At 44.0% G+C, this 72,089-nt stretch overlaps 1 protein-coding gene and 1 long non-coding RNA gene across 3 annotated transcripts; one reads left to right on the top strand and one right to left on the bottom strand.

Moving 5' to 3' along the window:
• Nucleotides 1-26,133: 26,133 nt before the first annotated feature.
• On the bottom strand, nt 26,134-65,509 carry LOC139552796 (globoside alpha-1,3-N-acetylgalactosaminyltransferase 1-like). The gene is made up of 11 exons (XM_071364840.1): nt 65,369-65,509; nt 55,494-55,548; nt 55,362-55,397; nt 49,134-49,205; nt 48,767-48,802; nt 43,729-43,863; nt 36,609-36,660; nt 32,375-32,530; nt 31,624-31,748; nt 27,463-27,625; nt 26,134-27,195 (listed from the first exon to the last, which is right to left on the bottom strand). The coding sequence occupies exons 1-11, from the start codon at nt 65,376-65,378 to the stop codon at nt 26,995-26,997; spliced, it is 1,041 nt and encodes a 346-aa protein (XP_071220941.1). The 5' UTR covers nt 65,379-65,509; the 3' UTR covers nt 26,134-26,994.
• LOC139552797 (uncharacterized) lies at nt 51,080-53,118 on the top strand. Of its 2 annotated transcripts, none has more exons than XR_011670534.1 (3): nt 51,080-51,562; nt 52,004-52,062; nt 52,177-53,118. It is a non-coding gene; the product is annotated as an uncharacterized lncRNA (long non-coding RNA). The 2 variants fall into 2 exon arrangements; XR_011670536.1 differs by having other exon boundaries at nt 51,084-51,641.
• Nucleotides 65,510-72,089: the final 6,580 nt, after the last annotated feature.

Below are 72,089 nucleotides of genomic sequence, written 5' to 3'. Positions count from 1 at the left end.
CAACTCACCTGCCACGGCTATGTAGGGGGCATCAAGGCTGGTCCTCCTTCTAGGGACAGAGAGGGGGCCAACTCACCTGCCACGGCTATGTAGGAGGCATCAAGGCTTGTCCTCCTTCTAGGGACAGAGAGGGGGCCAACTCACCTACCACGGCTATGTAGGAGGCATCAAGGCTTGTCCTCCTTCTAGGGACAGAGAGGGGGCCAACTCACCTGCCACGGCTATGTAGCAGGCATCAAGGCTGGTCCTCCTTCTAGGGACAGAGAGGGGGCCAACTCACCTGCCACGGCTATGTAGGAGGCATCAAGGCTGGTCCTCCTTCTAGGGACAGAGAGGGGTCCAACTCACCTGCCACGGCTATGTAGGAGGCATCAAGGCTGGTCCTCCTTCTAGGGACAGAGAGGGGGCCAACTCACCTGCCACGGCTATGTAGGAGGCATCAAGGCTTGTCCTCCTTCTAGGGACAGAGAGGGGGCCAACTCACCTGCCACGGCTATGTAGGAGGCATCAAGGCTTGTCCTCCTTCTAGGGACAGAGAGGGGGCCAACTCACCTGCCACGGCTATGTAGGAGGCATCAAGGCTTGTCCTCCTTCTAGGGACAGAGAGGGGGCCAACTCATCTGCCACGGCTATGTAGGAGGCATCAAGGCTGGTCCTCCTTTTAGGGACAGAGAGGGGGGCAACTCACCTGCCACGGCTATGTAGGAGGCATCAAGGCTTGTCCTCCTTCTAGGGACAGAGAGGGGGCCAACTCACCTGCCACGGCTATGTAGGAGGCATCAAGGCTTGTCCTCCTTCTAGGGACAGAGAGGGGGCCAACTCACCTGCCACGGCTATGTAGGAGGCATCAAGGCTTGTCCTCCTTCTAGGGACAGAGAGGGAGCCAACTCACCTGCCACGGCTATGTAGGAGGCATCAAGGCTTGTCCTCCTTCTAGGGACAGAGAGGGGGCCAACTCACCTGCCACGGCTATGTAGGAGGCATCAAGGCTGGTCCTCCTTCTAGGGACAGAGAGGGGGCCAACTCACCTGCCACGGCTATGTAGGAGGCATCAAGGCTTGTCCTCCTTCTAGGGACAGAGAGGGGGCCAACTCACCTGCCACGGCTATGTAGGAGTCATCAAGGCTTGTCCTCCTTCTAGGGACAGAGAGGGGGCCAACTCACCTGCCACGGCTATGTAGGAGGCATCAAGGCTGGTCCTCCTTCTAGGGACAGAGAGGGGGCCAACTCACCTGCCACGGCTATGTAGGAGGCATCAAGGCTGGTCCTCCTTCTAGGGACAGAGAGGGGGCCAACTCACCTGCCACGGCTATGTAGGAGGCATCAAGGCTTGTCCTCCTTCTAGGGACAGAGAGGGGGCCAACTCACCTGCCACGGCTATGTAGGAGGCATCAAGGCTTGTCCTCCTTCTAGGGACAGAGAGGGGGCCAACTCACCTGCCACGGCTATGTAGGAGGCATCAAGGCTTGTCCTCCTTCTAGGGACAGAGAGGGGGCCAACTCACCTGCCACGGCTATGTAGGAGGCATCAAGGCTGGTCCTCCTTCTAGGGACAGAGAGGGGGCCAACTCACCTGCCACGGCTATGTAGGAGGCATCAAGGCTTGTCCTCCTTCTAGGGACAGAGAGGGGGCCAACTCACCTGCCACGGCTATGTAGGAGGCATCAAGGCTTGTCCTCCTTCTAGGGATAGAGAGGGGGCCAACTCACCTGCCACGGCTATGTAGGAGGCATCAAGGCTTGTCCTCCTTCTAGGGACAGAGAGGGGGCCAACTCACCTGCCACGGCTATGTAGGAGGCATCAAGGCTTGTCCTCCTTCTAGGGACAGAGAGGGGGCCAACTCACCTGCCACGGCTATGTAGGAGGCATCAAGGCTTGTCCTCCTTCTAGGGACAGAGAGGGGGCCAACTCACCTGCCACGGCTATGTAGGAGGCATCAAGGCTGGTCCTCCTTTTAGGGACAGAGAGGGGGCCAACTCACCTGCCACGGCTATGTAGGAGGCATCAAGGCTTGTCCTCCTTCTAGGGACAGAGAGGGGGCCAACTCACCTGCCACGGCTATGTAGGAGGCATCAAGGCTTGTCCTCCTTCTAGGGACAGAGAGGGGGCCAACTCACCTGCCACGGCTATGTAGGAGGCATCAAGGCTTGTCCTCCTTCTAGGGACAGAGAGGGGGCCAACTCACCTGCCACGGCTATGTAGGAGGCATCAAGGCTGGTCCTCCTTCTAGGGACAGAGAGGGGGCCAACTCACCTGCTACGGCTATGTAGGAGGCATCAAGGCTTGTCCTCCTTCTAGGGACAGAGAGGGGGCCAACTCACCTGCCACGGCTATGTAGGAGGCATCAAGGCTTGTCCTCCTTCTAGGGACAGAGAGGGGGCCAACTCACCTGCCACGGCTATGTAGGAGGCATCAAGGCTGGTCCTCCTTCTAGGGACAGAGAGGGGGCCAACTCACCTGCCACGGCTATGTAGGAGGCATCAAGGCTGGTCCTCCTTCTAGGGACAGAGAGGGGGCCAACTCACCTGCCACGGCTATGTAGGAGGCATCAAGGCTGGTCCTCCTTCTAGGGACAGAGAGGGGGCCAACTCACCTGCCACGGCTATGTAGGAGGCATCAAGGCTTGTCCTCCTTCTAGGGACAGAGAGGGGGCCAACTCACCTGCCACGGCTATGTAGGAGGCATCAAGGCTTGTCCTCCTTCTAGGGACAGAGAGGGGGCCAACTCACCTGCCACGGCTATGTAGGAGGCATCAAGGCTGGTCCTCCTTCTAGGGACAGAGAGGGGGCCAACTCACCTGCCACGGCTATGTAGGAGGCATCAAGGCTGGTCCTCCTTCTAGGGACAGAGAGGGGGCCAACTCACCTGCCACGGCTATGTAGGAGGCATCAAGGCTTGTCCTCCTTCTAGGGACAGAGAGGGGGCCAACTCACCTGCCACGGCTATGTAGGAGGCATCAAGGCTGGTCCTCCTTCTAGGGACAGAGAGGGGGCCAACTCACCTGCCACGGCTATGTAGGAGGCATCAAGGCTGGTCCTCCTTCTAGGGACAGAGAGGGGGCCAACTCACCTGCCACGGCTATGTAGGAGGCATCAAGGCTGGTCCTCCTTCTAGGGACAGAGAGGGGGCCAACTCACCTGCCACGGCTATGTAGGAGGCATCAAGGCTTGTCCTCCTTCTAGGGACAGAGAGGGGGCCAACTCACCTGCCACGGCTATGTAGGAGGCATCAAGGCTTGTCCTCCTTCTAGGGACAGAGAGGGGGCCAACTCACCTGCCACGGCTATGTAGGAGGCATCAAGGCTGGTCCTCCTTCTAGGGACAGAGAGGGGGCCAACTCACCTGCCACGGCTATGTAGGAGGCATCAAGGCTGGTCCTCCTTCTAGGGACAGAGAGGGGGCCAACTCACCTGCCACGGCTATGTAGGAGGCATCAAGGCTTGTCCTCCTTCTAGGGACAGAGAGGGGGCCAACTCACCTGCCACGGCTATGTAGGAGGCATCAAGGCTTGTCCTCCTTCTAGGGACAGAGAGGGGGCCAACTCACCTGCCACGGCTATGTAGGAGGCATCAAGGCTGGTCCTCCTTCTAGGGACAGAGAGGGGGCCAACTCACCTGCCACAGCTATGTAGGAGGCATCAAGGCTGGTCCTCCTTCTAGGGACAGAGAGGGGGCCAACTCACCTGCCACGGCTATGTAGGAGGCATCAAGGCTTGTCCTCCTTCTAGGGACAGAGAGGGGGCCAACTCACCTGCCACGGCTATGTAGGAGGCATCAAGGCTGGTCCTCCTTCTAGGGACAGAGAGGGGGCCAACTCACCTGCCACGGCTATGTAGGAGGCATCAAGGCTTGTCCTCCTTCTAGGGACAGAGAGGGGGCCAACTCACCTGCCACGGCTATGTAGGAGGCATCAAGGCTTGTCCTCCTTCTAGGGACAGAGAGGGGGCCAACTCACCTGCCACGGCTATGTAGGAGGCATCAAGGCTTGTCCTCCTTCTAGGGACAGAGAGGGGGCCAACTCACCTGCCACGGCTATGTAGGAGGCATCAAGGCTTGTCCTCCTTCTAGGGACAGAGAGGGGGCCAACTCACCTGCCACGGCTATGTAGGAGGCATCAAGGCTGGTCCTCCTTCTAGGGACAGAGAGGGGGCCAACTCACCTGCCACGGCTATGTAGGAGGCATCAAGGCTGGTCCTCCTTCTAGGGACAGAGAGGGGGCCAACTCACCTGCCACGGCTATGTAGGAGGCATCAAGGCTTGTCCTCCTTCTAGGGACAGAGAGGGGGCCAACTCACCTGCCACGGCTATGTAGGAGGCATCAAGGCTTGTCCTCCTTCTAGGGACAGAGAGGGGGCCAACTCACCTGCCACGGCTATGTAGGAGGCATCAAGGCTGGTCCTCCTTCTAGGGACAGAGAGGGGGCCAACTCACCTGCCACAGCTATGTAGGAGGCATCAAGGCTGGTCCTCCTTCTAGGGACAGAGAGGGGGCCAACTCACCTGCCACAGCTATCTGCATCGCCACCACTCCCTCTGCATCGCCACCTCTCCCTCTCTCTCTGCATCGCCATTTCTCTCTCTCTGTCTCTGCATCGCCACCTCTCCCTCTCTCTCTGCATCGCCACCTCTCCCTCTCTCTCTGCATCGCCACCTCTCCCTCTCTCTCTGCATCGCCAGCTCTCCCTCTGCATCGCCAGCTCTCCCTCTCTCTCTGCATCGCCACCTCTCCCTGTCTCTCTGCATCGCCACCTCTCCCTCTCTCTCTGCATCGCCACCTCTCCCTCTCTCCCTCTGCATCGCCACCTCTCCCTGTCTCTCTGCATCGCCACCTCTCCCTGTCTCTCTGCATCGCCACCTCTCCCTCTCTCTCTGCATCACCACCTCTCCCTCTCTCTCTGCATCACCACCTCTCCCTCTCTCTCTGCATCGCCACCTCTCCCTCTCTCTCTGCATCGCCACCTCTCCCTCTCTCTCTGCATCGCCACCTCTCCCTCTCTCTCTGCATCACCACCTCTCCCTCTCTCTCTGCATCGCCACCTCTCCCTCTCTCTCTGCATCGCCACCTCTCCCTCTCTCTCTGCATCACCACCTCTCCCTCTCTCTCTGCATCGCCACCTCTCCCTCTCTGCATCGCCACCTCTCCCTCTCTCTCTGCATCGCCACCTCTCCCTCTCTCTCTGCATCGCCACCTCTCCCTCTCTCTCTGCATCGCCACCTCTCCCTCTCTCTCTGCATCGCCACCTCTCCCTCTCTCTCTGCATCACCACCTCTCCCTCTCTCTCTGCATCACCACCTCTCCCTCTCTCTCTGCATCGCCACCTCTCCCTCTCTCTCTGCATCGCCACCTCTCCCTCTCTCTCTGCATCGCCACCTCTCCCTCTCTCTCTGCATCGCCACCTCTCCCTCTCTCTCTGCATCGCCACCTCTCCCTCTCTCTCTGCATCACCACCTCTCCCTCTCTCTCTGCATCGCCACCTCTCCCTCTCTGTCTCTGCATCGCCACCTCTCCCTCTCTGTCTCTGCATCGCCACCTCTCCCTCTCTCTCTGCATCGCCACCTCTCCCTCTCTCTCTGCATCGCCAACTCTCTCCCTCTCTCTCAGCATCGCCACCTCTCCCTCTCTGCATCGCCACCTCTCCCTCTCTCTCAGCATCGCCACCTCTCCCTCTCTGCATCGCCACCTCTCCCTCTGTCTCTGCATCGCCACCTCTCTAACTACCAACTCTATGTTTATCACATTTCCTCCCCCTTTTTGTCACCCCCTCCTCCTCTCCATTTCTCCTCCTCTCTTTCTCCCTTACTCTTCTCTTCTTCATCCTCTCCTCTCTCTATGTATTAGATGTATGTTTTTCTCTCCCTTGCTCTTCCCCAACCTCTCTCCATTCCTCCCTCTCTCCCTCTCTGTGGGGGATAGAGCAGAGACCTCAGCGCTGTAGACCATCCCTGTCCCCTGGGTAGGTTGGTAAACACTGTCTAATTGGCCTTTGTATCATCACAGAACTCTGTACTGAACCGTAAACACACCAGCACAACTCTGCTATATCTCTTTAGCTATATACAGCCTTCCCCCAGCTCGAGGGCCACATCACGTTTTGAAAAATACATTTAGGGACCAATTTGTTAGTCAAAATCAGTTTGCAGGCCAGAAAAAGGGTAGTTATTTCAAAATGTCTATCTCTATCATGTCTACATACCAATATGTGTTTTATCTGGTTTTAGACCTTCAAGAGTAGCCTGCAGTCATTTATTTATCCAACATAATCATTTCCCACTAAAACAGATCTATTACAGTTTACACACGTTTGCTGAATCTTTGGCCACAAAACCACAAACCTCTAGCAAAAGAAAACACTGCATTCCAAACTGTTTTCTCTTTCTCTTTTGCATCAAAATGACACACACGCGGCATATGAATAGATCTGTCTGCCAACCAACAGCACACTGATGTGCTCAACACAAAAACACTACAGTGAATATCCTATCTGTAGGTTTATGCTTTTTGCATTTTCAGTGTTACACTGTAGCCGGTTGTAAAAGATTGTTACATTAATGTATACCTACTAAAATATAAATAAACACACACAAATGCAATACAGTAACAAAAACATTGTAATTTATTTACAAAATCCAGTATTTTTGAACACTTGTGTTTTGTATGTAACACTTTCCAAACCCAACAGGAGAAAACCAGGAAAAACATTCAGTAATAAAGGGTTTTCTGTACAAAAATAAAACATGAAAGTGGCTCATTCTTTCAAAACTCTAAACACAAAAAGACAAAAACACATGCAAAATGTAAGAAACAAGACATTAGTGTCACATTCCTGACCTTATTTCTTTTGTTTAGTCTTTGTTTAGTTGGTCAGGACGTGAGCTGGGTGGGTATATTCTATGTTTTGGTTTAGGTGTGTCTGATTGGCCTGATATGGTTCTCAATCAGAGGCAGGTGTTTTACGTTGTCTCTGATTGGGAACCATATTTAGGTAGGCTGTGTTCACTGTTTGTTTGTGGGTGATTGTTCCTGTTCATTGCGTTCTTTGTTTTCACTAGGTTCACATGTTCAGGTCGTTGGTTTCATTCTGTTTATTGTTTTGTTCGTGTTTATGAAGTGTTCCAATAAATATGGAAACGTACCACGCTGCGATTTGGTCCTCCTCTCTTCCACCTAACGACGGGCGTTACAGAATCACCCACCATACTCGGACCAAGCAGCGTGGTAACGGGCAGCAGCGACAGCAGCAGCAGCGGTCCATTACGCAGGACTCATGGACTTGGGAGAAGGATCTGGGCTATACAACCTGGGAGGAAATAGAGCACTGGTCGATCGATCCAGAGAGAGTGCCGGAGCCCGCCTGGGATTCAATGGAACAGTGCAAGGAGGGATACAGGAGAATGGAGGAACGGAGACGTTATCAAGGTACGCGGCTAGCACGGAAGCCTGAGAAGCAGCCCCAAAAATGTATTGGGGGGGGGGCTAAAGGGGAGTGTGGCGAAGTCAGGTAGGAGACCTGCGCCCACTTCCTGTGCTTACCGTGGAGAGCGAGAGTACAGGCAGACACCGTGTTATGCGGAAAAGCGCACGGTGTCTCCTGTACGTGTGCTTAGCCCGGTGCGGTACATTCCAGCTCCACGTATCGGCCGGGCTAGAGTGGGCATCGAGCAAGGTGCCATGAAGCCGGCTCAACGTATCTGGTCTCCAGTACGTCTCCTCGGGACGGTGTACATGCCACCAGCCTTACGCATGGTGTCCCCGGTTCGCCAGCACAGCCCAGTGCGGGCTATTCCACCTCGCCGCACTGGCCTGGCTACAAGGAGCATTAAACCAGGTAAGGTTGGGCAGGCTCGGTGCTTAAGAGCTCCTGTACGCCTTCACGGTCCGGTATATCCGGCGCCACCTCCTCGCCCCAGCCCAGTACCACCAGTGCCAACATCACGCACCAGGCTTCCTGTGCGTCTCCAGAGCCCTGTTCCACCTCCACGCACTCGCCCTGTGGTGCGTGTCTCCAGCCCGGTACCATCAGTTCTGGCACCACGCACCAAGCCTCCTGTGCGTCTCCAGAGGCCAGAGTCTGATGTCTGCCCAGCGCCACCTGCGCTGCCTGTCTGCCCAGCGCCACCTGCGCTGCCTGTCTGCCCAGCGCCGCCTGCGCTGCCTGTCTGCCCAGCGTCGCCTGCGCTGCCTGTCTGCCCAGCGTCGCCTGCGCTGCCCGTCTGCCCAGCGCCGCCTGCGCTGCCCGTCTGCCCAGCGCCGTCTGAGCCGCCCGTCTGTCCTGAGCCTTTAGAGCCGCCCGTCTGTCCTGAGCCTTCAGAGCCGTCCGTCTGTCCTGAGCCTTCAGAGCCGTCCGTCAGTCAGGAGCCGCCAGAGCCGCCCGCCAGTCAGGAGCCGCCAGAGCCGCCCACCAGACAGGAGCCGCCAGAGCCGCCCGCCAGACAGGAGCCGCCAAAGCCGCCCGCCAGACAGGAGCCGCCAGAGCCGCCCGCCAGACAGGAGCCGCCAGAGCCGCCAGCCAGGAGCCGCCAGCCAGCCAGAGCCGCCAGCCAGCCAGGAGCCGCCAGAGCCGCCAGCCAGCCAGGAGCCGCCAGAGCCGCCCGCCAGACAGGAGCCGCCAGAGCCGCCCGCCAGACAGGAGCCGCGAGAGCCGTCCGCCAGACAGGAGCCGCCAGATCCGCCCGCCAGACAGGAGCCGCCAGAGCCGCCCGCCAGACAGGAGCCGCCAGAGCCGCCAGCCAGCCAGCCGCCAGCCAGCCAGAGCCGCCAGCCAGCCAGGAGCCGCCAGAGCCGCCAGCCAGCCAGGAGCCGCCAGAGCCGCCAGCCAGCCAGGAGCCGCCAGGAGCCGCCAGAGCCGCCAGCCAGCCAGGAGCCGCCAGAGCCGCCCGCCAGACAGGAGCCGCCAAAGCCGCCCGCCAGACAGGAGCCGCCAGAGCCGCCCGCCAGACAGGAGCCGCCAGAGCCGCCAGCCAGGAGCCGCCAGCCAGCCAGAGCCGCCAGCCAGCCAGGAGCCGCCAGAGCCGCCAGCCAGCCAGGAGCCGCCAGAGCCGCCCGCCAGACAGGAGCCGCCAGAGCCGCCCGCCAGACAGGAGCCGCGAGAGCCGTCCGCCAGACAGGAGCCGCCAGATCCGCCCGCCAGACAGGAGCCGCCAGAGCCGCCCGCCAGACAGGAGCCGCCAGAGCCGCCAGCCAGCCAGGAGCCGCCAGCCAGCCAGAGCCGCCAGCCAGCCAGGAGCCGCCAGAGCCGCCAGCCAGCCAGGAGCCGCCAGAGCCGCCAGCCAGCCAGGAGCCGCCAGGAGCCGCCAGAGCCGCCAGCCAGCCAGGAGCCGCCAGAGCCGCCAGCCAGTCCGGAGCTCCCCCTCAGTCCGGAGCTCCCCCTCAGTCCGGAGCTGCCCCTCAGTCCGGAGCTGCCCCTCAGTCCGGAGCTGCCCCTCAGTCCGGAGCTGCCCCTCTGTCCAGAGGCGCCCATCAGTACAGTGGGGTTATTTTGGTGGGTCGTCAATAGGAGGAGGCCACGGAAGCGGGGATTAACTATGGTGGGGTGGGGGCCACGTCCAGCGCCAGAGCCGCCACCGTGGACAGATGCCCACCCAGACCCTCCCCTATAGGTTCAGGTTTTGCGGCCGGAGTCCGCACCTTGGGGGGGGGGTACTGTCACGTTCCTGACCTTATTTCCTTTGTTTAGTTGGTCAGGACGTGAGCTGGGTGGGTATATTCTATGTTTTGTGTCTCATTGGTTTAGGTGTGTCTGATTGGCCTGATATGGTTCTCAATCAGAGGCAGGTGTTTTACGTTGTCTCTGATTGGGAACCATATTTAGGTAGGCTGTGTTCACTGTTTGTTTGTGGGTGATTGTTCCTGTTCATTGCGTTCTTTGTTTTCACTAGGTTCACATGTTCAGGTCTGTAGCGTCGTTGGTTTCATTCTGTTTATTGTTTTGTTCGTGTTTATGAAGTGTTCCAATAAATATGGAAACGTACCATGCTGCGATTTGGTCCTCCTCTCTTCCACCTAACGACGGGTGTTACAATTAAGCTGCATCCTGCCTCCTGTTTTGGTCTGGCTACAACACCTCATCTACATCACAAGCAATGTTCTCCCTGGCTAAACAGCGGGGAAAGAATCTTCTGGAGTGACGGATCCAGCCGCCCAAAGACCCCACATCAACTTCACCACATGCATCCTCCATTGACTGGAGAAGAGGCATGTGTGTGAGGTTATGGCGTTCATACACCTTCCATCGCCATGCCAGAAAAAACTATTCAATTGGGTTTAGGAATGGGGAATATGGTGGGAAGTATAGAACAATAAATTGTGGGTGGTCGATGAACCAGTTGCGGGCCAGTGCAGCCAGGTGGGGACTCACGTTGTCCCAGATGACAACATACCTGGGCTGCTCTGGTCCACCCCTCTGCTTGGCTGGAATGAGGATGCCATGTAGTGTGTCCAGGAATGTGATGAGAAGGGCGGTGTTGTAGGGACCAAGGTTGGCATGGGGATGGAGGACACCTTGCTGGCTTACGGCTGCACACATGGTGATATTCCCTCCACGCTGTCCAGGGACATTCACAATGAGACAGTGGCCAATAATGTTCAGTCCCCGTCCTCTTCTTTTGGCTAGGTTGAAGCCAGCCTCAATGTAAATATAAATGTGCTGAATTGCAGCGGCATCCAGCTCCAAGACTCTCTGAAACAGACAAGACAATATGTGAGATAGACCCAGAGCCATATGGTGAGGCACAAAACACTGGATTACAGTACTGTAATGTGTCTATACAGTGCTGATATGATAGTAAATTCACAGTATAGTATTTACTTGCACATCTTCATAGCGATGTTCTTTAACCCTCCCTGACCTCAAATGGCACCCTGTAGACCTGTTTCATACGGATTCGGTTGTGCTGTAACACACGGTCCAATGTAGACAAGCCCACCTGGTGAACGTTATTGAATATTATGTTGTCTGCCATTATGTGGTTCTGGATTTCTCATAGTCTAATGGTATTGTTTGCCACCACCATGTTCACAATAGCGGTCTCCTGTTCTGGTGTGAACAGACAGTTTCTTCCACCATGGCCTGGTCATCTCTGTTCTGAACAAGATCCACAAATATGATATGATGGTTACAGTCGTAAAATAATCTATTTTCTTTCAATATGAATTGACATTACTGTAACATTGGCCAACAATCACTGAGTATCATAGACCTAGTGATATGTCGGACTGCAGTATACATACATAAAGAGCATAATGTAGATGGTAGGTAACTTTCCGGTTCTCACTTCTGAATGTACGGATGATAGATGCAACTGTGTAGCGGCTCAGGTTGGGCTGAACTCTCTGCCCAGCCTCCCTCATACTCAATCCATGGTTGAGCACATGGTCAACCAATGTTGCCCTGATCTCATCTGAGACAACTGTCCTTCCTCGTCCTCTTCCTCCTCTTCCTCTTACTCTCACTCCTTCACTTCTGGCTCTTGCTTCACCATTGACTTCCATTTTCCTCCAAAACAGGAGGGCTCATCTCTGGTCTTTTATAGTGCTAAAGCTCTGATTTCTAAGTGAACAATTCAGCAACTAGTGTTTACACCTGTGAGGAGAGGGTGTTGCCAATTGGTGTATAGAGCTTGGCATTGTGATTGGCGTTGCTTTCCAAAGGGACTAAAGAGATTTTAAATTTGAATGTTGTGCCTAATGTAGAGAACGGTTTGTAGTGTTTTGCAAAAAGTGTGATATAGAATTGAAAACTGAGTGTAAAGCAGGAATTGTGCTTGCAATTTTGCAGACTTTGGATTAGGGATTTGGTTTCAGGTTTCGGTGATTGCGTTTCAACTTCCAATTTTAGTGTGTAAACAAATTTGTGGAAAAACTGTAAATCCACCATGTTTATTTCCCGGTTGTAGATTGTGCATAGATATAGAGTCTAGGTTGAATGCTGTTAACCCTTCCAATACATACACACTCTCAGTGAACCCACAGTGCGTTTTTAGATGCATCTGCAATTGATAGAATTTGGGCCTTAAGGCCATATACAGATTGTATGTGGTTATATCAAACAATGCATGAGTTATGCCCAACATATACACTTTTAGACTAAGTGACTTACAGGTGGTGCATTCAACTTAAATATAACAACCACAAATTATGATCATTGCAAGTAAAGAAATTGTTTTTTTTAAATACAACAGTTTTTTTAATTGTCAGTATACAGCTTGAATGGCTATTGTTACGGACACAATTAGACAGACCTACTGTTACACTGTACTCGCTGGGTTTAGGGGTAATATGCTTGCCTAATTGTTGCGTAACCTGGTGTGTGTTTTAACGTGAAAGTATATGTGTGTGGACTGTGTTGTATGCACATTGCCTTCAGAATGTATTCACACCCCTTGGCTTTTCCCACATTTTGTTGTGTTAGAGCCTGAACTTAAAATGGATTAAATTGAGATGTTGTGTCACTGAACTACACATTACACCCCATAATATCAAAGCGGAATTATGTTTTAAAACATTTTTACAAATTAATAAAACATTTACATCTGAAATGTCTTGAGTCAATAACCCTTTTGTTAGGGAAAAGTCACATAATAAGTTGCATGGATTTTTTTATAATAAGTTGCATGGATTTTTTATAATAAGTTGCATGGATTCTTTATAATAAGTTGCATGGATTTTTTATAATAAATTGCATGGATTTTTGAACGACTACCTCATCTCTGCACACATACAATTATCTGTAATGGCCCTCAGTGGAGCAGTGACACCAGCCTTCGCTTTGGCTCCCCCTCCTGTCCAGCTCAGGGGTTCGGCGTCGCCGGCCTTCTAGCTGCTGCCGACCCTACTGCTGGCAAACGCCCTTCACTCATCAACCCCAGGACTTGTCTCGTCATCATTACACACACCTGGTTCCAATCCCCACTCTATCACTGTGTATATATACTCCCTCTGTCATTTGTCTTCGTCAGTCATTATAAATGTTGCTTGTTTTCCTGAGAGGAATCTCTCCTCCTATATCCATAGTACTTTATATTTTGCACTTTGGGTTCACCCTGTGCCTTTTTGTTTATGAAGATATATTTTGAGCACAACAGCGGTTGGGTTTCGTCCCGCTTTGTTCTATGGTGCTTAAATAAATTCAGTAGTTCTAAACCTGCGACTGCCTCCTGCCTACTCCTCTCTACACCAGTGACAGGTCCCTCAGCCGAGCAGTGAATTTCAAACACAGATTTAACCACAAGGACCAGGGAGGGTTTCCAATGTCTCACAACCTATTGGTTGATGGGTAAATAAAAAAGCAGACATTGAATATCCCTCTGAGCATGGTGAAGTTATAAATGACACTTTGGATGGTGTATCAATACACCCAGTCACCACAAAGATACAGGCATCCTTCCTAACTTAGTTTCCGGAGAGGAAGTAAACCACTCAAGGATTTACTCATGAGGCCAATGTGGACTTCAAAACAGTTAGAGTTTAATGGGTGTGATAGGACAAAACTGAGGATGGCTCAACAACATGGTAGTTACTCTACAATACTAACCTAATTGACAGAGTGAAAAGAAGGAAAAGTGTAAAGAATACAATTATTCCAAATACTGTTTGCAATAAGGCACTAAAGTAATACTGCATAACTTTTTTTCCTGAATACAAAGTGTTATGTTTGGGGCAAATCCAATACAACACATTACTGAGTACCACTCTCCATATTTTCAAGCATAGAAAGAGCTGCATCATGTTATGAGTATGCTTGTATTCATTAAGGACTGGGGAGTTTTTCAGGACAAAAAAAGAAAGGGAATGGAGCTAAGCACAGGCAAAATCGTAGAGCAAATCCTGATACAGTCTGCTTTCCACCAGACACTGGGAGATGAATTCACCTTTCAGCAGGGCAATAACATAAAACCCAAATCTACACTGCTTACCAAGAAGACAGTGAATGTTCCTGAGTTACAGTTGACTTAAATATGCATGAAAATCTATGGCAAGACCTGAAAATGGCTGTAATCAACAACCAATAAGCAATAATCAACAACAAATTTGACAGAGGTTGAAGAATTTTGAAAATAATAAAAATGGGCAAATGTTGCACAATCCAAGTGTGGAAAGCTCTTAAAGACTCACAGCTTTAATCGCTGCCAAAGGCAATTCTAACAGGTATTGAATCAGGAGGTTGAATATTTATCTAATCCATGGCCATGTTAGCGGGGTCAGTTTTAAGAGTTAAGACCAACGAAGCAGCAAACCATCCAGCCGTAATGCACAGTGCCCATATGCTCATGGAACAAGAGAGGAAATATGCTTTATGTGCAAGTAACCCTTGTATTTAAAAAACAAATCAAGCATAGCCTCCCCTCCCCTCAATGTAGGTTGTTTATGTTTTGCATTTCTGAAGTGTTAGTAATTTCTGAAGTAATAGTAGCCAAGCCTATCAATAAAGGCTTTGGCTCATGAGACTACTCTGAAATTATTCTTTAAATCACCAAAGCGCTATTAAAAAGATAAAGTTTGTGAGCAGCAAAAGAGTGAACGGACATCTCTTTTTTTCTATGTAGGCTATTGTACATTATTTTAGCCAGCTCCTGTTATTACCCCTTCACATGCGTCCACCCAGCTAGCACATAACGTTCTGAGAACCGTTTGTTTCTTAGAGCTTGGTGAGAGCGTGGTTGTCCCTTGGTTATTTTGCATACAACCTTCCCACAACTTTCTAGGCATGGTGCAGGATAGTTGCTTGGCTTTGGAACATTCTCAGCATGAGAATGTTTTTGTTTTTGTATTTCATTACTTTAACTGAACGTTTCAGAAAAGTTCAAAGATGGTTATATTTCATTTCCATTTTGGTAATGTTCTAGGAACGTAATCTAACTGGTTTGACTTTGGGAATGCTTTCAAATAGTTCCAAGAACGTTAAGAAACAACCTTCTTCTGTGGGAAGTACAGTACATCAGCATAACCACAAGAAACTTTAGTAACGTTCAAAGAACGTTCTAAGAACGTTATTTAAAAACATATACATCTGTTCTTCTCGGGATCAACTAAACTATCTCTACCAGCTATCGTGTTAAGTGTGTTCAGTTGTGTTGGCTGCACCCACTAATTGGCCACACCTGATCTATATGAGTGCTTGTTCCCTTTGAAACAGGATCTGTTTGAATATCCTATAATGAACAGCTTTGTATGAGTTCATAAAACACAGTATGCTAGTGCCATCTTGGTGGCGCAGTGGACTAATTCCATGGCTAGAGGACAGAAGATCATAGGTTTGACTCTCACCGATGCCATGCCACAATAAAAGGTAATGTGTTTAAATGATTAATGCTTCAGCAAATTAATTTCCATGTGTCCTATCTGTGCTTTGAGTTCAAAATAGTTAACCCAACCTACGCTAGCAGTTTTACTAAAAGTCTCATTGAAACATGTTCTCAGAACGTTAACCTTTCACGAGCCTCTACCCCGGGTCCGGGATCACCCCCCACCCCCCCCACACACTGATTAGCATAGCTAGCATAGCTTCACAAGTAGATAGTAGCATCTAAATATCATTAAATCACAAGTCCAAGACACCAGATGAAAGATACAGATCTTGTGAATAAAGCCACCATTTCAGATTTTTAAAATGTTTTACAGGGAAGACAAAATATGTAAATCTATTAGCTAAACACGTTAGCAAAATACACCACTTTTCTAACTCCATCAGTTTCTTACTCCTTCAGGTGCTATCACCAATTCGGCTAAACTAAGATATTGATAGCCACTAACCAAGAAAAAAACTCATCAGATGACAGTCTGATAACATATTTATGGTATAGGATAGGTGTTGTTAGAAAAAAGTGCATATTTCAGGTAGAAATCACAGTTTACAATTGCACCGACCATCACAAATCGACTAGAATTACTAGATAGAGCAACGTGTATGACCACTTTACTCATCATAAAACATTTCATAAAAATAGACAAAGCATAGCAATGGAAAGACCCAGTTCTTGTGATTTCAGACCATATTTCAGATTTTCTAAGCGTTTTTCAGCGAAAACACAATAAATCGATAAGTTAGCATACCACATGTGCAAACGTTACCAGAGCATCGATTCCAGCCAAAGAGCGCTATAACGTAATCACCGCCAAAATATATTAATTTTTTCACTAACCTTCTCAGAATTCTTCCGATGACACTCCTGTAACATCATTTTACAACATACATATACAGTTTGTTCGAAAAGGTGCATATTTAGCCATACAAAACCGTGGTTATACAATGGAAATAGTCACAACTCAAGCCTCAAAATGAGGAACGTCAGCTTTCAGAGTGATCTAGTTTAATCGAAAGCTAATCATATACTTGACTAAAAAATACAGGGTTGACAGGAATCGAAAGACAAATTAGTTCTTAATGCAACCGCTGATTTACATTTTTATAATTATCCTTACTTTTCAATACAGGGTTCGCCAAGTGAAGCTATACCAAACAAAATGGCGAAATATGCGTTTAAAATATTTCGACAGAACAACGATTTATCATATTAAATATTGCTTACTTTGAGCTGTTCTTCCATCAGATTCTTGGGCAATGTATCCTTTCTATGTTATAAACGTCTTTTGGTCGATAGATGTCCTCTGTCCTTCGAAATGTCCACCACCAACGACCGACACCCCGAAACGTTTCCAAAGCTAAAAAGTGCACGACAAAGAAATTCCTCAAAATCGCACTAAACGGATATAAATTGCTATAAAACGGTTCAAATTAACTACAGTATGATGTTTTTAACAACTATAACGACTGAAAACATGACCGGAGAAATATAACTAGTTAAACAACGATTTGGAATGAGGCAGGTCCGATGTCCATCTTGCTTGTGGCGCGCGGAGAAGAGAGAGAGGTCCTCCCACGTTTTGTGGTTTTATATGGGCTGGGATTGTGCAATAGACTCCATTCAAAACGTGATGACGTACAGACACCCAGAGGAAGACGTAGGCAGTGTCGGTTTCTTCATAGCATTCACTGTCGCCTTAAAAACAGACTCCAGATCAGGGGTAAAAATTTCTGAAATCTGACCCCTGTCATGAAAAGTGCTGTAGATATTGTTCTGTACCACTCAGAGACAAAATTCCAACTTCTATAGAAACTAGAAAGTGTTTTCTATCCAATAATAACAATAATATGCATATTGTACGATCAAGAATTTAGCACGAGGCAGTTTAATTTGGAGACCCAAATATGCTAATGCGGAACAGCACCCCCTATAGTCCCAAGAAGTTAATAAAACCTCCCAGGAAAATGTTCAAGGAACCATAGTAAAACGTTCTCATTTTACGTTTCCAGAACAGGTGCAAATATTTTCACATAAAAAAAAACGTTTTGTTCCCAGAACCAAAAACGTACGTTCCCACAACTTCCAGGGAACCAAATGTGCTAGCTGGGCATATGCCCATCATGAAACAAGAGATGAGATGATGCCGGTGACCCTCGTACTTAGAAACATTAAAGTTATTTTACTATAACAGTTTCTTGCTTTCCATTTCAACAGCAATGCGTCATCGGGTGTCTTTTTTAAAAATCCTGGCCTTGCAGTCAAGTAGCCTATTCCTAAAAATGGTTTAAATGTTCCATTTGTGATAAGGCCTTGAATTGAAAATATACTGTACATCCTAAAACATACACATATATGCCTACCTGCATAATTAATTGTGCTTGTTCCAGTTCCAAGTATCCATCCCTTTTTTCCAAAGAACGGCTCTCATCTGGTTATCAAATATGCAATGTTCCAAACTCATTTAAAATATTCAGTCCTATAATACAGCATCAACGATAGTCCTAGGCTATATCTTGCTCAATGACAACATGCCTCACACATACAATATCATTTACGGGAGCCTAGTATTTTATATATATATATATTCGTTAAAGCCAATTACAACATTGCTGACTACCCATACTCCAAACATACAGTACGAGTCAGAAGTTTGGACACACCTACTAATTCAAGGGTTCTTCTTCATTTTTACTATTTTCTACATTGTAGAATAATTGTGAAGACATCAAAACTATGAAATTACACATATGGAATTATGTACTAAGCAAACAAATTGTTAAACAAAATATATTTTATATTTGAGATTCTTCAAAATAGCCACCCTTTGCCTTGACAGCTTTGCACACTCTTGGCATTCTCTCAACCAGCTTCATGAGGTGTTGGAATGCATTTCAATTAACAGGTGTGCCTTGTTAAAAGTTAATTTGTAGAATTTCTTTCCTTCTTAATGCGTTGAGACAATCAATTTTGTTGTGACATGGTAGGGGTGGTATACAGAAGATAGCCCTATTTGGTAAAAGACCAAGTCCATATTATGGCAAGAACAGCTCAAATAAGCAAAGAGAAACAACAGTCCTTCATTAGTTTAAGACATGAAGATCAGTCAATCCGGAAAATGTCAAGAACTTTGAAAGTTTCTTCAAGTGCAGTCTTGAAGAATACTGTCCTTTGGTCTGATGAGTCCAAATTGGAGATTTTTGGTTCCAACCGTCGTGTCTTTGTGAGATGCAGAGTAGGTGAACGGATGATCTCCGCATCTGTGGTTCACACCGTGAAGCATGGAGGAGGAGGGGTGAGGGTGTGGGGGTGCTTGCCGGTGACAGTATCAGTGATTTATTTAGAATTTAAGGCACACTTAACCAGCATGGCTACCACAGCATTCCGCAAAGATACGCCATCCCATCTGGTTTGCGCTTACTGGGACTGTCATTTGTTTTTCAACAGGACAATGACCCAACACACCTCCAGGCTGTGTAAGGGCTATTTGACCGAGAAGGAGACTGATGGAGTGCTGCATCAGATGACCTGGCCTCCACAATAAACCGATCTCAACCCAATTGAGATGGTTTGGGATGAGTTGGACCACAGAGTGAAGGAAATACAGTCAACAAGTGCTCAGCATATGTGGGAACTCCTTCAAGAATGTTGGAAAAGCATTCCTCAAGAATCTGGTTGAAAGAATGCCAAGAGTGTGCAAAGCTGTCATCAAGGCAAAGGGTGGCTACTTTGAAGAATCTAAAATATATTTTGATTTGTAGAACACTTCTTTGGTTACTACATGATTCCATATTTCATAGTTTTGATGTCTTCACTATTATTCTACAATGCAGAAAATAGTAAAAATAAAGAAAAACTCTTGAATGAGTAGGTGTTCTAAAACTTTTGACCAGTAGTGTATGAGCAAACACTTTCTTTTTTTTTTTACTGCTATTACTTTTACTGTTGCCTATGCTATTTCATAAACTGAAGTATCAAACCACAACAGACTAAGATGACAACATTCCATGTTGCCAGAAGAACTTGAGTTGATGACAACGCAAAGACCGTCAATAATCTACAAGGAACTTAATAAACCACAATTGCTCCAGGGACACTGGTAATAGTGGACCTCAACTCTCCGCGGGTGACTCAGGGGGAGTTGGGATATTCAAGAAACACTTTTTTTTTTTTAAATATTGTCTAAACAATACAAAACATACACATAGAAATGACAGCATTATACAAACATCAACTACATCACACTTGCCCAGACCCACAAGCGCACACACACACCCATCTCCAGCTCCTGCATCACTTTCCGCCACATGGCCTGAATCTGCACCATTTTGTTTCTCTCCGTAGCCCACACACTTACAATATTAAAATAATAAATCATTAGATTTTTCCATTGTGTTAATGATGGCGGATCGATTGATTTCCATTATTTAGTATACATTTTTTCAAGATGAGAAGAGAATCGTCCAGCCCATTGGTTATCTCATTACTCCCTCACATGCCATGTCTTGAAATATGCAGACAGACGGATTAAAAGTATATTTACAATGTAATACTTCTGACAGACAACATTCTAGCTCCGCCCACAACTTCAGGATTTTATAGTGTTCCTAGAAAGCATGGATTATGGAGTCATTATTAGTTTTATGCTTAAGACATGACTCTGCCGTTGCCAAATATAATTTGTGAATTTAGTCTCTTGTATAAGGAATTCTATACATTAGCTAATACTGGAAGAAACACATTTCCAATACACACTTTTACAAATATAACAACGCCACCAAATTATATTAAAAGCCTGTAGTGTTCAGTCTTGCCACAGTAGAGCAGGACAATGTCTCCCCCTGCTGTCTGTCTGCTTGAACTGCACTCCTGAACTCTGTCTTCTAACACTGATATTTTTTATTTAACCTTTATTTAACTAGGCAAGTCAGTTAAAAACAAATTCTTATTTACAATGACGGCCTAGGAACAGTGGGTTAACTGGTCTAGGAACAGTGGGTTAACTGGTCTAGGAACAGTGGGTTAACTGGTCTAGGAACAGTGGGTTAACTGGTCTAGGAACAGTGGGTTAACTGGTCTAGGAACAGTGGGTTAACTGGTCTAGGAACAGTGGGTTAACTGGTCTAGGAACAGTGGGTTAACTGGTCTAGGAACAGTGGGTTAACTGGTCTAGGAACAGTGGGTTAACTGGTCTAGGAACAGTGGGTTAACTGGTCTAGGAACGGTGGGTTAACTGGTCTAGGAACGGTGGGTTAACTGGTCTAGGAACGGTGGGTTAACTGGTCTAGGAACAGTGGGTTAACTGGTCTAGGAACAGTGGGTTAACTGGTCTAGGAACAGTGGGTTAACTGGTCTAGGAACATTGGGTTAACTGGTCTAGGAACAGTGGGTTAACTGGTCTAGGAACATTGGGTTAACTGGTCTAGGAACAGTGGGTTAACTGGTCTAGGAACAGTGGGTTAACTGGTCTAGGAACGGTGGGTTAACTGGTCTAGGAACAGTGGGTTAACTGGTCTAGGAACGGTGGGTTAACTGGTCTAGGAACGGTGGATTCACTGCCTTGTTCAGGGGCAGAACGACAGATTTTTACCTTGTCAGCTCTGGGATTCGATCTTGCAACCTTTCGGTTACTAGTCCAATGCTCTAACCACTAGGCTACCTGCCGCCCCAATAGGTCCACAGACGATGCAATCGCCATCTCACTGCACACTGCCCTATTCAACCTATATAGTCTACAAACGGGTTAACATTTCCAGTAGCTAGCTAGATGGAGCTCACGAAGGACATTTTCAATTAGTGTATTTTGAAAGTGAGTCGTTTGCATGCACCGAGACGTTAGCGTTACAAGCTTACAACTGACTGGCTGTGGCTAATATTAGCATAGCTATCCCCAAAAAATCATGGAACTACAGTCTGCCACACTGACTCCAGACCTGCTCTCTTAGTTGTACTTAGAGGTTATGGGGAGGGCCAGTAGGGTAAGAAACTGATCTTGACACAGGTCTTGGTTGTGGTGGTCAGCTAGTGAAGAGGTCCGTACGTCACCACGTCACGTAGCCTAGTCTAGTCTAGTCGTCACCCTACTGAATTTGAATCGTGGGAACGCCAAATAAAAAATGGATAAGAAAAGGCAATCGAGTTTGACATTTTTCAAGTCCAAAAATCCAGAGAAAGATGTTGAATTGAACCCAGAACGAGCCAGAGAACTGTCAGTGCCAGAGGAGAGGTGTGAGGAGCAAACTGTTCCTGATGGCGATGCCTTAGCTAGCAGCGCTGCTAATCCCGCCAGGTCAACATCACCACCTCCATTAGCTAGTAGGCCTACTAGTGAGTCAGACTCAGCGAGAGAGGGAGACGGGGAGCTGACGGGGAGCTGGGGTGTAGGGGGGCAGTCCATCCACCGACAAAGTGCTCGGAGCAGGTGCAATTTGCAGTTCAAGAACAAGCAAACGTATAACCTCTGGCTTGTCATGCAGAATTTAAAGTTGGGCTGTACAACATGAAAAAAGGTAGGGAGTTTGGGTCTAGAAATGACTGGAGGGATTAAACTAGCAAAAGAGTGGGTGGAATATACAGTAAATTAACATCCTATGCATCAGATGTAAAAAATAAAAATAAAAAAAAAACAAAGAGCCCTCCGTAAAAAATGTTATTCAACATGCGTGAACCAAGGCACATTTGGTGGCTGCAAGCCTTGTACACAAGGCTAAAGAGGACAACCAGGTTAAGACTCAAAATGAAGAAAAAATATATACTTTTACATTTTTTACACTACAGACAGTCTTCATAACACCCTTAGAATTAGGCTAAACATCACAGCCACATGCCCGCTCATGGCTTTGAGCAAGAAGTTGACTCTCAGGAGTTAAATTGACTTTACATGGGGAGAGTTATTGGGGGAGGTTTATTTTAGGACTTTATTTTTTCTTTACCTTCACAGCACAGAACAAGTTTGTAATCTGAATATGTGGTTCATATTATCACATCGGCAGGAGGCCTATATATTCCCATATGTGTGTTCTGCTGTAGCCTACATTCATTTATTTTATTTCAAGTTATATTCCGATATTGTGATATTTGCTCTACTGTTACATTGATGTCTTGAAAATTACATAAAATGTGGGTCTTGTAAGCCCACGGCTGAGAATGTGTGCATATGGCAGGTGTTCTGCAGTGTCGTCTAAAAATGTTGCTGTACATTGATGTCTAGAAAATTAAGCTATAAGAAATTGGGACTTGTGTAAGCCCCACAGCTATACTCAAGTATGTGGGCATACTGTAGTGATGTCTAAAATGCTTTGAATGAATCAGCACCTTGGAGAGTGCTGTCTGTTTCACCACCATAGATAGTAGGCTACTTGGCTGTTATATTGGACACTTATTTTCCTCAATGTGTTCCGGTATCTCAGAGCTCAGACCCTGGATAAACCCCCCCTCCCCCGCTCCATATGTGTTCCGGTATCTCAGAGCTCAGACCCTGGATAAACCCCCCCTCCCCCGCTCCATATGTGTTCCGGTATCTCAGAGCTCAGACCCTGGATAAACCCCCCCTCCCCCGCTCCATATGTGTTCCGGTATCTCAGAGCTCAGACCCTGGATAAACCCCCCCTCCCCCGCTCCATATGTGTTCCGGTATCTCAGAGCTCAGACCCTGAAACCCCCCCTCCCCCGCTCCATATGTGTTCCGGATGGATACACTTTCTGGTTGTGTGCATGGTTGTTCAAGCTGTGAAACTGCAGAAGCAAACCAGCTGGGTACAGGAATATACATCATTTTGTACATGGTATTCTGATTGCATAGAGAGTTTGATCATTGAAATCAGCCTCAATTTAACTTCAGAGTTACTTTGTTCTTTCTTAGTGCTAATCAGGCACATTTCCGGGGTACAGCTCTAGCCGGGGAAAGGTCACCAGCAATCAGGGATGTCTGGTCACCTTACCCGCCTACCCAAAACTCGTGATTTGTTGGGAGAGTTGTCTGTCTGAAAAGGACCCTCTCCAATTTGGCCACGAAAATCCGACATGATTCCCAGCCTAGGTCTGGGATTTCACCATCATTGTAAAGCCCTAGTTATTATTTATGAAGATTGATTTATTTCATCTGACTAGTGATTCATTTACGTCTGCCCCTCATTTTAAGGTCAACGCTGTCACATGAACTGAACTCTCTTTTTAATAGTGAAACTATTGCTTTTTTAAATCATTTTTTCAAAGGAAACAAACATCTAATAGTCCAAATCCTAGTGTAAAAGCAGATCAGCTCATTCTACTTTTATATATATATCTATAAAGGCATTTACAAAATAAATCCTCAAAATACTAGTTTGAATAAAAATCTAAATCCCCATACTTTGGCACGACTCCCATTGTTAGGGTGGAGACAAGACCATCTTGTCATTCAATATAGTATCTCTGGTTAAGGAAGGATCACATAATTCCACCCAGGTCATCAGGAGGGCTAAGCTAATGGGCTTGTTGGACATTGCAGTCGACAGTGCAGCCGACGTTTCGGCCGACAGTGCAGCCGACAGAGAATGCGACTGCCAACTGACTGATCTACAAATCACCTCACGTCATAAATAACGACTCGTTATTATTATTTGTAGATCAGTCAGTCACAATTTACCCATGATACATTTTTGATGCTCAAACATTCTATGTCTGCGGTTCAAACTCATTAAAAGACACACCCTTGTCCACTTACCCTCGCCTTATGCCCTTGGGGAATCTCCGTCGCCATCTTGGAGGGTGGTCCAAATGATTAGCCAAGCAAGGGAAGTTTGCAACGTAAGCCCCTCAGCCCTCGTTTTTAGTCGGCTTTGCGAGTGTACAATTATGTTCACTCCGGGACCTGAAACTCCCCATGATTCAATTTGCGACGATTGTACATCGCTAAAAAAAGTCTGCCAAAAATGTAAACCTCAACGTCAATATGGAGTCAACATACAAGTGTAAGTAAAAAGTAAAAAGTGTGCTACTAATGCACATGATGGCACAAACACGTCTCGTAAAAGTAATTATGTTTTTGTTAGGTTAGCTTTTGGAAATTGTAGAAATAAAAAAATGTCCTTCTTCAGAAGTTCTAGCTAGACAGGCTAACGTTAGTTAGATAATTAATTTGCTAACTATCATACAGTAGGTGTATATTGATAATTATATATTTAATATAAGTAGACATGCACTCATAATTAACTGTAGCACATATAAAGCACCCACAAGCTGCCGATGGCTGAAAACAATCATTGCGGGATGAACGAGTAACGATTTGCAAGTGTATACTCGTCAGACGTCATGATACGTCATCAGAAGTGTCCACTTAATTTGAGGGCTGAGGGGATAGGGTGTGTGTCTTAAGTGTTTGGACTGCAGCCTATAACTGCAGGTGGCAGTAAATCTCCAACCTTGGCTTTATACCTGTTCAAACAACACATGCCAGGTGGCAGTAAGGACGCTTTCAGTTTGTTTACCAACTCATAGAAGTAGTAGAAGAAAATGGACTACTTCAAAATGGACATTCCTGCCAAACTCAGTTTGGCTTCCCGTGTGCTCACAAACGCCATAATGTGACAGATACATGATTTATTAACTAGGAAGGTATCTTGGCTGCGTAGATAACATTTAGATTTTGTAAAGCAAATTTCCAAAACATTCTTCAAATTTTTTCATTGAACTGAGAGAACATTTTGCAGTTTTGAAGCAAATTTCAATAAATTCTACACAGTTTGGCATGGAGCTAAGACAATTTTTCAGTTTTAAAGCTAATTTCCAGTAATTCTATGCATTTTACCATGGCTAATGCTGTGTTCCTCTGCTCAAACAGAACAAAATCAATGGGCATGTTTCCTGAATAACCCGTTTTTGGAATGTTCAATTCTCCCTGACTGTCTAGCTTTTATTTGATTGTTAGTTCTCAAAGATGGTATTATTACAAAATATATAGTTAAATATATTTTCTGCATGTTTTCTATCTGGTTTTAGTTGTTCAAGTTAACACAAACTGTTTTTCCATCCCGAAAATGACCACTTAGGCGACCACGCCTAAGAATGTTCTACACAGAGAAAACCCTGTAATGGGCTCCAATGACTGTAATTTCCTCCGTATTAAAGAGATAGTTTGAGTTGTTGGCAATGAAGCAATTTACGCCACAAAAGTATGTGGACACCTGCTCGTTGAATATGTCCTTCCATTTGACTACTTAAAAATGGCGGAAGCATGGTGCTACAATGGCTTTTTGGCCACTAGAGCTATCTATCATTCTCTATGGCTAGAACATAACTTTAGCACACAGGTGAAACAGGTATACCTTTATACAGATGGTGCCTCCCTATTAGAGCTCTGCTACCCGACCCTGACAGACCCCGACACTATACATCAGGTTAGTGCCTGTTCTTTCATCAATAACTAGGGTACGGGCAGGGCTCGGGTATCACTAAATTGATCACTAACATTTTGAAGCCGAGCCATTTGCTCATGCTCTGCTGCGCAGTACAGTCATGTCTGACTAAGATCATAACATGGTGTCAGAAGTGCTTCAACATTGTCAGAGTCAACAGGAGAGATTATTTCACGGAGAATAATAACGCTCCTTGAGTTGTCGGCGTTGACAGTGACGAAAAGTAGCTAGTTAACAGTTAACTGCTCTCCTAAGTCTCGTCATTGAGCAGCCCAAGACAAAGCCATTGATACGCATACTCACCTCATTAACATCAGGACGGAATTCCGTTGGCCATACATCATTTTCACGCAGTCTTGCTCCGCTACTGGTTGGACAATGTCAGACACAACGACTACAGATGCCAGAGAGATAAATGTAATTTCATGTATAAAATGGCAACTGACTTCATAATAATAATAAACTTTATTTGTATAGCGCTTTTCAATACAAGTTTTAAAGGGCTTCACATCATAATAATTGTAAAAACTGTTCACAGATCAGGGGGGATGCTAACATGTCGCTGTTAGGGTGGGCACCAACAACACGCTCAGTTGTCTTGAGCATCATTATTTTCTTGTGGCGGTTGTCAGAGATGAGGAAGACTCAAGAGCTTAAATGTAGTTAGCTCTTGAGTCTTTGAAACTCTAGCGTCGATGTCATCACCTCAGCGGAAGTCTAATTAGCATAATACATCATTCCTGATCAAAATCTGTCTGTTTAAGCTATAGATATCTGTCTGTTTAAGGTATAGATATCTGTCTGTTTAAGGTATAGATATCTGTCTGTTTAAGGTATAGATATCTGTCTGTTTAAGCTATAGATATCTGTCTGTTTAAGGTATAGATATCTGTCTGTTTAAGGTATAGATATCTGTCTGTTTAAGCTATAGATATCTGTCTGTTTAAGCTATAGATATCTGTCTGTTTAAGGTATAGATATCTGTCTGTTTAAGCTATAGATATCTGTCTGTTTAAGGTATAGATATCTGTCTGTTTAAGGTATAGATATCTGTCTGTTTAAGGTATAGATATCTGTCTGTTTAAGGTATAGATATCTGTCTGTTTAAGCTATAGATATCTGTCTGTTTAAGGTATAGATATCTGTCTGTTTAAGGTATAGATATCTGTCTGTTTAAGCTATAGATATCTGTCTGTTTAAGGTATAGATATCTGTCTGTTTAAGGTATAGATATCTGTCTGTTTAAGGTATAGATATCTGTCTGTTTAAGGTATAGATATCTATCTGGGTTTTGCATGGGCTGCATCTCATGGGTTCTCCCTGACCTCTGCCTTGTTCTTGATGACAGAGGAGAAGCGGACCAGTTTAATCTCCTTGGCGTTCCCTCCTCTAGCGTCGTCCCACACATATTCAGGTGACAGCAGCTTGGTGGGCTTATTCTTCACCAGGTACCAGTTCAGGTGACTCTCCTCCTGCCACACAGCCTCAACACCCACAGACTTATCCACCTAGAGGGAGGGGGTGGGGGTGGGGAAGAGAGGGGGTGGGGGTTGGGGGGGAGAAGGGGGAATGGAGAGGAGGAGGAAGAGGGAGGGAGGGGGTGGGGACAGAGGGGTGGATATAGGGTGAGAGAGTGAGTGACTGCATGCCTGCCTGCATGCGTGCATCTGTCTGTGCGTACGTGTCGGAATGCATGCCTTTCTGTCTGCATGACTGTCTGTCAGGTATGAATGTGTGAGTGTGCGTTTTGCCTGCCTGCGTGCGTGAGTGCCTACCTCCAGGTGCTCCCTGCACGTCTTGGTCAGCCTATGAACATCCTCCGGCGCTCCTCCGAATATGTTGGCCTGGTAGTAGAAGTCTCCCTGGTCCTGGGGTACAGAGGCTGTGGAGATGGTCCGCCGCTCGTAGGGGTACTGGCTCCGGGGGTACATGTAGAACCTGCAAGATACAAGACAATTTTGTATTGTTACTTTATTTAACCAGGAACATACCCTTACTAAGGTTACGGTAAAACTTTATTTGGATAGTCTGTAGAGCACCTACAAATGTACTATCAGTAACATTTCAACTAATTATATACTAGCCCTAACTCTGAACTTAGCCCTTACCCTCACCCTAAACATAACCCTTACCCTAACCCTAGCCTCAACTCTTGCTTAGCAACAGATTTTTTGATAGTATGACCATCTGTAGAGTATCAACAGATGGAAAATCTTGTTGCCACTCCGTGTCACATTTTCTGGCCTTTTCTAGACAAAGAATCGATTTCAACTGCCTCTGAGCGATGAGCCCAGCCTAGGAGACTATATTAAAGGGGACAGTCTAGCGAATTCAGCAATTGTGGTTCTATCTAGCTGTGAAATAAATTCTCAGACGGATTTAGAGCTCTCAACATGAAAAAATCTGAAATAATTTAGTAGATTTGAAACACAACCACAATTCTCGTGGTCACAGAGGGACGAAAGCTGAAGTGGTAAGGAGTCTGCAGACATTCAAATGGTGTTTCTGTGTCGCTCAGAGGACTCTGGGTAGGAAATGCTCTGTCATCAGTTATATGAAATGGGGACTAAGTTGTACTGTCACTAAATATGATCATATTTGTTTTACAGTTATAAGAAAAGTGAAACCTTAGTAAGTCGTTTATTGTTTGATTGTTACTATAATTAGAAAGCATTTCAGTAATTTCAAGCCCCATTTCCCCACTTTTGTTGGATAGAGAGAAAATCATAAACCCAGCAAAAAAAGAAACATCCTCTCACTGTCAACTGTGTTTATTTTCAGCAAACTTAACATGTGTAAATATTTGTATGAACATAAGATTCAACAACTGAGACATAAACTGAACAAGTTCCACAGACATGTGACTAACAGAATTGTAATAATGTGTCCCTGAACAAAGGGGGGGTCAAAATCAAAAGTAACAGTCAGTATCTGGTGTGGCCACCAGCTGCATTAGGTACTACAGTGCATCTCCTCATGGAGTGCACCAGATTTGCCAGTTCTTGCTGTGAGATGTAACCCCACTCTTCCACCAAAGCACCTGCAAGTTCCCGGACATTTCTGGGGGGAATGGCCCTAGCCCTCACCCTCCGGTCCAACAGGTCCCAGACGTGCTCAATGGGATTGAGATCCGGGCTCTTCGCTGGCCATGGCAGAACACTGACATTCCTGTCTTGCAGGAAATCACGCACAGAACGAGCTGTATGGCTGGTGGCATTGTCATGCTGGAGGGTCATGTCAGGATGAGCCTGCAGGAAGGGTACCACATGAGGGAGGAGGATGTCTTCCCTGTAACGCACAGCTTTGAGCTTGCCTGCAATGACAACAAGCTCAGTCCGATGATGCTGTGACACACCGCCCCAGACCATGACAGACCCTCCACCTCCAAAATGATCCCACTCCAGAGTACAGGCCTCGGTGTAACGCTCATTCCTTCGACGATAAACGCGAATCTGACCATCACTCCTGGTGAGACAAAACCGCGACTCGTCAGTGAAGAGCACTTTTTGCCAGTCCTGTCTGGTCCAGCGACGGTGGGTTTGTGCCCATAGGCGACGTTATTGCCGGTGATGTCTGGTGAGGACCTGCCTTACAACAGGCCTACAAGCCCTCAGTCCAGCCTCTCTCAACCTATTGCGGACAGTCTGAGCACTGATGGAGAGATTGTGCGTTCCTGGTGTAACTCGGGCAGTTGTTGTTGCCATCCTGTGCCTGTCCCGCAGATGTGATGTTCGGATGTACCAATCCTGTGCAGATGTTGTTACACGTGGTTTGCCACTGCGAGGGCGATCAGCTGTCCGTCCTGTCTCCCTGTAGCGCTGTCTTAGGTGTCTCACAGTATGGACATTGCAATTTATTGCCCTGGCCACATCTGCAGTACTCATGCCTCCTTGCAGCATGCCTAAGGCACGTTCATGCAGATACACAGGAACCCTGGGCATCTTTCTTTTGGTGTTTTTCAGAGTCAGTAGAAAGGCCTCTTTAGTGTCCTAAGTTTTCATAACTGTGACCTTAATTACCTACCGTCTGTAAGCTGTTAGTGTCTTAACGACCGTTCCACAGTTGCATGTTCATTAATTGTTTATGGTTCATTGAACAAGCATGGGAAACCGTGTTTAATAAACCCTTTACAAAAAAGATCTGTGAAGTTATTTGGATTTTTACGAATTATCTTTGTGTAGACAGGGTCCTGAAAAAGGGACGTTTCGTTTTTGCTGAGTTCATATATTTTATTTTAATATTTTTCATAATATTTGTACTATGCAATGTATAATTATGTTTACCAGAAAGGTGAGTTCCAGACCTTTCTAGAACTATGTAGCATTACTAGTTATTGTTCTTATGAAAAACAGTTACTTTGGGGGGGGGGGGGGGGATGTCCATTCTACAGGACAAGTTTTCTTCTTTACAACCAATTAAAAAGATACACTACATGACCAAACGTACGTGGACACCTGCTTTATCGAACATCTCATTTCAAAATCCCAAACATTATTATGCAGTTGGTCCCCCCTTTGCTGCTATAACAACCTCTACTCTTCTGGGAAGGCTTTCCACTAGATGTTGGAACATCGCTGCGAGGACTTGCTTCCATTCAGCCACAAGAGCATTAGTGAGGTCGGGCACTGATGTTGGGTGATTAGTCCTGGCTCGCAGTCGGCGTTCCAATTCATCCCAAAAGTGTTCCATGGGGTCGAGGTCAGGGCTTTGTGCAGGCCAGTCAAGTTCTTCCACACCGATCTCGACAAACCATTTCTTTATGGACCTCGCTTTGTGTCGGACTGCCAGATGGTGACGTGTGATTCATCACTCCAGAGAACGCGTTTCCACTGATCCAGAGTCCAATGGCGGTGAGCTTTACACCTCTCGAACTGACACTTGGCATTGCGCATGGTGATCTTAGGCTTGTGTGTGGCTGCATGGCCATTGGAAACCCATTTCCTGTAGCTCCCCCGAAAAACAGTTATTGTGCCGATGTTGCTTCCAGAGGCAGTTTGGAACTCAGTAGTGAGTGTTGCAACCGAGGACAGACGATTTTTACGTGCTACGTGCTTCAGCACTCGGTGGTCCCGTTCTGTGAGCTTGTGTGACCTACCACTTTGCGGCTGAGCCGTTGTTGCTCCAAGACATTTCCACTTCACAATAACAGCATTTACAGTTGACTGGGGCAGTTCTAGTAGCACAGAAATTTTACAAACTGACTTGTTGGAAAGGTGGCATCCTTTGACGGTGCCACGTTGAAAGTCACTGAGCTCTTCAGTAAGGCATTCTACTGCCAATGTTTGTCTATGGAGATTGCATGATGTGCTCTATTTTATACACCTGTTGTGTGGCGGAAATAGCCGAATCCACTGATTTGAAGGGTTGTCCACATATTTTTGTATAGACAGTGCATTCGGAAATTATTCAGACCCCTTCCCTTTTCACACATTTTGTTACGTTACAGCCTCATTCTAAAATGGATTAAATATTTGTTTCCCATTTAAGTAACTATTAAATGTTTAAGTATTAACAGGTGTAGACGCTGGCACTTTAAGTAAGTAGGTAAGTACGTTTTACCAGGGGTGGATGCTGGCCCTTTAAGTAAGTGAGTAAATAAGTAAGTAAGCATTACCAGGGGTGGATGCTGGCCCTTTAAGTAAGTGAGTAAATAAGTAAGTAAGCATTACCAGGGGTGGATGCTGGCCCTTTAAGTAAGTAAGTCAATAAGTAAGTAAGCATTACCAGGGGTGGATGCTGGCCCTTTAAGTAAATAAGTCAATAAGTAAGTAAGCATTACCAGGGGTGGATGCTGGCCCTTTAAGTAAATAAGTCAATAAGTAAGTAAGCATTACCAGGGGTGGATGCTGGCCCTTTAAGTAAATAAGTCAATAAGTAAGTAAGCATTACCAGGGGTGGATGCTGGCCCTTTAAGTAAATAAGTAAGTAAGTATTACCAGGGGTGGATGGCGGCCACCAGTCTCCCCAGCGCCTCGGACCCCACACGGCCATGGAACCTCATGTCTACATCCAGGCAGAAGATGTAGTGCGCCTCCCGGTGGATGCGATCCTCAATGGCAGTCTGCTCACAAATAGATGGTTGGTGGATGTTCAGTAGAACTTCAATCAATCAATCAAAATGTATTGTCCTCAGATGTAAATTTGGTTTGCAGGCAGGGTTAAAATGATAAAAATACAGTCTATACAATCTACTGTCAACAACATTTAAACTAACTGGTATGCACTAACCCTATAGGCATAACCTCTTAACTGTAACCCTAGAAATATGTTGCCTATTATCAACAGTTGATATTTTGTTGATAGCTGGGACATCTGTAGGGAGCTACTACTACTACTACTACTACTAAATTTTCACATTTAGTCATTTAAATGCCTAGTTAAATAAAGGTTCCAATTTTTATTCAAATAACATTTAGCAGACGCTCTTATCCAGACCGACTTACAGGAGCAATTAGGGTTATGTGCCTTTCTCAAAGGCACAGACAGATGTTTCATGTAGTCGGCTTGGGGATTCAAACCAGTGACCTTTCAGTTACTGGCCCAACGCTCTTAAACGCTAGGCTACCTACCGCCCTACTACTACTAATAATAATAATAATAATCATCTAATAATAATAATATTAATAGTTATTATTAATAATAAACGAAATAACTCATAATGTAGTAATAATATGAATAAAGTGTGACCTGGATGAGCTCCATGCGGCGGAGGGATATCTCCTGCCAGCGGTCGAACTTCGGCACCCTCACGATGCTGAGCATCCTGCCGACACCAAGAGTCATGTTGCTAGGCACATCGCCGGGCAGGTCGGTGAACACGTAGTAGTGCACATCCAGCCCCACCTGGAATCACATTTCAATTAAATTGAATGGGATGGAATTTGTAATAAATTGAGTTATATTTAGTACATTTAAATGTAATAACATTTAATTTAATCTGGACCAATGAATAACATCACATGGGCAGGAGGATCTAATCCTACATCATCACTCCTACAGCAGTCTTTATAAATACGGGTCCAGATTTATTCCTTTTAGAAGTCTGCTAAATTATATATATATATATATATACATACATATATACATACATACATACATACATACATACATACATACATACATACATACATACATACATACACACACACTACCGTTCAAAAGTTTGTGGTCACTTAGAAATGTCCTTGTTTTTGAAAGAAAAGCACGTTTTTGTCCATTGAAATACCATCATATTGATCAGAAATACAGTGTGGACATTGTTAATGTTGTAAATGACTATTGTTGCTGGAAACTGCAGATTTTTTTAATGGAATATCTACATAGGCGTACAGAGGCCCATTATCAGCAACCATCACTCCTGTGTTCCAATGGCACGTTGTGTTAGCTCATCCAAGTTTATCATTTTAAAAGGCTAATTGGTCTTCAGAAAACCCTTTTGCAATTATGTTAGCACAGCTGAAAACTGTTGTTGTGATTAAAGAAGCAATAAATCTGTCCTTCTTTAGACTAGTTGAGTAACAGCGCAAACTGGCTCTAACCAGAATAGAAAGTGTGAGGCCCCAGTGTACAACTGGACAAGAGGACAAGTACATTAGTGTCTAGTTTGAGAAAAAGACACCTCACAAGTCCTCAACTTGCAGCTTCATTAAATAGTTCACGCAAAACAACAGTCTCAACGTCAACAGTGAAGAGGCGACTCCGGGATGCTAGCCTTCTAGGCAGAGTTCCTCTGTCCAGTGACTGTGTTCTTTTGCCCGTCTTTCTTTTTATTGGCCAGTCTGAGATATGGCTTTTTGTTTGCAACTCTGATGTTCTGTGAAGGGAGTAGTACACAGCGTTGTACGAGATCTTCAGTTTCTTGGCAATTTCTCGCATGGAATAGCCTTCATTTCTCAGAACAAGAATAGACTGACGAGTTTCAGAATAAAGGCCTTTGTTTCTGGCCATTTTGAGCCTCTAATCGAACCCATAAATGCTGATGCTCCAGATACTCAACTAGTACGAGGACAGTGAGAGGACATCAGTCTGGAGAAAGCTATAAAATCATTTAAAAAAGATTTGAGCTCCATCAGTCCAATGTGAGGCAAATCATTTACAAATGGAAAGCATTTAACATTACAGTAACTCGGCCTAGAAGTGGACGCCCTTCCAAAATATCCCCAAGTGCCACAAAAACAATGAGAAATCAGGTAAAAGCCAACACAAACATAACATCTCCCTTGCTGCATCTCAGATAACTGTGCATGGTTCAACAATAAGAAGAACACTGAATCAAAATGCCCATCATGGGAGTGTTGTTAGGAAGAACCCTCTTCTGTCAAAAAATAATCAAACCGCCCGTCTTAACTTTGCCAGAGACTACCTGGACAAACCTGAAGGTTTCTGAAAGTCCATTTTCTGGACTGATGAGTCCAAAATTGACCTTTTTGTTCACAATCAACACCACTATGTTTGGCGACAACCCAACACTGCCTATCACCAAAATAACCTTATCCCAACAGTCAAGCATGGTGGTGGGAATGTCAAGATCTGGGGCTGCTTTCCTCCTCTGGATCTGGATGACTCCACATCGTCAAGGGAACCATGGATTCTGAGGTTTACCAGGAGATTCTTGAACAGAACGTCAGGCCATCAGTCAAGGAGCTAAAGCTGGGCCGAAAATGGGTCTTCCAACAAAACAACGACCCAAAGCATTCAAGCAAATCTACCAAAGAATGTGTTTTGGATTGACCTAAATCCAATCGAGATGCTGTGGCAGGACCTGAAGCGGGCAGTTCATGCCAGACACCCCTTAAACCTTGCTCAATTGGCTGAGTTCTATAAGAAGGAGATAGCAAAAATCTCTGAAAACAGATGTCAGAGACTGATTACTAGCTATAGGAGATGTTTACTCCAAGTTATCGCTGCTAATGGAGGTGCCACAAGCTATTGATTGAAGGGGTCCACTTTTTTTTTTTTTTTCACCCATCAAATCTGAGTTTCTGTTAAATAAACCGCTTTTGTTAAAAAAAAATTTTTAAAGATCTGTAATTTACATGGAATGTCTTTATTACACATTGGGGATTAGATAAGGATTTTACGTTTATTTTAATATTTTATAGCTAAATAATGACCAGCCCTGTAGGGTTCACATACTTTCAAGCAGCACTGTGTGTGAATGTAATAAATATACAGTGGGGAGAACAAGTATTTGATACACTGACAATTTTGCAGGTTTTCCTACTTACAAAGCATGTAGAGGTCTGTAATTTTTTATCATAGGTACACTTCAACTGTGAGAGAAGGAATCTAAAACAAAAATCCAGAAAATCACATTGTATGATTTTTAAGTAATTAATTTGCATTTTATTGCATGACATAAGTATTTGATACATCAGAAAAGCAGAACTGAATATTTGGTACAGAAACCTTAGTTTGCAATTACAGAGATCATACATTTCCTGTAGTTCTTGACCAGGTTTGCACACACTGCAGCAGGGATTTTGGCCCACTCCTCCATACAGACCTTCTCCAGATCCTTCAGGTTTCGGGGCTGTCGCTGGGCAATACGGACTTTCGGCTCCCTCCAAAGATTTTCTATTGGGTTCAGGTCTGGAGACTGGCTAGGCCACTCCAGGACCTTGAGATGCTTCTTACGGAGCCACTCCTTAGTTGCCCTGGCTGTGTGTTTCGGGTCGTTGTCATGCTGGAAGACCCAGCCACGACCCATCTTCAATGCTCTTACTGAGGGAAGGAGGTTGTTGGTCAAGATCTCGCGATACATGGCCGCATCCATCCTCCCCTCAATACGGTGCAGTCGTCCTGTCCCCTTTGCAGAAAAGCATCCCCAAAGAATGATGTTTCCACCTCCATGCTTCACGGTTGGGATGGTGTTCTTGGGGTTGTACTCATCCTTCTATTCCTCCAAACACGGCGAGTGGAGTTTAGAGCAAAAAGCTCTATTTTTGTCTCATCAGACCACATGACCTTCTCCCATTCCTCCTCTGGATCATCCAGATGGTCATTGGCAAACTTCAGACGGGCCTGGACATGCGCTGGCTTGAGCAGGGGGACCTTGCGTGCGCTGCAGGATTTTAATCCATGACGGCGTAGTGTGTTACTAATGGTTTTCTTTGAGACTGTGGTCCCAGCTCTCTTCAGGTCATTGACCAGGTCCTTCCGTGTAGTTCTGGGCTGATCCCTCACATTCCTCATGATCATTGATGCCCCACGAGGTGAGATCTTGCATGGAGCCCCAGACCGAGGGTGATTGACCGTCATCTTGAACTTCTTCCATTTTCTAATAATTGTGCCAACAGTTGTTGCCTTCTCACCAAGCTGCTTGGCTATTGTCCTGTAGCCCATCCCAGCCTTGTACAGGTCTACAATTTATCCCTGATGTCCTTACACAGCTCTCTGGTCTTGGCCATTGTGGAGAGGTTGGAGTCTGTTTGATTGAGTGTGTGGACAGGTGTCTTTTATACAGGTAACGAGTTCAAACAGGTGCAGTTAATACAGGTAATGAGTGGAGAACAGGAGGGCTTCTTAAAGAAAAACTAACAGGTCTGTGAGAGCCGGAATTCTTACTGGTTGGTAGGTGATCAAATACTTATGTCATGCAATAAAATGCAAATTAATTACTTAAAAATCATACAATGTGATTTTCTGGATTTTTGTTTTAGATTCCGTCTCTCACAGTTGAAGTGTACCTATGATAAAAATTACAGACCTCTACATGCTTTGTAAGTAGGAAAACCTGCAAAATCGGCAGTGTATCAAATACTTGTTCTCCCCACTGTATATATATATATATATATATATATATATATATATATAACACACACACACACACACACACACATATATACATATTATTGTTATCCCTGGACCTTCTTTATACAATACCAGTCAATCCATTTGATAGATAGTTCTGGATTCTCACCATGAAGTGCTTCTCAGCTGACTCTAAGAAGTCACGGAGAAAACGAATGTATCTGTAAGGAAGAATAGAGATGAAAAACATGTACAGAACCAGTCAACGGTTTGGACACACCTACTCTTTATCTTTACGATTTTCTACATTGTAGAATAACAGTGAAGACATCAAAACTATAAAATAACACATATGGAATCATGTAGTAACCAAAAATTATTGTTAATCTAACTGCACTGTCCAATTTACAGTAGCTATTACAGTGAAAGAATACCATGCTATTGTTTGAGGAAAGTGCACAGTAATGAACTTGGAAAGGTATTAATAAACCAATTATGCACATTTGGGCAGTCTTGATGCAACAATGTGAACAGAAATGCAATGGTTCATTTGATCAGTTTAAAACTTTGCACATACACTGCTGCCATTTAATGGCCCAAATCTAAATTGCGCCTGGGCTGGAATAATACATTATGGCCTTTCTCTTGCATTTCAAAGATGATGAAAAAAACGCATGTTTTTTTCTTTGTATTATCTTTTACCAGATCTAATGTGTTATATTCTCCTACATTCATTTCACATTTCCACAAACTTCAAAGTGTTTCCTGTCAAATGGTATCAAGAAAATGCATATCATTGCATCAGGTCCTGAGCTACAGGCAGTTAGAATCGGATATGTCAATTTCGGTGAAAATTGAAAAAGGGACGGATCCTTAGACATGAAGGTCAGTCAATCTGGAAAATTTCAAGAACTTTTAAAGTTTCTTTAAGTGCAGTCACTAAAACCATCAAGCGCTATGATGAAACTGGCTCTCTTGAGGACCGCCACAGGAAAGGAAGACCCAGAGTTATCTCTGCTGCAGAGGATAAGTTCATTAGAGTTACCAACCTCAGAAATTGCAGCCAAAATAAATGCTTCACAGAGTTCAAGAAACAGACACATCTCAACATCAACTGTTCAGAGGAGACTGTGTTAATCAGGCCTTCATGGTCAAATTGCTGCAAGGAAATCACTACTAAAGGACACCAATAATAAGAAGAGACTTGCTTGGGCCAAGAAACACGAGCAATGGACGTTAGACCAGTGGAAATCTGCCCTTTGGTCTGATGAGTCCAAACTTTAGGTTTTTGGTTCCAACCGCCGTGTCTTCATGAGACGCAGAGTAGGTGAACGAATGATCTCCGCATGTGTGGTTCCCAACGTGAAGCATGGAGGAGGAGGGGTGAGGGTGTGGGGGTGCTTGCCGGTGACAGTGTCAGTGATTTATTTCGAATTTAAGGCACACTTAACCAGCATGGCTACCACAGCATTCCGCAAAGATACGCCATCCCATCTGGTTTGCGCTTAGTGGGACTGTCATTTGTTTTTCAACAGGACAATGACCCAACACACTTCCAGGCTGTGTAAGGGCTATTTGGCCGAGAAGGAGACTGATGGAGTGCTGCATCAGATGACCTGGCCTCCACAATAAACCGATCTCAATCCAATTGAGATGGTTTGGGATGAGTTGGACCGCAGAGTGAAAGAAAAACAGCCAACAAGTGCTCAGCATATGTGGGAACTCCTTCAAGACTGTTGGAAAAGCATTCCTCATGAAGCGGTCATCAAGGCAAAGGGTGGCTACTTTGAAGAATCTAAAATATATTTTGATTTGTTTAACACTTTTTTTGTTACTACATGATTCCACATGTGTTATTTCATAGTTTTGATGCCGTCACTATTATTCTACAATGTAGAAAATAGTACAAATAAAGAAAAACTCTTGAATGAGTAAGTGCGTTAATACTTTTGACTGGTACTGTACATCAACATGTGAAATGACAGAACTAAAGTTACTTCATCTTCAATGATGGAGAAAAAAAAATGTACATGGAGAAAAGAAGAAGGTGAAACATTCAGGTTGTAAATAATTAATCATGTGAAATGTTCAGGTAGGACAAGCAAGCGTGCCTGCAGGGGGAAATGTGTATGTAAAAGACACAGCTAGAGACAGACTGCATGCATGTGACATGAGATGGCCTTATTCGGAATATATGAAGTCCGTGTAGAGTTATAGTGCGTGTCCCAAACATGAACCTATTCTCTATATGGGACTCGGGTCAAAAGTAGTGCACTGCATAGGGAATAAGATGCCAGTTGACACACAACCATAATCCCCACTTGCGAACGGTTTGAATAATGCAGACAGGCACCATGAATGAGGTTATGATGTAGATAACATCAACCAAAGATATTAACACATGAGGTGAATGCATGTGGAGAGGTGCATAGTGAATGCATGTGGAGAGGTGCATGGTGAATGCATGTGGAGAGGTGCATGGTGAATGCATGTGGAGAGGTGCATGGTGAATGCATGTGGAGAGGTGCATGGTGAATACATGTGGATAGGTGCATGGTGAATGCATGTGGATAGGTGCATGGTGAATGCATGTGGAGAGGTGCATGGTGAATGCATGTGGAGAGGTGCATGGTGAATACATGTGGAGAGGTGCATGGTGAATATATGTGGATAGGTGCGTGGTGAATGCATGTGGAGAGGTGCGTGGTGAATACATGTGGATAGGTGCATGGTGAATGCATGTGGAGAGGTGTGAGGTGAATGCATGTGGATAGGTGTGAGGTGAATGCATGTGGATAGGTGCATGGTGAATATATGTGGAGAGGTGTGAGGTGAAGGCATGTGGATAGGTGTGAGGTGAATGCATGTGGATAGGTGCATGGTGAATATATGTGGAGAGGTGCATGGTGAATACATGTGGATAGGTGCATGGTGAATATATGTGGAGAGGTGTGGCATGTGGAGAGGTGTGAGGTGAATGCATGTGGATAGGTGAATGGTGAATATATGTGGAGAGGTGCATGGTGAATACTTGTGGAGAGGTGTGAGGTGAAGGCATGTGGATAGTTACATTTACATTTACATTTAAGTCATTTAGCAGACGCTCTTATCCAGAGCGACTTACAAGTTGGTGCATTCACCTTATGATATCCAGTGGAACAACCACTTTACAATAGTGCATCTAACTCTTTTAAGGGGGGGGGGGGGTAGAAGGATTACTTTATCCTATCCTAGGTATTCCTTAAAGAGGTGGGGTTTCAGGTGTTTCCGGAAGGTGGTGATTGACTCCGCTGACCTGGCGTCGTGGGGGAGTTTGTTCCACCATTGGGGTGCCAGAGCAGCGAACAGTTTTGACTGGGCTGAGCGGGAGCTGTACTTCCTCAGAGGTAGGGAGGCGAGCAGGCCAGAGGTGGATGAACGCAGTGCCCTTGTTTGGGTGTAGGGCCTGATCAGAGCCTGAAGGTACGGAGGTGCCGTTCCCCTCACAGCTCCGTAGGCAAGCACCATGGTCTTGTAGCGGATGCGAGCTTCAACTGGAAGCCAGTGGAGAGAGCGGAGGAGCGGGGTGACGTGAGAGAACTTGGGAAGGTTGAACACCAGACGGGCTGCGGCGTTCTGGATGAGTTGTAGGGGTTTAATGGCACAGGCAGGGAGCCCAGCCAACAGCGAGTTGCAGTAATCCAGACGGGAGATGACAAGTGCCTGGATTAGGACCTGCGCCGCTTCCTGTGTGAGGCAGGGTCGTACTCTGCGAATGTTGTAGAGCATGAACCTACAGGAACGGGTCACCGCCTTACATGGTGAATACTTGTGGAGAGGTACATGGTGAATACATGTGGATAGTTACATGGTGCATACATGTGGAGAGGTGCATGGTGAATGCATGTGGATAGGTGCATGGTGAATGCATGTGGAGAGGTGCATGGTGAATACATGTGGAGAGGTGCATGGTGAATACATGTGGAGAGGTGTGAGGTGAATGCATGTGGATAGGTGCATGGTGAATACATGTGGATAGGTGCATGGTGAATGCATGTGGAGAGGTGTGAGGTGAATACATGTGGATAAGTGCATGGTGAATGCATGTGGAGAGGTGCATAGTGAATGCATGTGGATAGGTGCATGGTGAATACATGTGGAGAGGTGCATGGTGAATGCATGTGGAGAGGTGCATGGTGAATACATGTGGAGAGGTGCATGGTGAATGCATGTGGATAGGTGCATGGTGAATACATGTGGATAGTTACATGGTGAATACATGTGGAGAGGTACATGGTGAATACATGTGGATAGTTACATGGTGAATACATGTGGAGAGGTACATGGTGAATACATGTGGAGAGGTACATGGTGAATACATGTGGAGAGGTGCATGGTGAATACATGTGGAGAGGTGTGAGGTGAATGCATGTGGATAGGTGCATGGTGAATACATGTGGAGAGGTGTGAGGTGAATGCATGTGGATAGGTGCATGGTGAATGCATGTGGAGAGGTGCATGGTGAATGCATGTGGATAGGTGCATGGTGAATACATGTGGATAGTTACATGGTGAATACATGTGGAGAGGTACATGGTGAATACATGTGGATAGTTACATGGTGAATACATGTGGAGAGGTACATGGTGAATACATGTGGATAGTTACATGGTGAATACATGTGGAGAGGTGCATGGTGAATACATGTGGAGAGGTGTGAGGTGAATGCATGTGGATAGGTGCATGGTGAATGCATGTGGATAGGTGCATGGTGAATACATGTGGATAGTTACATGGTGAATACATGTGGAGAGGTGCATGGTGAATACATGTGGAGAGGTGTGAGGTGAATGCATGTGGATAGGTGCATGGTGAATGCATGTGGAGAGGTGCATGGTGAATGCATGTGGATAGGTACATGGTGAATACATGTGGATAGGTGCATGGTGAATGCATGTGGAGAGGTGCATGGTGAATACATGTGGAGAGGTGCATGGTGAATACATGTGGAGAGGTGCGAGGTGAATGCATGTGGATAGGTGCATGGTGAATGCATGTGGATAGTTACATGGTGCATACATGTGGAGAGGTGCATGGTGCATACATGTGGAGAGGTGCATGGTGAATACATGTGGAGAGGTGCATGGTGAATGCATGTGGATAGGTGCATGGTGAATACATGTGGATAGGTGCATGGTGAATACATGTGGATAGTTACATGGTGAATACATGTGGATAGGTGCATGGTGAATACATGTGGAGAGGTGTGAGGTGAATGCATGTGGATAGGTGCATGGTGAATGCATGTGGATAGGTGCATGGTGAATGCATGTGGATAGGTGCATGGTGAATACATGTGGATAGTTACATGGTGAATACATGTGGAGAGGTGCATGGTGAATACATGTGGAGAGGTGTGAGGTGAATGCATGTGGATAGGTGCATGGTGAATGCATGTGGATAGGTGCATGGTGAATGCATGTGGATAGGTGCATGGTGAATGCATGTGGATAGGTGCATGGTGAATGCATGTGGAGAGGTGCATGGTGAATACATGTGGAGAGGTGCATGGTGAATACATGTGGAGAGGTGTGAGGTGAATGCATGTGGATAGGTGCATGGTGAATACATGTGGAGAGGTGCATGGTGAATACATGTGGAGAGGTGTGAGGTGAAGGCATGTGGATAGGTGCATGGTGAATGCATGTGGAGAGGTGCATGGTGAATGCATGTGGAGAGGTGCACGGTGAATACATGTGGAGAGGTGCGAGGTCAATACATGTGGAGAGGTGCATGGTGAATGCATGTGGATAGGTGCATGGTGAATACTTGTGGATAGGTGCATGGTGAATTTATGTGGAGAGGTGCATGGTGAATACATGTGGAGAGGTGTGAGGTGAATGCATGTGGATAGGTGCATGGTGAATACATGTGGATAGGTGTGAGGTGAATGCATGTGGATAGGTGCATGGTGAATTTATGTGGATAGGTGCATGGTGAATACTTGTGGATAGGTGCATGGTGAATACATGTGGAGAGGTACATGGTGAATGCATGTGGAGAGGTGCATGGTGACTGCATGTGGATAGTTACATGGTGAATACATGTGGATAGGTGCATGGTGAATGCATGTGGAGAGGTACATGGTGAATGCATGTGGAGAGGTGCACGGTGAATACATGTGGAGAGGTGCATGGTGAATACTTGTGGATAGGTGCATGGTGAATTTATGTGGAGAGGTGCATGGTGAATACATGTGGAGAGGTGTGAGGTGAATGCATGTGGATAGGTGCATGGTGAATACATGTGGATAGGTGTGAGGTGAATGCATGTGGATAGGTGCATGGTGAATTTATGTGGAGAGGTGCATGGTGAATACTTGTGGATAGGTGCATGGTGAATTTATGTGGAGAGGTGCATGGTGAATACTTGTGGATAACTGCATGGTGAATACATGTGGAGAGGTGCGAGGTGAATACTTGTGGATAGGTGCATGGTGAATACTTGTGGATAGGTGCATGGTGAATACATGTGGATAGGTGCATGGTGAATACTTGTGGATAGGTGCATGGTGAATACTTGTGGATAGGTGCATGGTGAATACTTGTGGAGAGGTGCATGGTGAATACTTGTGGATAGGTGCATGGTGAATACTTGTGGATAGGTTCATGGTGAATACTTGTGGATAGGTGCATGGTGAATACTTGTGGATAGGTGCATGGTGAATACTTGTGGAGAGGTGCATGGTGAATGCATGTGGAGAGGTGCATGGTGAATGCATGTGGATAGGTGCATGGTGAATACTTGTGGATAGGTGCATGGTGAATGCATGTGGAGAGGTGCATGGTGAATGCATGTGGATAGGTGCATGGTGAATACTTGTGGATAGGTGCATGGTGAATGCATGTGGATAGGTGCATGGTGAATACTTGTGGATAGGTGCATGGTGAATACTTGTGGAGAGGTGCATGGTGAATACTTGTGGAGAGGTGCATGGTGAATGCATGTGGAGAGGTGCATGGTGAATGCATGTGGATAGGTGCATGGTGAATACTTGTGGATAGGTGCATGGTGAATGCATGTGGAGAGGTGCATGGTGATTGCATGTGGAGAGGTGCATAGTGAATGCATGTGGAGAGGTGCATGGTGAATGCATGTGGATAGGTGCATGGTGAATACTTGTGGATAGGTGCATGCTTGTGTTAGTGGCAGCAGTCTTGACATTTCTTGTAGGTGATACATAGACACATAGGAAGTGATGTAAACATTGCCTTGGCAACAGGTTTCTACACATGGAATCTGTGACTTACTTCCCTACAGCAAACACAGTGGTAGCGATGGTGAGGTTGTGGGACCTGAAGGCCTCGTCTATGACCAGGGGGTCGAAGGTCCCCTCCCAGACTATAGGAGCCAGCCATGGGGTTACAGTCAGCACGTCAGTCCTCCTGAATAGTAATAATAATAATAAATAATGGTAGTAATAACAGTAATAATAACTAGAAAATGAAATTTCCTGAAGGAACTGTGTGTGCTTACTACCTTGTTTTAAAGTATTTATGGTTTTTCAATAAGTTATAGTAGTGGTAGTGACTGCAGTAGAAATGATAGTTGAAAAAGTAGGTAAATGAAAACATTAATTGATTGATTGATTGGTTGGTTGGTTGGTTGATAAGAAATTATAGCCTGAACATGTGAAAGTTGGTTTGGTGTCTAGCTTCCCAGTTTAAGAGTGACAATTATTGATGTTGGGTTTATATGCTAATTTATGCACATTTAAATAGTTAGAATTATATAGTTTTTAAAAATGTTTGTAGCTGAAATGGCAGCAGTAGCATTCAAAATGTCTACCACTGTGTTCTTATGTTTAGCATTGAATCCATGAAATGACATGATAATTTATGAAAATTTTAATTGTTTATAATATTTAAAGGTTAGGATAGCCTGGACGTTTTAAAGTTGGTCTTGTAGCTTAAAATGGCCAAGGAGCAGGAGCATGTTGAATAGCTACCACTGTATTCACATGGTTGTTATTCAAACCTATGTTCACTTATGTACATTTTAAATGGTTATAGTTGAAAAGGTATAGATAGATGGAACGCTTGAACAGTTCAAGAGTTACCATTACTGTTAGTGGGTTATTGAATGCAAATTTAAAGTTTGTTTGGAGCTTTCGGAGGTAGAAAAAGCTCATGCTTGATGCTTAGGTGGAGACTGGTTGAGCAGCTCAGATTGTCTGGACAAGAACAAATGACCAGTTTCCCAGCTTCAGACAATAACACATTCTTGACCAGGTACGGATGTCGCATTATCAAGGACCTCAGCCTCCCGAGCCACGGCCTGTTCACCCCGCTATCATCCAGAAGGCGAGGTCAGTACAGATGCATCAAAGCTGGGACCGAGAGACTGAAAAACAGCTTCTATGGCAAGGCCATCAGACTGTTAAATAGCCATCACTAGTCGGCATCCATCCAGTACCCTGCCCTGAACAAAGTCACTGTCACTAGCCGGCTACCACCCAGTTACTAAACCCTGCACCTTAGAACAGGGTTCCCCAACTCGTGGCCCACGGGCTGAATTTGGCCAGCAGGTTTTCTGACAAAAATAAATAAATAAATATATTATTTTTTACTTTCATTGTTGGACATAAAATACAGTTTAAAAAAAAACTGGAAATCAGCTCGAAGTGATTTTAATTTAAGAAATCTGATTCCAGGTATTCCCATGCATAATAGAGAGACACGTGATTGTATACAAATGTAAGCAAGGTTTGAAATTATTGTGTTTTAGTCAAACATGATATCTGCTTGGGCTTCTTGCGGTCAATTTGCAGTCTACAAATTATTTATTCCTGAAAAATCTACACACAATACCACATAATGACAAAGCAAAAAAAAAAAAAAAAAAATGCAAATGTATAAAAAAATATATAAAACAGAAATATGTAATTTACATAATTATTCAGACCCTTGGCTATGAGACTCGAAATTGAGCTCAGGTGCATCCTGTTTCCATTGATCATCCTTGAGATGTTTCTACAACTTGATTGGAGTCCACCTGTGGTAAATTCAATTGATTGGACAAGATTTGGAAAGGCACACACCTGTCTATATAAGGTCCCACAGTTGACAGTGCATGAAACCAAGCCATGAGATTGAAGTAATTGTCCGTAGAGCTCCAAGAAAGGATTGTGTAAAAGGCACAGATCTGGGGAAGGGCACCAAAAAATGTCTGTAGCATTGAAGGTTCCGAAGAACACAATGGCCTCCATCATTCTTAAATGGAAGAAGTTTGGAACCACCTAGAGCTGGCCGCCAGGCCAAACTGAGCAATCGGGGGAGAAGGGCCTTGGTTAGGGAGGTGACCAAGAACCCGATGGTCACTCTGACAGAGCTCCAGAGTTCCTCTGTGGAGATGAGAGAACCTTCCAGAAGGACAACTATCTCTGCAGAATTCCACCAATCAGGTCTTTGTGGTAGAGTGGCCAGACGGAAGCCACTCCTCAGTAAAAGGCACATGACAACTCCGCTTGGAGTTTGACAAAAGGAAACAGATTATCTGGTCTGATGAAGCCAAGATGGAACTCTTTGGCCTGAATGCCAAGTGTCCCTACAGTGAAGCCCGGTGGTGGCAGCATCATGCTGTGGGGATGTTTTCAGCAGCAGGGACTGGGAGACTAGTCAGGATCGAGGGAAAGATGAACGCTAAAGTACAGAGATCCTTAATGAAAACCTGCTCCAGAGCACTCAGGACCTCAGACTGGGGCTCACCTTCCAACAGGACAACAACCCTAAGCACATTTTTATATTACCTTTATTTAACTAGGCAAGTCAGTTAAGAACAAATTCTCATTTACAATGACAGCCTAGGAACAGTGCCTTGTTCAGGGGCAGAATGACAGATTTTTACCTTGTCTGCTCTGGGATTCGATCTAGCAACCTTTCGGTTCCTGGCCCAACACTCTAACCACTAGGCTACCTGCCGCCCCCATAGATAAGACAACGCAGGAGTGGCTTCGGGGTGAGTCTCTGAATGTCCTTGAGTGACCCAGCCAGAGCCCGGACTTGAACCCGATCAAACATCTCTGGAGAGACCTGAAAATAGCTGTGCAGCGACGCTCCACATCCAACCTGACAGATCTTGAGAGGATATGCAGAGAAGAATGTGAGAAACTCCCCAAAAACAGGTGTGCCAAGCTTGTAGCATCATATCCAAGAAGACTCGAGGCTGTAATCATTGCCAAAGTTGCTTCAATAAAGTACTGAGTAAAGGGTCTGAATACTTACGTAAATCTTATATTTCAGTTTTTTTTTAATAGTTTGCAAACATTTCTAAAAACCTCTTCTTGCTTTGTCTTTATGGGGTATTTGTGTAGATTGAACAATTTAATTAATTTTTAAATAAGGTTGTAACATAACAAAATGTTTTTTAAAAAGTGAAGGTGTCTGAATACTTTCTGAATGCACTGTATATAGTCATATGATAAAGTAACTACACCCCTGGAAAGTGTTTTATTTTATTTATTTTTTACATATTCCAAGCAATTCGAAGTACATCATTCCACTGTCCGACGGATCATCTATAAATTGAGAAAATTCCAGACCACACGCAATCTACCTAGGACAGGTCATCCTACTAAATTCAGCCCTAGAGCTGGCCGAAAGATGCTCATAGAAGTCTCTAAGAACCCCAGGGTAACATCAAGGGATCTATAGACATCTCTTGCCACAATCAATGTCGAAGTGCATGAGTCAACAGTCAGAAAGAGACTTGACAAACCTACGTGGGAGGTCAGGAAGGAAGAAGCCTCTGCTCTTCAAAAAACAATATCAAGACACAACTGACGTTTCCCAGACAACACCTGGGTAAAGACCAACACTACTGGAACAATGTGCTCTGGACAGATGAGACAAAGGTGGAGTTGTTTGGTCGCAATGCCAGACGCCATGTTTGACGAAAATGAAACACTGCCTTTGAACAGAAGAAACTCATACCAATCGTAAAGCATGGAGGTGGTGGCATTATAGTTTGGGACTGCTTTGCTACCTCAGGGCCTGGCCAACTTCCCATCATTGAGTCAGCCATAAATTCCATATTGATTGATATGAGCAACTTTTTTTCTCCAATGAAATGAAATGAAATTTTATTGGTCACATATACATGGTTAGCAGATGTTAATGCGAGTGTGGCAAAATGCTTGTGCTTCTAGTTCTGACAGTGCAGTAATATCTAACAAGTAATTTAACAATTCCCAACAACTACCTAATACACACAAATCTAAAGGGGTGAATGAGAATATGTACACACTACCGTTCAAAAGTTTGGGGTCACTTAGAAATGTCATTGTTTTTGAAAGAAAAGCAATTTTTTGGTCCATTAAAATAACATCAAAATGATCAGAAATACAGTGTAGACATTGTTAATGTTGTAAATGACTATTGTAGCTGGAAACGGCTGATTTTTAATGGAATATCTACATAGGCGTACAGAGGCCCATTATTAGCAACCATCACTCCTGTGTTCCAATGGCATGTTGTGTTAGCTAATCCAAGTTTATAATTTTAAAAAGCTAATTGATCATTAGAAAACCCTTTTGCAATTACATTAGCACAGCTGAAAACTGTTGTTCTGATTAAAGAAGCAATAAAACTGGCCTTCTTCAGACTAGTTGAGTATCTGGAGCATCAGCATTTGTGGGTTCGATTACAGGCTTAAAATGGCCAGAAACAAAGGCCTTTATTCTGAAACTCGTCAGTCTATTCTTGCTCTGAGAAATGAAGGCTATTCCATGCGAGAAATTGCCAAGAATCTGAAGATCTCTTACAACACTGTGTACTACTCCCTTCACAGAACAGCGCAAACTGGCTCTAACCAGAATAGAGAGAGGAGTGGGAGGCCCCGGTGCACATCTGAGCAAGAAGACATGTACATTAGAGTGTCTAGTTTGAGAAACAAAGTTCCTCTATCCAGTGTCTGTGTTCTTTTGCCCATCTCAATCTATTATTTTTATTGGCCAGTCTGAGATATGGCTTTTTCTTTGCAACTCTGCCTAGAAGGCCAGCATCCCGGAGTCGCCTCTTCACTGTTGACATTGAGACTGGTGTTTGCGGGTACTATTTAATGAAGCTGCCAGTTGAGGACTTGTGAGGCGTCTGTTTCTCAAACTAGACACTAATGTACTTGTTCTCTTGCTCAGTTGTGCACCGGGGCCTCCCACTCCTCTTTCTATTCTGGTTATAGTCCGTTTGCACATTCAGGGCTCGAAGCACCCAGTTTATAATATAATATAGAATTCAAACAATAGAATACAGCTCTATTGTAAAGCTGTCGTCTGCATATGCTGCCACTTACACTGGTTCCATAAGCTTGGCTTGATTGCTCTGTAATCTGAAAAACACGGGGAGCACGTTTACTTTTTGCAGAAACAGACTGGCACTGAGATAATAATAAAAATGTTGAAGGCTAAGACTTGCTTGGGGTACCAGTCTGTTTGTGCCATCATGCCAATTCTTGTTATGCCAATGATGGAAAGGAGTTGACATGATGCCACTCCTTGTCATGTTTGGGATGAAAAGGAGTGGCATGATGGCACAAACAGATCTGGGACCAGACTATGGTTGGTTGATTAAGTAATACAAATGTATTAATAGTATAAAGAGTATAGTACGGTGCAGGTTCAACAGGTGTGTACAGTCAGGATCCACACGTACTCACTCACCTGTGATTCAGCACAGCCTGGTGATGCACCTGGCGCCATGTTAACACTTCATAATTCTTACTGGGACCCTCACTGACAGATAGACAGCAGAGAAAGAAGAGAGAGAGAGTGGTTCAGTTAGTAGAGCATGGCGTTTGCAACACCAGGGTTGTGGATTTCTCCCATTCGTCTCTGCAGATCCTCTCAAGCTCTGTCAGGTTGGATGGAGAGCATTGCTGCACAGCTATTTTCAGATCTCTCAAGAGATGTCCAATTGGGTTCAAGTCCGGGCTCTGGCTGGGCCATTCAAGGACATTGAAACTTGTCTCAAAGCCACTCCTGCTTTGTCTTGGCTGTGTGCTTAGGGTCGTTGTCCTGTTGGAAGGTGAACCTTCAACCCAGTCTGAGGTCCTGAGCGCTCTGGATCAGGTTTCCATTAAGGATCTCTCTGTACTTTGCTCTGTTCATCTTTGCCTCAATTCTGACTAGTCTCCCTTTCCATCGTTCTGAAAAACATCTCCCACAGCATGATGCTGCCACCACCATGCTTCACCGTAGGGATGGTGCCAGGTTTCCTCCAGACGTGATGCTTGGCATTCAGGCCAAAGAGTTCAATCTTGGTTTCATCAGATCAGAGTATCATGTTTCTCATTTCTCATGGTCTGAGAGTCTTTAGGTGCATTTGGGCAAACTCCAAGCGGGCTGTCATGTGCCTTTTACTGAGGAGTGGCTTCTGCCTGGCCACTCTTCCATAAAGGCCTGATTGGTGGAGTGCTGTAGAGATGGTTGTCCTTCTGGAAGGTTCTCCCATCTCCACAGAGGAACTCTAGAGCTCTGTCAGAGTTTCCATCAGGTTCTTGGTCTTCTCCCTGACCAAGACCTTTCTTCCCGATTGCTCAGTTTGGCCAGGTGGCCAGCTCTAGGAAGAGTCTTGGTGGTTCCAAACTTCTTCCATATAAAAATGATGGAGGCCACTGTGTTCTTCGGGACCTTCAACGCTGCAGAATTTTTTTGGTACCCTTCCCAAATCTGTGCCTTGACACAATCTGGTCTTGGACCTCTACGGACAAATTTTGGAACAGGTGGACACCAATCAAGTTGTATAAACATCAAGGATGATCAATGGAAACTGGATGCATCTGAGCTCAATTTCGTGTCTCACAGCAAAGGGTCTGAATACTTATGTAAATAAGGTATTTATGTTTTTATTAGTTAATACATTTGCAAAAAATTCTAAAAACCTGTTTTCGCTTTGTCTTCATTGGGTATTGTGTGTAGCTAGCTGAGGATTTTTTTTGTTTAATCAATTTTAGAATAAGGCTGTAACGTAACGAAATGTGAACAAAGTCATGGGGTCTGACTACTTTCCAAAGGCACTGAAGGTCAGTAATCCTGGTATTATCTACTGGGTTTACAGTGCCCTCTGTAATTATTGGGACTGAAGGTCAGTAATCCTGGTATTATCTACTGGGTTTACAGTGCCCTCTGTAATTATTGGCAGTGAAGGTCAGTAATCCTGGTATTATCTACTGGGTTTACAGTGCCCTCTGTAATTATTGGGACTGAAGGTCAGTAATCCTGGTATTATCTACTGGGTTTACAGTGACTGAAGGTCAGTAATCCTGGTATTATCTACTGGGTTTACAGTGACTGAAGGTCAGTAATCCTGGTATTATCTACTGGGTTTACAGTGCCCTCTGTAATTATTGGGACAGTGCAGCATGTTTTCTTCATTTGGCTCTATACTTCAAGACTTTGGATTTGAAATCAAACAATGACTATGAGGATAAAGGGGAGTGGAAACACTTTAGAGAGTAAATCTAAAACAAAGAGATATATTCAATCCACTAATACTAAATATGTGCATTTAACATAAAAACGTCTTTATATTTAGTATTTTGATCGTCAACAAGGTTTATTTGAGCTATGGGCAGCGCCATTTTAAATTGCCATAGTAATGACGTCACTGGTAGGAACCAGCAAATTGTCTGTGGTATTGAGTTTTCGCACGGAGGGTGAATCGAAGAGAGTGAGGTTAGGTGTGGACAACAAGTAGTAATTCAAACATGAACTGTATAGAGCCAGGCTGTATGAATTGGCTCCCAAAAAGATCCCTCTGTAAACTACCATCGGCTGCCCAAGGACCCACAACTTTTGAAGAAGTGGCTCCATGTCCTGAAGAGGAAAGATGTGACAGCTCGAGCTAGCAGGATCTGCAGACAGCACCTGGCTGAGGGACACTTCGGATGAAGGGCACTTTCGATCGGGCAACCGGTAGTTTCCGATTGGAAACGAGTCATTAGCCTACATTGAAACCCTCTGCTTGCGCCTCCATTGAGGGTTATGGTGTAGGGGTTACTGACCGACCATCATCAACGTCGCTGACTTTGGAGTCAAGCAAAAGTGACTGAATGGAGGAGGCGATGCGAGTCAATGCAATGGAACCTGAGGTAACGCTAACCAGTCATGACTGTTGTTGACTAGGCTAGCGTTAGACACTGGACAACTTTGTTGCAACTCTAGTTGAAGGTAACTAGCTAATTGCATCTGAAGTGTTTTGTGTAACACCCCCCAGCAAATAACGTTGCTAACTGCAACTAAAATTGCAACACAATTTATCCGTGTACCCCTGTTATTAGGTAACAGTAGTTACTGTAGCTAGCTTCCACCTCAGTCAAGTACTGTAATACAGTTTGTTTACAGATTTTGTTTTGTAATGTTTTAACTCCACCTCATTCAGCTAGACTGAAGTTGACAGCTAATGTTTGCTGAGAAATAAATGTCCCTGTATTTGCTGTGTGTGTGTGTTGACAAAGCATACAACAGGTAGGTTGTTAATGCCAACGTATAGATTTGGGTTCAGTTGTCTTAAAACGTTTGTTTGTTTTCAGGATGAACATCTCCATCCCGGAAAATGTTTTCATCCTGGAGGAGACTGTGCAGGAGGCAGGTGATACATGCAAATACATGTTATTTCTAAGGCTATTGCTTATTTCAAGTATATGCAGTGATTATTGAATATAACTATAGCCTAATCGATGCCTTAATCGTTTTCTACCAACAGGAAAGATCAGTTAGTGCAGCATGCCAAAACTGACCCCTAGGTGCCAGAGTGTTCCTGTCCTGTGGTGGACAAGAGGTCCACTGGGATCATCACTAAAGAGCTCAGAGCCCAGATAGATTGCGCTCACAACCATCAGTATACAACCGAGGCCTGCCCCTATACGCCACAGATGGAGCTGACGGAGAGTGAGATCAGTGAAGACCAGAACTCACTGTATGAACCTGAGAGCTCAGAATCACAATCATCACAGTACGAGATATACTATCGATCACTTTGGGGGAGCGGGCTGGTGTCCCGAAAATGGAGAAGGAGCAGGTCATTCAACAGCGAATTCAAAGATACACCCACCCATAAAGGGAATCGGAGTGAAGATGTTTTTCCCATTGATTAAAAAAAAATAAATTCAATGGATGTGCTACTATGTCCCGGTTCTGCTTTTCCGACTCTCTCTCAACCTATTAATGCTCAGCTATGAAAAGCCAACTGACATTTGCTTCTGAGGTGTTGAACTGTTGCACCCTCTATATCCACTGTGGTTATTATTTTGATGTAAAAAGGGCTTTTGATTGATTGATTGTTTGCTGTGCTGGATGCTGTGTATTCACTAACATTCTGAATGATGGAAATGTTTATCGTATCTGTAACATATTTTGGTGTGTATTTATCTGCATCTTAACTTCTTAATGTGGCAATCAGCAGTAGAAACAATAAAGTGTCTCCCTGCTCCTCTCGGTAAATAGCTGAGGGGTGGGACTGGAGAAATGTAACTACTCTCAAATTCATAGACAGAGATATAGATGCAAGGACTGACCATCCATGATATCAAAATTGTAATCCTGTTTGCAAAATTGTGATCTGTTTCCACTACCATGTACCCAGTTCGCCTTGGATAAAGGTGTCTGCTGAATGGCATATTATTAAAGTCTACTTTGACTCTGCCAACTAGTTGCCCGTGTGTGTACCATTCCTTTCCAATAGATGGCAGCCAAAGCTAGGTGAAGTCACTACTCTAGCGACAGGGACATGGGATTAGTGTGCACTGAAAGTTGTTAACTTCAAAGCAAGTTTATCTGGTTACACTTGAACCTGTTGTAATAGTGGACAAGCTAACTAACACTATTTTTACATACAACCCAGGCATTAGGTCTATGTCTTAGGCTAGATTTACTAAATTACTTTTAATCAGTGCCTTTGCTTCTGGCTATGCGCGCTTTATGGAAGAAACGGCACACGCAGGGATGAGACACCGTACACCTCGTCCAATTCTCCCTTGTACCGATAGGGTGAACTAGCGATAAGCTGCCAGCCTGTATGCTTTGCAAACAAAATCATAAGAAAAATGTGTCTGATACCGAAACTAAATCACAATGTATTTATAACGAGCACCCCCCATTATTGGTTAGAATGAGATTTCATTAATCATGATGTTGTCTGCGAATCGAACTCTGGTCGTCTAAAGGTAAATTTGTTATCAAAGTGCCAAACAGCGCTGACGATAAACATCTTTATAGGATATATATATATATATATATATATTGAACACCTACCCACTACTGATATTATTACATTTTAAAAATGTATTATTTAACCTTTCTTTAACTAGGCAAGTCAGTTAAGAACAAATTCTTATTTACAATGACGGCCTTGGAACAGTGGGTTAACTGCCTTGTTCAAGGGCAGAACGACAGATTTCTACCTTGTCAGCTCGGGGATTTGATCTGGCAACCTTTCGGTTACTGGCCCAACGTTCTAACCACTAGGCTACCTGCCTACCTTAACAAGAACATTTTCACCAATTATTTAACTGGCATGTCGTCTGCTGACTGGTCGTGTAACCTCTTCTGCCAGGAAGTCCTTCATAAGGATTAGTAACACAATAAATAAATCGCCACAGACTGACAGGAGCCTCTGACTAGATGTAATACAGCCACCATCCACTGGGATTTTGTACTGTATCGCCACCATCTCTCTACAACACACACACTCATACTCTAGCCACACACACACTCATACTCTAGCCACACGCACACTCATACTCTAGCCACACGCACACTCATACTCTAGCCACACACACACTCATACTCTAGCCACACACACACTCTAGCCACACACACACTCATACTCTAGCCATTACTTGGCAGCATCCCCACTCACACCAGTTTGTGTTTGCCTACGCCAACCCTCTAGCTGAGGTGTTTCAGGCGGCATATCAGTGTTGTGACTGCTACGAGAACGAACTCTTTGACCTGGGGCAACGGTCGGCTCAAACATGAACGGCTTCAGTGGGTTTATTGGCTCCCTAACTAACAATTATTTCATTCTCTGTAATAAACTCATTCTCAGACTTGGAGCTACTCTGTAAACTCAGCCATTTTGTGGTGTTCCAAAATGCTCTCTCCTGCCAGTGACGCAACAATGCCAATATGGCGATGTACACTTACAGTTAGCTGGCGTTCTATATCATAGTGTTTCCATTCCCCTTTAAAGACTTTTTGTACATAGTCCCCCCCATTTTAGGGGAGAAAAAAATATTGGGACAAATTCACTTATGTGTATTTAAGCAGTATAACGTTATGTATTTGGTCCCATATTCATAGCATGCAATGATTACATCAAGCTTATGACTACAAATTTGATGGATACATTTGCTGGTAGCATCCACATTAATGTGATGAGTAATTATACTCTTATTTATCATAAAAGTGACTCCAAAATGACACAGCACATTATTTACCATTCATTTCTATTGGGCACAAAATAATCTGAAACACAATTAAAACAAACAGCTAATGCATCCAACAAATGGGTAGAACTTTAGCCACACTTTACAGTACAGCTTTCACCCAGCTTTAACCACACCTTACAGCACAGCATTCACCCAGCTTTAACCACACCTTACAGCACAGCATTCACCCAGCTTTAACAACACCTTACAGCACAGCTTTCACCCAGCTTTAACCACACCTTACAGCACAGCTTTCACCCAGCTTTAACCACACCTTACAGCACAGCATTCACCCAGCTTTAACCACACCTTACAGCACAGCATTCACCCAGCTTTAACCACACCTTACAGCACAGCTTTCACCCAGCTTTAACCACACCTTACAGCACAGCTTTCACCCAGCTTTAACCACACCTTACAGCACAGCTTTCACCCAGCATTGTAATACATGTTTTCTTACTTGAGAGAGACAGATGCGCAGCGTGAGAAGACAAGCCTTTGATGAGGAGAATAAAAAAATGAAACAATAGTGATGACAATAAAAACTTAAAAAAAGTTCAAATGTAGGCTACAGCTTCTCAAATGTCATTACCAGCAGAGAACCATTCCCCCAGCCATTACTAAAGTAAGTAGCCAGTGTTCACGCTCTGGAGAAGAAGGAAAAAAACTGTCATTAACAACCAACAATATGAGATAAAGGAAAATTAATTTCTGCTAAATAAGAAGTACTGTAACTAGAGTACCAGTCAAAGTTTGGACACACCTACTCATTCCAGAGTTTTTCTTATTTTTAATATTTCCTACATTGTAGAATAATAGTGAAGACATCAACTATAAAATAACACATATGGAATCACGTAGTGACCAAAAAAAGTGTAAAAAAAATCTAAATACATTTGAAATTTTTCAAAGTAGCCACCCTTTGCCTTGATGACAGCTTTGCACACTCTTGGCATTCTCTCAACCAGCTTCATGGGGTAGTCACCTGGAATCCATTTCAATTAACAGGTGCCTTGTTAAATGTTCATTTGTAGAATTTCTTTCCTTCTTAATGCGTTTGAGCCAATCAGTTGGGTTGTGACATGGTAGGGGTGGTATACAGAAGATAGCCCTATTTGGTAAAAGACCAAGTCCATATTATGGCAAGAACAGCTCAAATAAGCAAAGAGAAACGCCAGTCCATCATTACTTTAAGACCAGTGAAACTCTGTCCTTTGGTCTGATGAGTCCAAATTTGAGATTTTTGCTTGCAACCACCCTGTCTTTCTGAGACGCAGAGTAGGTGAACGGATGATCTCCACATCATTCACCACAGTCGAGAGTGGATGAAACATTAATGTTTGAATAAACCCTAGTTTAGTTGTTTTCTGTTAAGTTAAACAGCATTTATCTTGCCAGTTACATCTGTCATCTAAATAGCAGCCAGTTTCTGCTCTGCTTGCTTTTACAACTCGGTGATAGAACGCAACAGATACAGTGCATTCGGAAAGTATTCAGACCCATTGACATTTCTCAAATTTAGTTACAGCCTTATTTGTTTTTTCCCCTCATCAATCTACACACAATACCCCATAATGACAAAGCAAAAGCAGGTTTTTCTAAATGTTTGCTTTTTTTTTTTTATATAAAACTGAAATATCACATTTACATACGAATTCAGACCCTTTACTCAGTACTTTGTTGAAGCACCTTTGGCAGCGATTACAGCCTCAAGTCTTCTTGGTTATTTCATTTTTTATTTATTTATCCTTTAATTAACTAGGCAAGTCAGTTAAGTACAAATTCTTAATTACAAAGACAGCCTACACCGGCCAATCCCGGACGACGCTGGGCCAATTGTGCGCTGCCCTATGTGACTCACACTAACGACCGGATGTGATGCGGCCTGGATGTGAACCAGGGTGTCTGTAGTGACGCCTCTAACAATGAGATGCAGTGCCTTAGACCGCTGCGCCACTCGGGAGCCCCATGACACTACAAGCTTGGCACACCTGTATTTGGGGAGTTTCTCCCATTCTTCTCTGTAGATCCTCTCAAGCTCTGCCAGGTTAGATGGGGAGCATCGCTGCACAGCTATATTCAGGTCTCTCCAGAGATGTTTGATCAGGTTCAAGTCCGGGCCCCGCTGGGCCACTCAAGGACATTAGGAGACTTGTCCCGAAGCCACACCTGCGTTGTCCTAGCTGTGTGCTTAGAAAGTCCTGTTGGAAGGTGAACCTTTGCCCTAGACTGAGGTCATGAGCGCTCTGGAGCAGGTTATCACAGCTCTCTCTGTACTTTTCTCCGTTCATCTTTCCCTCGATCCTGAATAGTCTCCCAGTCCCTGCCGCTGAAAAACACCCCCACAGCATGATGCTGCCACAAACATGCTTCACAGTAGGGATGGTATTGGCCAGGTGATGAGCGGTGCCTGGTTTCCTCCAGACGTGACACTTGGCATTTAGGCCAAAGGGTTCAATCTTGGTTTCAACCGACCAGAGAATGTTTTAGGTGCCTTTTGGCAAACTCTTTGTGGGCTGTCATGTGCCTTTTACTGAGAAGTGGCTTCAGTCTTGCCACTCTACCATAAAGGCCTGATTGTTGGCGCGCTGCAGATATGGTTGTCCTGATGGAAGTTTCTCCCATCTCCACAGAGGCACTCTGGAGCTCTGTCAGAGTGACCATCGGGTTCTTGGTCACCTCCCTGACCAAGGACTTTCTCCCCTAATTTATCGGTTTGGCCGGGCAGCCAGCTCTAGGAGGAGTCTAGCATCACTACTCTGGACGGTTCTGACTTAGAATATGTGGACAACTAAAAATACCTAGGTGTCTGGTTAGACTGTAAACTCTCCTTCCAGACTCACGTTAAGCATCTCCAATACAAAATTAAATCTAGAATCGGCTTCCTATTTCGCAACAAAGCCTCCTTCACTCATGCTGCCAAACATACCCTCATAAAACTGACTATCCTACCGATCCTTTATGTGTAACTCTGTGTTCTTGTTTTTGGTCGCACTGCTTTGCTTTATCTTGGCCAGGTCGCAGTTGTAAATGAGAACTTGTTCTCAACTGGCCTACCTGGTTAAATAAAGGTGAAATAAAATGAAATAATATATGCATATTTTTTAAATGAAGGTCTGATTCACACAGTCAAATCAAATTGTATTGGTCACAAGTGTAGACCTTACAGTGAAATGCTTACAAGCCCTTAACCAAAAATGCTTTTGGAAGTTAAGATTTTTTTATTAAGTAAAAAATAGATAAGAAAAAAATTGAAAATGAAAGTAACAAATAATTAAACAGCAGCAGTCAAATAAAAAGCGAGGCCATATACACGGGATACCGGTACAGAGTCCATGTGCGGGGGCATCGGTTAGTTGAGTTAATATGTACATGTAGGTAGAGTTAAAGTGACTATGCATAGATGATAAACAGAGAGTAGCAACAGCGTAATAGAGGGGTCTGGGTAGCCCTTTGATTAGCTGTTCAGGAGTCTGATGGCTTGGGGGTAGAAGCTGTTAAAAAGCCTTTTGGCCCTCGACTTGGTGCTCCGGTACTGCTTGCCGTGCGGTAGCGGAGAGAACAGTCTATGACTAGGGTGGCTGGAGTCGTTGAACATTTTTAGGGCTTTCCTCTGATACAGCCTGATAGAGGTCCTGCATGGCAGGAAGCTTGGCCCCAGTGATGTACTGGGCCATACGCACTACCCTCTGTAAGGCCTTGCGGTCGGAGGCTGAGCAGTTGCCATACCAGGCAGTGATGCAACCAGTCAGGATGCTCTCGATGGTGCAGCTGTAGAACCTTTTGAGGATCTGAGGACCCATGCCAAATCTTTTCAGTCTCCTGAGGGGTAATAGCCTTTGTCGTGCCCTCTTCACGACTGTCTTGGTGTTGTCTTGGTGTGTTTGGTCCATGATAGTTTGTTGGTGATGTAGACACCAAGGAACTTGAAGCTCTCAAACTTTTCCACTACAGCCTGATGAGAATGAGGGCGTGCTCGGTCCTCGTCCTGTAGTCAACAATCATCTCCTTTGTCTTGATCACGTTGAGGGAGAGGTTGTTGTCCTGGCACCACACGACCAGGTCTCTGACCTCCTCCCTATAGGCTGTGTCATTGTTGTCGGTGATTAGGCCTACCACTGTTGTGTCATCGGCAAACTTGATGATGGTGTTGGAGTCGTGCCTGGCCATGCAGTCATGAGTGAACAGGAGTAGAGGAGGGGACTGAGCACGCACCCCTGAGGGGCCCCCGTGTTGAGGATCAGCGGGGCGGATGTGTTGTTACCTACCCGTACCACCTGGGGGCGGCCCATCACGAAGTCCTGGATCCAGTTGCAGAGGTGGTGTTGAACGCTGAGCTGTAGTCAATGAATAGCATTCTCACATAGGTGTTCCTTTTGTCCAGGTGGGAAAGGGCAGTGTTGAGCTCGGAACATTTTCCAGTCTGTGCTAGCAAAACAGTCCTGTAGCTTAGTATCTGCTTCATCTGACAACTTTCTTATTGACCGAGTCACTGGTGCTTCCTGCTTTTGTTTTTGCTTGTAAGCAGGAATCAGGAGAATATAATTATGGTCAGATTTGCCAAATGGAGGGCGAGGGAGAGCTTTGTACACGTCTCTATGTGTGGAGTAAAGGTGGTCTAGAGTTTTTTTCCCCTCTGGTTGCACATTTAACATGCTGATAGAAATTAGGTAAAACTGATTTGAGTTTTCCTGCATTAAAGTCCCCGGCCAGTAGGAGCGCCACCTCTGTATTAACGTTTTCCTGTTTTCTTATGGCCGTATACAGCTCATTGAGTGCGGTCTTAGTGCCAGCATCGGTCTGCTGTGGTATGTAGACAGCTACGAAAAATATAGATGTAAACTCTTGGTAAATAGTGTGGTTTACAGGTTATCATGAGATACTCTACCTCAGGTGAGCAAAACCTTGAGACTTCCTTTGATTTCATGCACAAGCTGTTGTTTACAAACATGCATAGGCCACCGCCCTGTGTCTTACCAGATGCTGCTGTTCTATCCTGCCGAAAAAGCTTAAAACCCGCCAGCTGTATGTTAATCATGTCGTCGTTCAGCCACGACTCGGTGAAACATAAGATATTACAGTTATTAATGTCCCGTTGGTAGGATATATGTGCTTGTAGTTCGTCTATTTAATGATCGATTAATTGTAAGTTGGCTAATAGGACCGATGGTAAAGGTAGATTACCCTCTCGGCGACGGATCCTAACAAGGCACCCGGACCGTCGTCCCCCATGCCGCCGTCTTTTCCGCCTGCGAATGACAGGGATGAGGGCCTTGTCAGGTGTCTGGAGTAAATCCTTCCCGTCCGATTCGTTGAGCAAGAATTCCTCCAGTACGGGGTGAGTAATCGCTGCCCTGATATCAAGAAGATCTTTTCGGTATTAAGACACGGTGGCAGAAACATTATGTACAAAGTGAGTTACAAATAATGCGAAAAAACGTACACATTAGCACAATTAGTTACGGGATCGTAAAACGGCGGCCATATCCTTCTGCGCCATTATTAAGCAAAAACCAGTCTTATCTGAACAGTTGATGTTGAGACGTGTCTGTTACTTGAACTCTGTGATGCATTTATTTGGCCTGCAATTTCTGAGGCTGGTAACTCTAATGAACTTATCCTCTGCAGGAGAGGTAACTCTGGGTCTTAATTTCCTGTGGCGGTCCTCATGAGAACCAGTTTCATCATAGCGCTTGATGGTTTTTGCGTTTGTACTTGAAGAAACTTTCCGAGTTCTTGACATTTTCCACATTGACTGACCTTCATGTCTAAAGTAATGATGGACTGTCATTTCTCTTTGCTTATTTGAGCTGTTCTTGTCATAATATGGACTTGGTCTTTTACCAAATAGGGCTATCTTCTGTATACCAACGCTTCCTTGTCACAACACAACTGATTGGCTCAAATGCATTAAGAAGGAAAGAAATTCCACAAATTAACTTTTAACAAGGCACACCTGTTAATTGAAATGCATTCCAAGTGACTACCTCATCAAGCTGGTTGAGAGAATGCCAGGAGATAAAGCTTTCATCAAGACAAAGGATTTCTACTTTGAATAATCTCATATACATTTTGATTTGTTTAACACTTTTTTGGTTACTAGATGATTCCATATATGTTTTTCATAGCTTTGATGTCTTCACTATTATTCTACAATGTATAAAATAGTTAAAAAAATAAAAAATCCTGGAATGAGTACTGTAGGTGTATCCAAACTTGTGACGGGTACTCTGTGTATTAAAGTAGTCCAAAGTTTAGTATTTGGTCCCATATTCCTAGCATGCAATGACTACATCAAGCTTGTACAAACTTGTTAGATCCATTTGCTGTCTGTTTTGCTTGTTTCGGATTATTTTCGTCAATAGTGTAGTGTCATTTTGGAGTCACTTTCATTGTAAATATGAATATAATGTTTCTAAACACTTCTGTATTAATGTCGATGCCACTATGATTATGGATAGTCCTGAATGAATCGTTAATACTGATGAGTGAGAAAGTTATAGATACACAATATCATACTCCCTCCCCCCAAAAATGCTACCCTCCCCTGTTATAATGCTGAGAGGTTAGCATGTCTGGGGGTATCACATCTGTGCGTCTGTAAACTGTCTTTAGTCTTTATAAAAGTAAAGTCATACAGGAGTTCCGGCGACGATGTGGAGAGGAGCAGCAGCTAACTAACGAGGTTGTGTAGCTCCAAACCGATTTTAACAAATTATTCAGCGCCTAGTTATACATTTTGTTAATTAACTAATTGTCCAAGATATCGGTTACATGGGAAAATGACTTAGAAACGCACAAAAACAGACACTTTTGACGAAAACATTGTTTCTACCTGCAGCTTCTGCTAGCAAGGAAAATGGCGGAGAATAACAGCCTGATGACCCAGTTCTAAAGGAGATTCTCAAAATGAACAAAAATCTAGAAGAGAAAATTGCGAAGATGTGGCTGAAATAAAACACAGTGGGCACACTGAAAACAAAAGTGGACACTCGACCACCAAGTTACAAACGCCGAAGAGAGGATATCAACATTGGAGGACAAGAACACCCGCCTAAACAACACTTGAAAAAAATCGAAATCCACATAAATACAGTGGATTGTGTGAAAGACATTTTACGCAATTTATTTCAGGACACACTAGAGGATGTTACCAACATGACCATTGAGAGAACACATCGGACACCGAAGACACTGCGCCCAGTACCAGCCCCACGCAACCCCCGGCCTGTCCTGGTGAAATTCTTACCATACATACACTGACAGGGAGAAGGTCCGGCTCAGAGCAAAATAATTTAGGACTTTTCACTGGTAAGGGACAAAGGTGGAGTTTTTCCCTGACTTTTCCAATGAGGTTCAGGACAAGAGAGATGCATTCACGGAGGTGAGACATATGTGCATGAAACGGGGACTGAAATACTCCTTGCAATACCTTGCCGCGTTCTGGATTACTGTGAGAGGATCACTACATCGATTCAGAGACCCAAAGAAGTGTGTCGCGGACATCAATGAGGCCAAACAATCTGAGTAGTGTGGTAGGCTATGGAGGATCCACATGATGGCAGTGGTTCATCACGGATAGACTACCATTTCTCTACGCTGATAGAACTTCCTATGTTGTGAGTAACAGTCTCACTGAGTGTTTATGCTACAAATGCCGCCTACAATGTATCTTTCAGGTTTACAGTTAATGTCATTATCATCCTAGATTGAGCAGGATTATAGTCCAAGCATATTCTGTTTTCACTTTTATAACCGCAATAGTTGGTCAATATAGGCCTCAACAGGGGTGTTGGTGCCATGCGTGATGGGCACAACCCAAAGTGTTACTTAGTTTATGTCATCATTATTATGATTTATACCAGTCTCCCTTTGGGTGTTTGTTCTCTGCTTATATTCCTGCTTTATGGAATTAGACAGTTCGTGAGAAAGGTAATATCTTCTCTTTACGAGTATAATGATCAGCCTGTCTTTATGTTTGATGTTTTTGGTTGATCTATGTCATTTATGACATGTCATCGCTGTCGTATCAAAATGTATATGGTCATGCCTATACTTGGCGTTGGTAAAACGTTGTTATTCTGGTTGGAGCGTCAGTGCTCGGGAAGGCCTGGTTTAGGGAGGAGGGAGATTTTTTATTTTTGTATCGTGTGGAGTTGGGATATGTTTATGACATATTTGTTCTATGGGAAGTTTAGTGTTCTATTTGGGGTGCTCTACCAGCCGTTCGCGTTCTTTGATTCGATAAGCAAAGACTATACGAAACGCATTGATTTAAAAATATTCTAACAGTCGTCACGTTTTGGTCATAGTATATTTACAACCTTTCAGACATAATGACCAATGTAATTAAAATGACGGAGTAGAATGTGAACGGATTAGGTTTATGTTCTAAAAGACGGAAGGTATTGAATTATCTTAAAAACACTCAAACGTAATTATGCTCCAAGATATCCACCTGCTGGAAAAAGATGCTTCTTGGGTGGGAGACAGATGGGTGTGCAGTGCTTACTATAAAACATAACAACAAAAAAGAGGTGTGTATTCTATTTTCCAAAAATATACATGTTCAAGTGGGAAAAGAGTTAGGACAAATAGGGACAAATCTTGATTTTACTTGTAAAGGTTTCGGGACAAAATATAATATTTGAAAAATATTTATGCTCCGAATGAAGGGGACCCAGACTTCTTCCTTCAATTTAACAAAATAATATTGGGGGGGGGGGGGGGGGGTGATGCATTTTTAGATAGATCCAAAACTGGTCTTTATGATATATGGACGGATCAATCCAACCGCTGGTGATTACACATTATTTTCGAATAGGCACACTGTTTATTCACGCATCGAATATTGATATAATAACCATCATATCATCATAGGGGCGGCAGGTAGCCTAGTGGTTAGGGTGTTAGGCCAGTAACCGAAAGGTAAGAACTGACAAGGTAAAAATCTGTCGTTCTGCCCCTGAACAAGGCAGTTAACCCACTGTTCCTAGGCCATCATTGTAATTAAGAATTTGTTCTTGCCTAGTTAAATAAATAAAAATAAAAATATCGAAGTAAACTTGGAGTCACGCGATGATACGATGTTTGCTCCTCCCACTATGACTCGGGAAACCATGCAGTTTTATTAGGCTACAGATTAAATATTTATGATGACCTTTACAAGGTGGTGAAAGTACACGGTGACCTTGATGCTCCTTTCCAAATAATATCGAAGGTCTTATTCTTGTGACATGATGGTCGGTGCTTGACTGCCGTTTGACACTTATCCATAATGATCTCATCATGTAGACAAGCCTACCCACACTGTATCTTCCAACTGTTGCACTCTAGCCAAGACCAGCGTGGGCACATTTGCTACTTAATGCAGTAGAAATTAAAATGCGACGGAAACACATTGAATTTAAGATTTTTATTCGGTAGGCTACATGTTGTGTGTGCCACGTCATCAAGCACTGATTTATATCCGCAACAAGTCCATTTGGTGGAAACACACCACTAGTGGTATAATGGCAAGAACAACAAACGTATGCGGAATTTAGAATATTCGTATGAAAATATGGGTCGCTACAATATGTTGCCAATTGGATGGAAACCTACCTACAGTCCCAATAGTTTTGGAACTCACTGTATGACTGTGGTCGTGGCTAAATCTGGTGTAAACAATGCACGTTCATTAGATTTGATGCTTCATAATCATGGTTGCTTTCCAGCGACCTTTACTAGGCTGTTACAAGTGTGGATTATTTTGCCTTTCTCACGTAGTAGCCTATGCCGACCAAAAGCCCTTCACCTGTCTGATCATCAATCAATGTGATTTTGTTTCACTGAATCAGTCTCCGTTTGTATATTTCGTTATTTGATCTCTGGCTGGGCAAATAAGTGTAGGTGCGAGGTAGCTAATCTATTCGTTTGCTAATGCATCACTGATCAGACACATTCAGCATGCTATGTGTAGCATAAATCAAGTGTATTATTCTACAACTCGAAAAGCCCCGGATGTTGTGAAATATTAACACAAGACTTATATACTTTTGAAAATATAGATTGCTATTGTTTTCTGTGCGTATTACCCTACGCCTGATCCCTACTAAGCGTAGAATAGGCTATACGCCCAGGTGTAGCTCATTGAAGGGTTTACACCCAGATGGTTCCTATTTGCACCAAACCTGAAATATATTTTCTTGTATAATATCTAAGATGTATTATGTACATATAATATTATATACATTTCATAATATTATACGTGTTATTGATACCCAATTAGTAGACAATAGGGTTAACAGACATGGATTTCTGAAATAGCCTATTCACTGAACTCAATACATGAATGTAATATAGATTTAATAAAATACATTCAATTAAATAGATACTCACTCATTAAACTTTTCTTCACTAACTTATCTACACAAACGTATCATATCTACATGTAATATCTACATTTTTCAATTGATTTGTACTCACTTTGTATCATTTTTACTGATGCTCGTGAGAGTCACCTGGTCCCAGTTGTCTGTATAGTATAAAGGTGCATATAGCTATCTATACCTCACTTTATACAAAATCTATATTTCCATTGAGCTCGCACCGTCTCCAGAAGTGTGCACTTGTTCACGCCCCGTTATGCATTTAGAAGCATTGGATTAGTGAAAGCATGGCTGGAGGAAGGTTCCACCATTCAGTTCATTTTAAATTCATGGGGGGAGTGTGCAAAAGGGTAGAATATCGTTATGGCGCGGTCCTGTGGGCACGGTCCAAACACTTAAAAGACACAACCTCGTCCACTTACCCTCGCCTTATGCCCTTGGGGAATCCCCGTCGCCATCTTGGAGGGTGGTCCAAATGATTAGCCAAGCAAGGGAAGTTTGCAACGTAAGCCCCTCAGCCCTCGTTTTTAGTCGGCTTTGCGAGTGTACAATTATGTTCACTCCGGGACCTGAAACTCCCCATAAGAAAAGTCCGCGAAAACTTAACGACATCAATGGAGAAGTCAACATACAAGTGTAAGTAAAAACGAATGCAAATAAGTTAAATGTTGCTACTACGTAAAAAGTTATTATTTTTGTTTGGTTATCTTTTGGAAATTGTAGAAATAAAACTTTTTCCTTCAGAAGTTCCAGCTAGGCAGGCTAACGTTAGTTAGCTAATTAATTTGCTAGCTATCATACAGTAGGTGTATATTAATAATTATATATTTAATATAAGTAGACATGCACTCACAATTGACTGTAGCACATATAAAGCACCTACAAGCTGCCGATGGCTGAAAACAATCATCGTGGGATGAATGAGTGACGAATTTCCGACCATTTAAAAATCATTCCTTCCTCGTCTTTTTTTTTTTACTTAAAAAAATAATATTAAAAACAAATCAATACAGGAAGTACATGTGGGAACACAAGTGTGTATATATAAATTATATACAAAGGACAATTAGGCTAGGGGGTACAATATCACATTACACAAGGATTTTAAGGGACATACATAAACTTAGAATTCTAACAGCTTTTTTGTTAGTAGACTATTTGTCTTAAAATATAGTTCAATTTATTTTTGTAAGGTAAGAAAATGTGGTGTTTTGTTTGTAAATTTACATTTCTTAATATGAATAATGAAATGAATTACATAGAAATAAGCTGAAACAATTTTATCATAGGTAAAGAATCCAAGCAGTACATCTTTCCACAATAGTGTAAAATCTTCATAAATGTGTTCAATTATAAATCTACGGAGTCTTGCCACAGTTTTCTTACATGAATACAATGCCAAAAAAGATGCGACGCCGTTTCTGGGTGGTCATTACAAAAGGTACAATTTGAGTTTATGTTTTCCTTAAACTTCTTCATATAGTGGTTGGCAGGTTAATATTTATGAACAATTTTAAACGACACTTCTTTAATTTTGTTAACAAGTAGGTATGTGTGTGGCAACATCCAAACTTTTTTCCAAAAGATATTATCAATAAATCCATTCCAATAAGGCATGACATAAGGTACAACATCCTGCTGAAACAAGGTTCGTATCGCTCTGTTGTTGAATGGACCAAAAGAGACACAAATCTTTCCTACTGATGAGTCAACAGGGTTAATGGAAGGTAGGCTCTGAGGGTTTTGACATGTACCTGAATAATAAAGCAACACTTGAGGAAATGGCATCTAAAACAATTGCAAAAGCTTTAGGTGTTACAGGGACCTTGTAAAGTGATAAGAATTCCTTATAACTAGGTTAAAAAAACACTCTGCATTTACAAGTTGGCTCACCAATAGGATATTATTTCAGAACCAATATTCTAATAACAAAGAAGTATTTTTATACAATATCCCGATTATTCCATATATAATATGTGTGGAGAAAAATTCTGCTTATAAAATGAAGGACCATGACAAGAAAACCTGCCGATGAAAAGCAGAAAAGTTTCACTGGAACTTTCTCAATATTATATTTGCAAACCAACATGAAGTTAAGGCCACCAAAAGTAGACAAGACATGAGGAATAAAGTTCCACATAGAAGTGGGTCTTAGGAATTGTTTTATCCAATTGATCTTAGAAGTATAGTATTATGAGGTAGTAAAGTCCAGAAAATTCAGCCCACCATTCTCATAAGTGTTCATTACAACTGTAATGGGTACGGTTTCTCCACAGAAAGTTGAAAAGCATCTGGTCTATCTCCTTGCTTATTTTACCGTCAAGATATAAAGATAGAGCGCCATATGTTAGTCTAGAGATACCTTCAGCCTTTGTTATTAGGACTCCCTCTCCCCTCGCCCTGGAAGTGTATACTCGTCATAAGTCATCAGAAGTCTCCACTTAATTTGAGGGCTGAGGGGATAGGGTGTGTCTTAAGTGTTTGGACCGCAACCTATGTCTTATATTAAGACTGAATTGTATATGGTAGTGGTACCCCTTCACAGTAAAGAACACAACAGGGAACTGGTGTACCGGAAACAGAGCTCTGGGTAACCGTGTGTAACAGATGTTAATCGTACTCTCCTGTGTTTTGTTCAAAGAAATCACCCCAGCCAGTGATCCCAGTTGAGCATTATTTATTATCTGTAGTTAAATAGGAAACAGTACGTTAGTTGTGCAGGGATTACTGATGTTGATGGCTGTCGATGGTAAAATCAATAGCATGAAAACAACTGTGTTAGCAGTGAGCTTATGTGACCACTACGTCGGTGCAGGCTAGCTAACACACTTATATACAGCAATCATATACCCTCAATCCCTAACATGTACCATATACCCACACATGTATAAACAGGAATGTACAGCAAACTTGTACACATTGTAAAATAGAAAACAGTATTCAGAAGGTGACCTACCTCTTGCATCACATTTTCATACTGGGGAGACCTGACTTTCGATCTCCCCCTTTCTGCAAGCGGGGCCAATAACAACACGCCTTATTGTCATGGGAATTGAACCAACCAATAAGAATGCTTGAACATTAAATAGATTTCCTTAGAGGCAAGTGGAAACGTAACCAACCCTGTTACACATGCGCCTTTCATCAATGTCTTTTTTTATTTATTTTTATCATTTTGACAGTAACCCTCCAAAAAGTAATTCATAAAACGTTTTAATTTCCATATGTAATAGGAAGCTAAGCATTTGTTTCTTGGGCTTCAAGAATGTGACTGATCAAAGTGCCTCAGGCCGTGAAAAGCAAATCATCGAACTGATTGAAAGTAAGGGGATATCGGTAAACACACACTGTGGCCGAGGTTACGTGGAGCTTATTCGGGTGTTCAAAACCGCATATCAGACCGAGAGCGTAATGCTTCTTAGGTAGTTCTTTGTGAGTTGTAGGGCTCTATTCAATCTGTAACGCTGATGCGTTACAGATTCCGAAATAGAAATGTAAAGGTAATTTCCATTTGAGCCAACATATGCAGTTTACCGTGAAGGCAGTCTCCGCTAAAGCAGGAACATCGCCTTTAAATTTCAATCACGCTGTAAAACCGACCTTCCTCAAAGCGGTTGGAATAGAGCCCCAATCTCTCCTCAGAAGCCACAGGGATGGTCAAAAACAACTTGATTGCCGTGGCAACATCAGGGAAACTGGGAAGAAGGGAGTGGTGCTTCAAATACAGCAGTTAAGCAACATCTTTAATTGCCGGCCACAACACATTATGGAAAGAGATTAACGGTATGAATCAAATTTTAAATGGTGAAACGTAAACAGGTGTAGACTGACAGTAAAATGCTTACTTACTGCCCTTCCCAACAATGCAGAGAGAAAATATAAATAGAAAGATAACACCAAGAATAAATACACAATGAGTAACGATAAGTGTACGAGGCAATTGAGGTAGATATGTACACTGAACAAAAATATAAACGCAACATATGAAGTGCTGGTCCCATGTTTCACGAGCTGAAATAAAAGATCACAGAAATGTTCCGTACAACAAAAGCTTATTTTGCTAAAATTCTGTGCACAAATTTGTTTACATCCCTGTTATTGAGCATTTTATCCTTTGTGAAGATAATCCATCCACCTGACAGGTTTTGGCATATCAAAAATCTCATTAAACAGCATGATCATTACACAGGTGCACCTTGTGCTAGGGGACAATAAAAGGCCACTCTAAAATGTGCAGTTTTGTCACACAATGCCACAGATGTCTCAAGTTGAGCGAGGTGCAATTGGCATGCTGACTGCAGGAATGTCCACCAGAGCTGTTGCCAGATAATTGTATGGTCATTTTTATTTTTACAATGTCATTTTAGAGAATTTGGCAGTACGTCCAACCGGCCTCACAAATCGCAGACCACGTGTAACCACACCAGCCCAGGACCTCCACATGCTTCTTCACTTGCGGGATCGTCAGAGGGGGTGCTGAGGAGTTGTTCTCTCTGTAATAAAATCTCTTTTGTGGGGATAAACTCATTCTTATTGGCTGGGCCAGGCTCCCCAGTTGGTTGCCCTGGCTCTGAAGAATAAGCTACCAGTGTCACACCTTGATCTGTTTCACCTGTCTTTGTCTCCACCCCTTTCCAGGTGTCGCCCATTATCCCCAGTGTATTTATACCTGTGTTCTCTGTCAGCCCACCAGCTGTTTTCCCCTTGCTCCTGTCTTTTTCTAGTTTCCCAATTTTGACCATTCTGCCTGCCCTGACCGTGAGCCTGCCTGCCGTTCTGTGCCTTGTCACACCCCCCCTGGATTATTAACCCCTGCCTGCCCTGACCCCAAGACTGCCTGCCGTTCCGTACCTTGTGGACTCCGATCTGGATTACAGACCTCTGCCTGCCCTGTCGTTTTGCCTACCACGTTCTAGTAATACTTTTATTTCAACACTGTCTGCATCTGGGTCTTCTCCTGAAAAGTGATAACCAGCCAAACAAGCCTATAAGAATTGTACTTAAAACTACCTTTATACTCATCTGGAGGTTGAGAATTTTTTCATGTCCATCTCTGTAATGTGTATGTATCTTTGTAATTGTATAGGGGAGACTGGGGATGGTTGTAATACTTTTCACCTTTGTCAGTTTCTCAGAGATTGTTTACCATTGTGTATTCAAAAATTAATACAACCTACATCTTCCCTTTACAAATTGGTGTGGTTATATGTAAATCAAACTACAGATTAATGTTGTCGTATTAAATACAAGGAGTGAAGTGTTACAACTAACCCAGACCATGGGGTGAATTGTAACAGAATGAAAAAGGGCATAAACCCCATGACATGCAACTAATTATTGAAAGCCTTGGAGACCATAAGGGCAGCATTACATTTTAACATTTTTCCTGGCAGAAAAAAAACTGCCCTGCCTAAAACAGCTGGAAAGAACAGAGCACACACACACGCCTAGTTTTTGGTTTGGTTGAGAAAGAGGGTAAAATAAAAAATTATTTATATCTTTGACTTCTGAGCTCTTGAATTCTTATGCTCTTTTTCCAGTGCTGCTTGTTTTGGTAAAAATGGCAGTCTTTCTCCTCTTCCTACCACTTGTTGTATTTTCCTGGGCCCTGCTTTTGTTACGGGGCTTACATCAACTAGATTGAAGTCAGAAGAGTAATCAGGTGTTTCCCAGCTATAGCCTGATACATGTGTGGAGGTGCCCTATGAAGTAGCTGGCGAGGTGGCCCTGGAGGCAGCCGGAGCAGGGCGATCAGTGACAAGTGAGGGTGCAGTCACGTTCCTGAAATACATCAGGATTGTGAAGCCAAATGCTGGTACACCTGAACCCAGCCTGTACATTGGTGGGTGTTGTGGCACCTGGTAGTGCTATTTTGACAAGGCCTGGAATGGCATGTATGGTCATGGTCTTTCCGGGGTTCATCTTCATCCAGGCATCACGTTCAGCACTTTTGAAATGGACAGCGACAGAATTCAGAACATGGGCCGTTCTTACAGTATTATCCCTGTACACCAAGTCAGAACAGTAGGATAAATAACAGCGGCTCATAAGCAGAAAATGAACGCTCTCAATGAACAATATTCGATGATGATAGTTCTCTAAAACAGTCTATAGTCTACATGTGCACCACCAAGTCAAAACAGTAGGCTATGTTCTGAGGGAGAGACACACAGGCTACTAACAGCTTACTTACACAACATACACTTAGTGTTAGTTTCTTAGCTACATTATACACATATCCCTGGCACATCACTGTTGCAGAGGCATACAATATATTTTTTGGGATGTACCAGGGGAGGGCTAAGGCATTAATTAAGTCAGTTCTCATTTTATACATTAAATTACATTTATCTCTGACATCTGTGCTCGTGTCTGACATTACACTTACATTTTAGTAGTAATTGTAGTTATCCAGAGCGACTTACAGTAGCGAGTAAATACTGTACATGTTCATATTTTTTTGTATTTGTTCCCCGTGGGAATCGAACCCACAACTTTGCCATGCTCTACCAACTCAGTCACATGGGACCCCATATTAAAATCTACCGGGCTGTTGTTCTCAATGCATTTGATTCAATTCAAATTTGATTTCATTTGATTTGAATGGTTCAGTGTCCCAGACACAGATTAAGCCTAGTCCTGGACTAAAAACCTCTTTCAGTGAAGAATCTCCATGGAGAATGATTTTTAGTCCTGGACTAGGTTTAATCTGCGTCTGGGAAACCAGCCCTATAGAATGGTAGAACAACATCAGTAGTAGAGGACTGAGCCCTGGAGTGCATCGCCAGCCATGGTTGAAGCATTTTTAGGTTTGGTAT

Source organism: Salvelinus alpinus, chromosome 24 (assembly GCF_045679555.1).
Source record: "Salvelinus alpinus chromosome 24, SLU_Salpinus.1, whole genome shotgun sequence".
NCBI lineage: Eukaryota > Metazoa > Chordata > Actinopteri > Salmoniformes > Salmonidae > Salvelinus > Salvelinus alpinus.
The sequence above is the reverse complement of the archived record's forward strand: the minus strand, read 5'-3'. Positions and strand labels throughout refer to the sequence as shown.

Excerpts from the sequence above, each read along its gene's own strand:
- LOC139552796 (XM_071364840.1), bottom strand. Across the intron at positions 55,398-55,493 it reads GGGGGAATGGTTCTCTGCTG|GCTTGTCTTCTCACGCTGCG; the intron begins GTAATGACATTT and ends TCCTCATCAAAG. Across the intron at positions 31,749-32,374 it reads GCCGCATGGAGCTCATCCAG|ACTGCCATTGAGGATCGCAT; the intron begins GTCACACTTTAT and ends ATTTGTGAGCAG.